Source organism: Apodemus sylvaticus, chromosome 4, assembly GCF_947179515.1.
Source record: "Apodemus sylvaticus chromosome 4, mApoSyl1.1, whole genome shotgun sequence".
NCBI lineage: Eukaryota > Metazoa > Chordata > Mammalia > Rodentia > Muridae > Apodemus > Apodemus sylvaticus.
This window is the reverse complement of record NC_067475.1, coordinates 113,239,753-113,311,513: the sequence shown is the minus strand read 5'-3', so window position 1 is coordinate 113,311,513 and position 71,761 is coordinate 113,239,753. Positions and strand designations below refer to the sequence as shown.

Sequence of the window (71,761 nt, the reverse complement as noted above, 5' to 3'; positions counted from 1 at the left end):
AGCTCAGACACACAGACATAGACTGGCAACACTCTATGGAGTTAAACTCGGGGCTTCTTTACCTGACCCTGTGGCCTAGAGGTCCTGGCTTGGCTCCCAGCAGGTTTATCTCCCTCTTGCTATGTGTTGTGGATGCATTACTCTTTGGGGCATGCTTGCTGACGTGCTAACGGTGCATGGGATAAGGCTCTAGAGGCATCTAGCCCGTTCTCACCACCACAGTGCTCAGCTTTTGAGACAATGGCGCTGCAAAATCCTAATTTGCATGGAGGAAGTGAAATGTTATTCTTCAGCTTTCTCTTCGTGATCTTCTGCAGTTTTGCGCAAACTTTCCTCATCCCTGCATATATATACAAATACCTAAGGCCAGCTGAGACCAAAATAAGGAACTCAAACAGGCAAAGTGGGGGGGCGTCAATCACGTTAAAATAAGATTCCTGTTACATACGTGATTCCAGCTCCCACGCCATTTTATATACTCTACATTTAGCTCCAGAACCGTCCTTAACTATTTAAAGCATTCTTGTTTCCCAAATAAACTCAGCCAGCATCAGAACACCCACTTTACAGTTGTGTGAGACCATGTAGCCATGTACATCAGCCAGATGCACCAGGATCCCAGGCAACGAAGCATAAAAGTCCTTTATTCTTTTTCTCACAGACAAAGATACTTTGTGAATAGACAGAAGAGTTCTCAACATCAATTCTGATTCCAGAAAAAAAATAAAACAACTCAGGAACAAGTTAAATATGTGTTTACTCAGTGTTTCTTTGTTTGCTTGCTTGCTTGCTTTTTGGCCTAGAGAAATGTCTGACTTCAGCTACGTGGTTCATGTGGGCTAAAATACAAAAGGATCTCCCTATGGGGGGAGATGTTGCAGAGAAAGTTCACAAATTTTCCATGTAGAATAGAGCCAAGCTCTGCCAGTGTCTAAGGGGCTTTAGCTGTTAAACAAGCCGGTTGAGACCTCTAAGCAATAGCCTGCAAAGCCCAGATAGCCACATCTATGTTCCGTCTGTGAGAAAGAGGAGTCATGAGATACAAAGCCCAATTTCATCAGCAAAGCTGAGGGAAGAGACATGAGCCCACAGCCCACTGGGAGTCATGTCATGGCCCTGCTTGCTGACAGACAGGCTAGGCTGGTGGAAGAGGCTTTCTCTGGCTGTCAGATCATTTTCAAAAACAGCAATTCGTGTCATGATAATAGCTCAGTCTATAATTAGGTGTATTTATCTATGTCCCTGTGATCTGTCCCTTGTTTCCCATGCTTGATTTCCTTTAAGAACAAATAATCCCTATGAATTATTCCTTTCTAGAGTGGCAAGTGGGAGGAAAGGAGAGAAGCAGAAGGGGAAGGAGGGGGAAAGGGAGGGAGGGGAGAAGGAAAGAGAGATTATAAAATGGTCTAAATTCAGTGTCCTGGACAATTAGGAGACAGTGGGTGGCCAACTGGGCTCTGAGCAGCATTATTATCTGTGTCAGGAGATGCCGAGGCAGTTCCTGCTACCAGGAAACTGAACCAATAATGTCACCCCTCATATTCGCTCATTTTCCAGGAACACTGAGGGACCAGCCAGCTATTGCCCAGTGTGCTGTTTCCCAGGAAATACTGCTGTACCCAAACCGTGTACAGCCTCCAAACTCCAGCGTCCCCTCTGAATCATTAAACCATCCCCACAAAAACTGGAGAGCACCTCCACAGACATTATATAAGCTGTTATGATCTGCTCCTGATAGGAAATAGGAGTTTCCTATTTCCATTGGAAATGGGAGTTTCCAGAAGTTTCATTGCATTGCAATGCTGCATATTCTGTGACAGCAGAGCTCATTTCATACACATAAAGACCTCACAAGCAAATACTGTCACGTTCCCACTTCTGGATAAGAGCGGGTGTTTAGCACAATTAATATAGCGGCCATCTTTATTTGCTGTGCACAGACAGAGCCTACTAGACTGTCCTAGTCCTGGTTCTTGATGTCTACCTGAGCAGGCTGCCTCTTCTAACTGAAACAGAAAGGTGCTTGCACTGAGAAACAGAACCGTTGTCATGTTTCTGCCAGTTCTTTCGCCTCTCATCATACATTTTCCTCTGCTTCCTGTGGCTCTGATAAACACCACGATCAAAAGCAACTGGTGGAGGAGGGGATTTATTGCACCTTATAGGTAACATAGTCCATCGCTGAGAGAAACCAAGACAGTGACTAAAGGAGTGAGCCTGAGGCAGGAACCGTGGAGCAATGCTGTCTCCTGGGTGTTCTCTATTCGTGTCCCACGGGCTCTGGGAATGGTGCCGCCTATGCCGGACTGGGCCATCATATAAATCAACAATCCAGAAAATGCCCACAGACATCGCCACAGGTCTCTCTGATCTGGACGAGTTTTCCTCTTCCCAGATGACTGTACCCATCTGATGTGCCAAGACCATGGGCCAAGTTGAAGGCTGATGCTCTGTCAATAATGAACCATGACACACGGTCTCATCCAGAAAAAGGGGGGAGACAAAGGAAAGAACTAAGTATTACTCCCAGTGAGCTGAGACCCTTATTGTATGAGCTCCTGGTTTGCCTCTTAAAAAAAATGTAGTCTGTTGGTTAGCCCTAAAACTGAAGGAGTCAGAACCTCTAGGGTTTCAATAAGTTCTGGGATGGTGTGTCCAAATCTTCTGATTCATTGAAAAGCTGAGTAGGCTTTACACCAAGATTCTAAATTAATTATCTCCACCAAATTAAAAATGCCAGAAATGCCCATTTATACTAATATTTAAATATAAAGAAAAATATATCAGAGATATGATTGCTATAAAGCAAGGGTTAAAAAACATAAACTTCCATTCTTGGGTTTCATGCTCTGTCCCTCAGAATCCCACCTGTCCCCCACTGGGTTTTGTGTAGATCATCAATTACTACTGTGGAAAGGTCCCAGATTGTCCCCTTGACACTGATTTGGCTTTTCCCTTCTGGCCGTCAGAAGAATCATCATCTTGTATGAAATCACAGTCTTACCTGCCGCTCACACCTGAGCATCCCTCCAGTCCTCAGCACCCACCTGTGCCGCTCACACCCGAGCATCCCTCCAGCCCTCAGCACTGACCTGTGCTGCTCACACCCGAGCATCCCTCCAGCCCTCAGCGCCCACCTGTGCCGCTCACACCCGAGCATCCCTCCAGCCCTCAGCACTGACCTGTGCCGCTCACACCCGAGCATCCTCCAGCCCTCAGCACTGACCTGTGCCGCTCACACCCGAGCATCCTCCAGCCCTCAGCACTGACGTGTGCTGCTCACACCCGAGCATCCTCCAGCCCTCAGCGCCCACCTGTGCTGCTCACACCCGAGCATCCTCCAGCCCTCAGCGCCCACCTGTGCCGCTCACACCCGAGCATCCTCCAGCCCTCAGCACCCACCTGTGCTGCTCACACCCGAGCATCCCTCCAGCCCTCAGAGCCCACCTGTGCCGCTCACACCCGAGCATCCTTCCATTCCTCAGCGCTGATCTGTGCCGCTCACACCCGAGCATCCCTCCAGCCCTCAGTGCTGACCTGTGCCGCTCACACCCGAGCATCCCTCCAGCCCTCAGCACCCACCTGTGCCGCTCACACCCGAGCATCCCTCCAGTTCTCAGTGCTGACCTGTGCCGCTCACACCCGAGCATCCCTCCAGCCCTCAGTGCTGACCTGTGCCGCTCACACCCGAGCATCCCTCCAGCCCTCAGTGCCCACCTGTGCCGCTCACACCCGAGCATCCTCCAGCCCTCAGCACTGACCTGTGCCGCTCACACCCGAGCATCCTCCAGCCCTCAGTGCTGACCTGTGCCGCTCACACCCGAGCATCCTCCAGTCCTCAACGCTGACCTGTGCTGCTCACACCCGAGCATCCCTCCAGTTCTCAGTGCTGACCTGTGCCGCTCACACCCGAGCATCCTCCAGCCCTCAGCACCCACCTGTGCTGCTTTCCAAACACTTTCAGCTGGGGAGGAGCTTTAGGAAATATAATTTTCAGTATTACCCCTTTCTATGAAGTTTGTCATAAAAATGTATTGATTATCTTTCTTTTTATTTTTGAATCTTGTCTTTTATACCCAGCATATCCTCTTACATTCATTTTACTCCATATTTTCCTATGGTATTATTATGAGCATTGATATTTTCACTTTTGCTCATTTGGTATTATATATATATATGTATATATAATATAAATATGTATATGTATATATAATATACATATATATGTGTATATATAATATAAATATATAAATATATACCCATATATGTATTATAATACACACACTCCAAGGCTAGTCCTGTCTGACTCTGAGCATCCTTCTTGCCTCAGTTTCCCAAGTGCTAGGATTGCAGGTATGCATCATATTTATAGGGTACTGCCTGGGAGAGTCTCTTCTCTTGCTTATAATTTTGAATTGGGGCTCTAATTACAGACATATATTAACTTTTTTCAAGAGTGGAAAGCAACACAGAACTAGTTTGTACTTTATTTTCTCAAGAATAGACTTATTTCTTTTTGTTCTTTCCTTTCTTTTTTTTTCTTTCTTTCTTTCTTTCTTTCTTTCTTTCTTTTTTCTTCCTTCCTTCCTTCCTTCCTTCCTTCCTTCCTTCCTTCCTTCCTTCCTTCCTTTCTTTCTTTCTTTCTTTCTTTCTTTCTTTCTTCCTTTTTGATGCAAAAGCAAGAGGTTTATTTTCCAGCATGTCAGGGTCGACCTTCAAACAGTCCCTCAAGATGAGTTACTAAGAAGGCAACCCCGAATGGCTATTACAAGCAGTTTTTATACTTTTGGGGGCACAGGTTATATCAGCAAGATTACAGTTCAAACTTATTGACTAAGCATACTGACCTTTCAATCTATTGGCTAGCAAGCATGACACGCATCTGAACTCTACCTGGGACTTTCCAAAGAGTCAGGTGACTATCAGTCAGTACACTTTGAGACTTTTTTACTCAAGAATGTTCCTGTGGGTGGAGAATTGAACTTGGCCTAGCCTTGACCCCAGATGAGAGGAGGAAGCTGTAGGGAGGGTGTGGGACTGGAAACCCCTCAGAGTCCCTCTTTCCCCCCTTTTTCCTTGTACAAGCTCCAATTCTGTAGCTACACTCAGTGGTCTTGGACAAATAACTCATATTCTTCGGGTCCTGTCCTCAGGGTCTCATATTGTAGGCGCAGGGCCATCAGCTGCACTGCTCCTATTCTCTCTTTTATGAAGGCTATAAGCTTGTTCAATATGCAGGGTCCAAAGGTCAACAATAGCAGGAGAACAGTTAGGGGTCCTAACAAGGTGGATGTGAGAGTGGTTAACCAAGGGGAGGAGTTAAACCAAGACTCGAACCCGCCATGACTCTGTTCTCTTTCACTCTCTTCCGCTTGACTAACCCTTCTTTCATTTTGGCCACTAAATCTTTTTTTGCTGTGGTTGTTGTTTTGTTTTGTTTTGTTTTGTTTTTTGTGAAGACAAAAAACAAAATCTGTGTTGCCCTGGATATCCTGGACCTCACTCTGTAGACCAGGCTGGCCTCAAACTCAGAAATCTGCCTGCCTCTGCCACTGCCTCCCAAGTGCTGGGATCAAAGGTGTTCTCCACCACTGCCCGGCGGCCATTGAATCTTCAACAAACCTTGGAATGGTCTCCAGTATGTGCTTCTCAATGTTTCACACCCCCAGGTAGCACAGAAAAAGTGGTTGGCCCCCTAACACTGATGGGCCTGCTTCTCCCATCTCTGGGGCACACATATATGGGGGTTCCTCGCAGGACATTCCTCAACTCTGGGGGTCTGCACCCTAAGCCCCACCCCTCCATAGCCTCTTCTGGGACACTGCTTAGATTCACCAGCCTCTCGTCCTCCACATTCAGGCAATCCTTCCCCCTGTGTCTCCAGGGCAAGGACACCCTGGGAGTCAAGGCCCACTGCTAAATCACAGAGATCAAAGACGAGGTCTGGCCACCAGATACAACGCAGGTGTTCCTCTCAGTGGACAAAGCCACATCTTCTTTTTCCTTTTTTTTTTTTTTATCTTTTTCTTCATTTTATTTTATCTGAACATTCCTTTTCAATTTCCTGTGTATCGTGGACTAGATTTTCTAGTCCTTTATTTAACAACGACTTGAATTTTCATTTCAAGTCAAAAGAAAAGTGTTGCCTATGTGAAGTAGAATACTGTACGATGCAAAGGTAAGCTTTGGGGTTTGAAGCCTAACTAAGCTAGTCCTTCCACTGCGTTGGCAGCTCCATCTCAACCACTGATTTTCTTATCTGATGAGCAAAGGAAAGGCGAGGAGCCCATTCTACTTTACATGGAGCTGGGCGTTCATGCATCCTGGCCTTGGGTAATATTGCTTGCAGTCACAGGCGGTGGCGGCAGCGGCGGAAGCAGCGGTGGCTGGAGCGGTGGTGGGTGGAGCAGCAGCAGCAGCAGCAGTGGTGGCGGTGGCAGCAAAAGCAACAGTAGTACTGAGGCAGTTATTTCTCGGGCTGGTGGATCATCCATTATTTATTTGCTTTCTTATGAAGCCACTTGAGCGTCCAAGCTTCTGCCCATTTTGTACATCATTTGACAGTATCGGAAGGCAACTGTTGTAGTGTGAGAGCAGCCAGGCTGTGATAAGAAGAGGTGGAAACATAGAAACCATGAGGGTCATGGTAAATGGGATTCGAAATGCTGGGCATGAGGCTGAGAAGACCAAGCAGGCAAGGGGCTGGTGCGTGCAGAACAAACAAGTCCTGTTTGTTCCTCGTCCCCCAGCCTCCTCCTCAAGGGCAAAGAGAGCTGGGCCAGTGCAGAGCCTGCCTCGTGCACCTCCAGCCAGCCTACGGATTCCACACTGTGACAATAGTATACTGCCACAAGCAGGTACCGCAGTAACTGAAGGTTTTAGTGAGCAATTACATTTGATATGATTAGCATCAGGTGAGCTGTTTGAGCACGCCTACAACAACCCACACTTACGCCGGGAGAGAGCGTTCCCTCAAAGGAAGACCTCTGAACCAAACACACGGGCTTATTAGAAACCCTCCAGCACGAGGCAAGCTTTGCTGTCGATGTGTTAGCCCACTTATAGTCCGTATGTCCTGACAGCTGAAAAACATCAATATACCTGCATGTGGGGAAAACAAAACCACCGTGGATTACCTTGATCACGGAGGACGCATCAAAACTAACTGGACTCTGCAAATACTTGATGCAATAGCAGACATTTTTGTTGTTTTTTTGGTTTGGATTTTTGGTTTTTTGGTGTGTGTGTGTGTGTGTGTGTGTGTGTGTGATTATTTCCACTCTTCCTTTCAGATTTAAGGAACCTCTCACATAAGTGCCTAAAAGGCTTTGAATTCTAAGCAGAACATAACCCATGATGTTACAATCCTCCATTCTAAAAGAGGAGACAATAATATTTAGCTTAACTACCTTTATTAACAGGTCACCTAATCATGAACTGGAATAGTTAAGCTCTCACAAAGCTAAGATGAAGATACTAATGTCGAAAAAATTTCAGCCTAGAATTATTAGACTTTATTTTTTTACAAGGCCACAACTCCTGAGAGGGCTTTATTTAGCACCTATGTTTATGTAGTTAACACAACTAGATACCACTGGAACAGTGCCTGGTACTCAGGGAAGACAGTGAATCAAGAGGTAGATGGATGGGTGGGAGGGTGGATGGATGTCTAGGTGGGTAGTGGATGGATGGATAGGGGGATGGATGGGTAGGTGGGTGATGGTGGCTGAGTGGATGCATAGGTAGGTGGGTAGTGGGTGGTTGGGTAGTATCTTAGTTAAGGTTTCATTGCTGTGAACACACACCATGACCAAGGTAACTCTTATAAGGACAACATTTAATTGGGGCTGGCTTACAGGTTCAGAGGTTCAGTCTATTATTATCAAAGTGGGAGCATGGCAGCATCCAGGAAGGTGTGGTACAGGAGGAGCTGAAAGTTCTACATCTTCATCTGAAGGCTGCTAGCAGAATACTTTCCTCCAGGAAGCTAGGATGAGAGTCTTAAAGCCCATGTCCACAGTGACACACCTACTCCAACAAGGCCACATCTCGAAATAGTGCCACTATTTCAAACCGTGTAGGTAGGTGGGTGGTGGACAGATGGATGGTGGGTAGATATATGGATGGGTAGTGGGTGGATGGGTTGATGTATGGGTAGGTGGGTAGTGGGTGGGTGGATGGGTTGGTGGGTGATGGGTGGCTGGGTGGATATAGGTAGGTGGGTACTGTGTGTGTAGGGTGGGCAGGTTGGTGAGTAGGAGGGTGGTGGATGGATGGATGGGTGGGTGGATATGTGGGAAGAAAAGATGGAAAAAGGGATGAGTGGATGAAATGCAGTTGGGTGATGGATGATAGGCCTCCTGATCCTAAAACTAAGCCCTGTTTAATCCTGATTGGATTGGACTTTCACTAATTGTGATTAGATTGGACTAGCCAACTCTTTAGCCCCATTTTACATATTTTAATGACTTTCAAAGTATTTGAGATTCTCTCCTCAAACCTTCCTAGTTCTACACTAACTGGCATCTTCTAGGAAAAGTAGTTGGCAGTTGATGCCTGTGTACTAATAGTTGCAGACACTGAATGAATTATTTTCTCTGAGTTTGCTGATCCAGTACCCACAGAAAGTCAGCAGTGGGTGCTGCCACAATACCCAAAGGCACCAGCTGAGGTTTCCCAGGTTAAGTCATCCAAATCTATACACCTGTGGGTTCCAAACTCTATTAAAATGTTTTAGGTAACTATACTGTGGCCAGACAATGGAGGAGTAAAATGTCCTTCCTGACACTCCATAGCTCTCCTCCGCGAGCTGCTCCATAAAGTCTTCTGCAGAAGCACCATCTGCAGCTCTGCAGTGCTGGGCTGCTGACTTGGGTCCGGGCTGTGTAGCTCGCCTTGTCTGGTGGTTCCCCCTTGACTGCCACATTCAAGGCAACCAACAGCCTGGAGCCCTGTAAGAGAACTACTTCTCTGCTGTGCTCCTCTCCACTCCAGGAGACAAACCTACTCATGGACCTAGGTCAACTTTCTGCCCTTTCTGGTGTGGTCGTGTGGGAGCCATTGTGTAACCAAAGGGAAATGTTGAGCTGTGGTGCAATGATGACAAGGGACAAAGCCATCCTCACAGGGGCACTGGGTGAAGAGCTGCCTACCCCGACGCCTGTGCTCTCTTGCACCCACTGGTCACTGAGGGTAGACTCTGTCAGGGACAATCTGTGATCTCAGACAAAGGGGTTTTGTTCATCTATGGACAATTTCTAGTGGGAAAAAGCTATGGACGAAGCATCCTTGTAATTTAAAGGATTTTATGGGAGACCTGGGCAGGATATCACAGTAACCAATCGCCAGTGGTTTTCAAGGCATAGTCACCAGACCAGCATCATCATCACCTGGGAACATGACACAAATGCAGACACAAATGGTCAAGCCCATTGCGACTTAGATTCTCCAGGTGTGGAAGACAGCAATATCTTCAGCAGTGAAGATATGAGGTGCATGGGATCCGTATTGTATCAGTGGAGAAATGGAACTGAGTACTGTTGTTCATCCATCCCTCTCTGCTTCCTGTCTGAGGACGTGATGTGGCCAACTGCTTCAAGCTCCAGCTACCTTGGTTTTCCCTCCATGATGAACTCTACTGTGAACTGTGAGCGAAAATAAACCCTTTCTTCCTTAACTCGCTTTTGTCAGAGTGTTTTACCATGGCCACAGGAAAGGAAACTAAAACAGTGTTTTAAAGTTTGTATAGTGATTTGCATATGCTTGGGCCAGGAAGTGGCACTATTAGAAGGTATGGCCTTGTTGGAGTAGGTGTGGCCTTGTGAAGTGGGTGTGGCTTTGTTGGAGTAGGTGTGTCACTATGAACACTGGCTTTAAGAGTCTCATCCTAGCTGCCTGGAAGGCAGTATTCTGCTAGCTGCATTCAGATGAAGATGTAGAACTCTCAGCTTCTCCAGCACCATGCCTTCTTGGAAGCTGCCATGCTCCAGCCTTGATGGTAATGGACTGAACCTCTGAACCTGTAAGCCAGCCCCAATTAAATGTTGTCCTTACAAGAGTTGCCTTGGTCATGGTTTCTGCTCACAGCAGTAAAACCCTAACTAAGACAGTTTGCTTGTTTCATAGCATGTTTAGAATTTATATTTTGGGGACTAGAGGGATATCTCTGTGGCTGTTCTTGCAGAGGACCTTGGTTCCCAGCACTGCTATGGTGACTCACAACCCACCTGTAACTGATGCACAACCTGTAACCGCAGCTACAGGGAACTATCGCCCTCTTCTGGCGTCCATGGGTACTACACACATGTGGTTGCAGCTCTACATGCAGGCAAACACACATATAAAATAAAAATGAATGTTTTTTAAAAGGGAGTATAATGTTTAATGCCTAAGAAGGAGCTGTATTAATTTTCACATAAAACATACTAACATTTTGGCGTCACCCCCAGTTGTAGTGAACCAAAACCTAGAGAGGAAAGAATCATCCTTTTGTTCCCTGATTGTCTCTGACTTACTGTGCAGGTAAGTGGCTGTAAGCAGTGCTGACAGTCTTCATCTGTTATTTAATTCTGTGCTGTTTGTCTGGGGAATATGTGTGGCGACATCCTAAATGCACAAGGGCCCAAGCTCCTCTGCTTGGCCTGGAAAGGCTTGGCCAGCCCCCACACTTAGCTTGACTCAGGACCCGTGTCACCATTACCTACAGCTTCTGCTGCATCTGGCTCATACCCAAGGTCACATCAATAACAAGCCACTGGTCACTTGCCTGTCTCACACATTAGAGAGACCCTGCCATGCATATCAGCCTCCTGCTCATCCCAGCATCCTGTGCTTGCCTCAATCTCTCACAAACTCTGTTTTATCGAAATTGATTATTAATGATCCTCTTTCTTCCATTAAATATAAGTTGCAAAAGAACTGTGTAGGAGAACCTGTAGAGACATATCCAGAGGTAAGGCAAGGCCCCTGGTTGGGGGATGGGGTCACCCACTTATCTCCAAACTTTTAACCCAGAATTGCTTCCCCCTAAAGGAAATACAAAGTATGGAGCAGAGACTGAAGGAAAAGCCATCTAGAAACTGCCCCACCTGGGGTCCATCCCATATACAGTTACCAAAACCAGACACTATTGTGAATGCCAACAAGTGCTTGCTGACAGACGTCTGATAAAGCTGTCTCCTGAGAGGCTCTGTCAGAGTCTGGCAAATACAGAGGTGGATGTTCACAGACAACCATTGGACTGAGCACAGGGTCCCCAAAGGAGGAGTTGGAGAAAGGACTGAAGGAATTGAAGGGGTTTGCAACCCTGTAGGAAGAACAACAATATCAAGCAACCAGTACCCCCGGAGATCCCAGGGACTAAACCACCAACCAAAGGAGGCTCCAGCCGCATATGTAGCAGAGGGTGGCCATATCGGGCATATGGGAAGAGAGGCCCCTGGTCCTGTGAAGGCTCGATGCCCCACGTGAATGCCAGGGTGGTGAGGTGGGAGTGGGTAGGTGGGTGGGGGAGCACCCTCATAGAAGCAGGGGGAGGGGGGATAGGATAGGGGGTTTGTGGATGGGAAACTGGGAAAGGGGATAAAAATTTGAAATGTAAATAGATAAAATTCCCAATTAAAAATGCAGAAAAAAGAAACCAAACTTAAACAATGAAAATAAAAAAAGGAACTATGTAGTCAAGGAGGTTGAATCGATCATTCTGGCAACACAAGGAGTAGTGAGGTGGGCAATAAATATTCTTTGGCCATGTCCCAAACACAACCTTGTCAGGGCAAGACTCAAAGGAAATCTCTTAACCTTTGAGGGCCCTTTCCCTGCCTTGTGTTTGGAAGGGCCAGCTATCACCTGTGATCCGGCAGCCTAATAATTGCCAGGATTCCACGGATTCTCTTGGTGTTCTTTTCTTCCTCAGATTGGCCTTATGTCCCATAATGTGCTATGGGGACACACGCCTGGGGGGAGGGGCGCTGCTGTCATGACTGCTCCCAGCACCAGCTTCTCCCATTTCAGATCAGCTTGCCTTGGTAGAGGCAGGGGGCTGCTTTCACAGGGACTTGCTTTGGGAAACACAGACCAGCAGGGTGCCCTTTGAAGTCTACCCTTCAGGGTCACCTGCAGACCTTGGAAAGAGCCAGGGAAGGGACAGAGAGGCGGCTTCACTGCGGAAGCCCCATCCATCACATCCATAACCAGTAAATGGAGACAGATGAGGGGATGCAGCCAGGGGGGTGGGGTGCTGGCCTCTCTCTGCTCACTGCCTTGTTCTTCACCAGATTGGTCCCTGAGCTGTTTACTGTAGAGAGCCAATATTGAGACTTGCTGCTACTGGCTGTTTTTCTCATTAAATGTCTAGATACACATTCCTTGCTTAATGACTTTCTTTGTTTAATAAATTTCCTTCATCTCGCATCTAGTCCAGAATTGGGAAGCGAATTTAGTACTGTAGAAATTCATTTTGCTTCTAAACCTCCTTTCCCTAGATTTTGCTATGGTCTGCACATACCCTCTGCCCTGATTCATATATTATAATCTCAATCCCCGAGAGGATGGCATTAGGCAGTAGGACATTTAGAAGATGACTAGAGACAGAGAGAGGACTTTATAAAGGAAGTCCACAAGGCTGGTCTGCCTTTCCCCACTGTAAAGACAGAAGCAGGAAGATGTCAAATCTGTGAACCAGAAAAGGGGCCCCCTCCCACCTCCAGCTGGCTTGAGGCTTTTGACCTTGGGCTTTCTTCCTTGCCCCTAGGACTGCAAACAATAAATTTCTGCCATCTGTCAATTATGTTCTGTTTAGCAGCTAAATGGACTAAGACAACATTTCAAATCTTGAAGCCTCTTTGTGTTCCAGACCTTCCTTGGCTGGCCACATTGCTTAAGGAAGTTTATGTGAGTCACCAAGGTGGTAGTTTAGAAACGATTCCTCTAGAAAGGCCCAGATTGGCTCCGGGAAACGTCTGCCCACCTATCCTCCTAAGACTTGCTCAGTCCTCATCCACATAGCTCACAGACTGGAAAGACTCTGTCATCCTACATCAAATGAGTGAGGGTCTGGGGTGGGCTCAGCTCTGGTTCCCAGGTCCACAGCACAGCTCTGCAGCAGTGGACCTAACTGTCTGACCCCCTCTTTTCTTCCTGTGCTGCCCAGTGTAGAGAGCTTTTCTTTTATTAACCATCCTATAACATCTTTTGGGGCTTTAAAAAGCTTCCCCTGTGCATCATGCTGGGCCTTTAGAAATGCCAAAGAGTTGCGCGATGAATCCTGCTGTTGCTCAGCAGAAAGGTGCCAAATATTCCTAAAGTGGCCGTGGGCTGGCTCTGCCTCCTGGCACCTGCAGCTGTGAGCTCTGGAGCCCACCTGTGTTCTTTAGTCCAGCTGACGCTGCATATCATTGGGTGGCTCTCAAAACTGGCCAAATATCAGAATCTCCTGGAGGAGGAGCTTAGAAAACATAATTCCCTTTTGGAAACTTTAGTTTGCTGGGTTCAGAGCAAAACCTGACAACTTGCGGATAAGATGGGTAATACTGAATCTGCACTTTGTTCCCCTGGGTTCCTTTCTGGAGCAGGAAAATTTTCCAGTTCTCATCTTCTCTTAGATCCGACCAATACACTCTTTCCTTCTTCATCAGGAACTGAAGTTTTCAATTTGATGTGATTTTTCCCTGTTGAGAACATGCCCCACTTTCTAAATACTAGTTCCATGGCAGTGAGGCCCCGTCCCTTTCTTATGTTTGCTGGGATCCCATTACTTACTTGTTCCCCACATGGCCTCAGCTCAGGGGTCACAACTCTGCAAGGACAGTGCTCATGCAATCCCATGGTTTCTCACAGGAAGCTTGGTAGAAAGGAGCAAGTCTGACCCTTCCCGGGTTAGAAATGTTATCATTTGCTCATTCCTTCTCTACCTCCCACCATCAGGATTGCTCTAACGAGCCTCCAACACTGTGAGTTAAATAATGCTCTGCTCTTTAGAAAGTTGGCGGCATTTGGTATTTTGTTATAATAACATAAGATTGACTAACATACTAGATACTCTTGCAGCTGTATGATCTTCTGACCTGGTTCCACCACTCAGACCTCTACTCCTGGACTTTGACATTAAATCAATTAAAACAAGCAGCAAAGGACTCTGGGCATTGTCCTGTATCTGGAGCTACTGGTGGCAGAGTGAAAGCAGGTTTGTCCAAACAATAGCCTGATAGCTTGTTTCCATAGTGTTAGCTTGACTTTCTTTAATGGCTAGGAAGCCTCCAGCCTGTTCTTTCTGTCACTCTGTAAGTATACAGTAGTTGTTTGACAAATAACTTGCCTGTTCCATAAAACTAGACTCCATCTCTATGTTTACAACTTGGAACAGGTGGTGTTGCAAGACCTTCAGTGTCTGTTATCAAAAGTTCTTCTCAGAGGAAAAGCTGCCTTCTTACAAATGAGAATTGTCTTTCACCCCCTACTCTCTAATACAGGTCCAGAGGTCATCTTGACACTTCCTAGTTACATTCTCTTACAACCATTTCTTAATTTCGGAAAACACAATTTAAGTTATTGAGCTTACCACTTATTCACATTAGAATTCAGGCTATACATCCCTCAGAGCAAGCCTCCGCTCCTGGCCCCTTTGGTTGTTATTGGCATTTATGACCAAGTGAGGATTTTGCAGACTCCTTACCGGTCAGCTTGATTGGATCTGGAATCAACTAAGACATTCTTGGGTTTGGGAAGGTATTCCTGGGAGGACTAACGGAGAGGGGAAGACCCTCCTGCAGAGGGCAGCACCTTCCGGCATGGCCCAGATGTTAGGGGCCCCAGGAGAAAGCCCTGCCTTCTCTCCACGCTGTTTGCAGCATGGCTGCCCACCTTTGTGGCCACTGAGGCCCAGCTTCATCACTCTTTGAATGTAGAATGAAGACTAGGGATCCTCAGGCCTTTGTCTCCAGAATGAAACAGATAACGCACCCAGCCTCGTTGGCTGGGTCACTTCAAGGGTTGAAGCCTCTTGAACATGCAGATAGTCCGTTATACTCCCTACACAGTGCCTACACATTAGTAAGCTAATGTATACATCTCCCCTTGTAATATATATCCATTCTACCATATTACCCCTCTGAGACACTTTATTAATGCATTCCTTTACAGGACAGAGAAGTGAGTCCTGACAGGGGTGCTGACCTCTAATTCTGGTGCTGAAGTGAGTCACCAGTTTGGCCTTGGATATTTAACATATATCCCAGTACTTCACACACGATACTGACCTCAGCTAGCAGGAAAACATTAGACTGGTCTCCAGAAGACTTGGTATGCTTTTCATTGATGTGTTTAGAAGTCTGTGCAATGGTCAAAGTTCAGAGAAAGGCGAGTGGCAGGGGGCTTTGATCTTCCAGTAGTCCATCCTCATGGAATATTGTCAAGCATCTGCAATCTCTGTGATTCTAAGTAGTTTTCTCAGACCTGCAGCCTCTGGGTAATGGCCTGGTGCACAAATGGCCTCAAACTCCAAATCTTGTCTTATTGGGTGAACTATTTTGATGTTCACTGAAGAAACTAGGCTCTGTGGGGAGTTCTAATTTTTTTTTAAAAAAATATTTTATGGGTATGAATGTATGTATATATGTACATATGTATGTATGTATGTATGTATGTATGTATGTATGTATGTATGTATAACATGTGAGCTCAGTATCCACAAAAGCCAGAAGGAGGCCTCAGGTCCTTCACAAGAGCAGCCAGAATTCAAAACCACTGAGCAGTTTCTCCCTTCTTTTTTTTTTTTTTGATGGCATGAAACTGTTCTTTTAACTTTGTATCCTGAACAGCTGTGCCAACACCTTATCCTTAGAAAACATCCAACACGTGCTGTGACTAAGTGAGTGAGCGCACAGACATATGAAGAGACAGAGCGAAGGAAAGGAAGGGAGGAACATGATCGCTACCACAAAGAAAATGCTATCGTGGACTTCAGAGACAGAGTTTCCGTGGCCCTGGTCATGTGAAGTCTCATGAACTTCCCAACATTTGATCCGCCAGAAAGGTCATTAGTCCAGAAGACAAAATAGCTAATATTCTTAGATCTGAATTTATATTGCATTCTGCACAGAGCTGTTCATCTTTTCTTCAGCACTTCTGCTGTTCTATTTATAAAACATGGGAGATAAATTACCCAATATCTTAGAATTCATCCAACATTAATGGTCTGAGATTGGATTAACGATTACTGCAGAAAATGAAAACTGACAGAAAGGACAATGTAAGAAATTAATACCGGCATTTAAGTTTTCATTCGTACATTTTTAATAATGTGGATATAAGCTTACATTTAAAAATCAGTTTGCTTTTGAAATGTAATAATTAATGGAGCCAGCATGCCCAGAATCTCAGGATTCAGAGGGCCAAGGAAAGAGGGGTGTCATGAGTCTGAGGCCAGCCTGGGCTACTCAGCGTGTGTGCACTTAACGTAGGTTTCATTCCTTGGATATTTATCCAGGAGAAATGAAATAAAGTCCCATGCACAGATGTGAGCATTCATGCTTCAGAATAATCAGAGTAGCAAGAAATTGTGAAGAAGTCAAATGTCTATCAATAAGTGAACTCATGAATAAAACAATGTGTGTCCATATGAGAGACTACTCAACAAAACAGCTCTTTCAAGCCTAGGGCCAACTTATTTGTTTGGAATATGAAGACCCCATTTTCTAGAGCGTTCTTTCCCTCATCCTCCATCTCTCTCTTTCTTTCCATTTCCTTTTCAAGATAAAGTCTTACCAAGTAGCCCAGGCTGGCCAGGAATTCACTGTGTATCCTAAGACAATATTGAACTGAGATCAGCTTTCTTGCTTTAGTTTTCCAAGTGCTGAGATTATAGACATGTGACACCACGCTTGACTTAAAGACATCCAAATAACAAGCTTTCTATCTTAAGAAATAATTCCTGCCCCTCTCCTTTTCCTTTCCTTTCCCCTGGTTAAGTTTTTCCTTGCATATTTTTTGAATGTACAAATGACTGACTCTTAATTAATTTTACTCAATTACTTTACAAGTTTTACTAATTGATTTATTAATTAACAGAGGAGGGGTATGAAATCAGAATAGCCACACTTGAAAAATCAACCCCATTGTTTATAACCTATGTGACTGGAAAAATTGTCCTTCCATTCTCTTTCTTCTGGTAAATAGAGATGCAAATAATGCCTATCTTTGGAGGGTAGTTATGAGGATTAAATTAGTGCATTTATGAAGACCCTGGTATGCAGTTCCTGGTATAGGAAGATCATAGAAGGCAGCACTGTGTGCTTTAAGTGTCTAACCAGGATGTCACACACCACTGTACTGTTTGGAAAAATTATTGCTAAAATTACCATAATTTCTACTTATTTGGTGGCTGCTATGTGCCAGACACTCCTCAAATCAAATTCTATTTGATCTCAAAATACTCTGGTCTAATGAGTATTATCCACTTCCCCAGTGGGAAAACTTAGAATCAGAGAGGTTAAACATTTGCATAAGGTCATACTCATTTGCATAATGAGTAAATGACTGAGCTGAATTGAATTTTGAATCTTTTGAACTTTAAAATGCATCCATCCATTCTTTCTATACCCTGTCTCTCCAAGCAGAATTCTAGTCCACAGTCAATAAACACTTCATATATTTAACACATGTAATCTTAGCTCATACAAACAAACACTTCCTGTTAAGCCTTTGAAAGTTTTCATAGTGTTTGTTCTCCTCTCCTATCCACACAGCCACCTTCACTATAGGCCCACAAGGCTGCTTCTGAGTTAGAGGTCAAATCCATGTCCACACATACAAATTTCCTTCTTGGCAAAATTGAAGACCCTCATCTTCTGAAGTATTACCATTCCTAGTGGTGTAGTTAGAGTCTGAAGGTTGTAGAGATAAATCCAAGTAAGGGAAGATCATACTAATGGCTGCTGTAAAAAAGAGTCCAATTCAGGGATCTACAACAGGAGCAACAACTTAGGCTTAAGGAGAGTGCTCTTAAAATGCTTACTGTCCTTTAGCAGAAAATATTTTATAGTTATTGTTAAGGCCTAGGTAACTGTTAGCTGGCTAGCCTGCCACTTTTGCTGTTATTAATAATATAAGGAAATTTTCTCATATGTTGTTTCTGCTGTTACTAGGAAACTTTCTCATGCCCAAGTGGATGACACACTCTGTTATATTCAGTCCCTTGGAAACGAGACAAGTCAGTAGAACTGCTTAGTATAGTTAACCACAATAAACTTGGACCCAAACCAACCACCCAGCACCACATCCTGTGCCGTGCATAAGCTTTCACGGCATTTGATTTTATAAGCTGCCCCTGAGATGGACTCCAACATAAGAGAAACACCTATACTGATATAAGAGACTACTGGGAATAAGACTTCCATTTTGAGTAGGGGTTGAGTAAAGTTTAAGTTCCCAAGACCTCCCTGGGAACTGGCATTGTACCTGACAGAAAGAGATATGTACATGGGTAGCAGACATCCTAGTTGGCAAATTAAGGCATGAATGTTAGGCAAGGCAAGTCCCTGCCCCAGTTGAATGCCCCAACCAATGGGAGCAGGATAGGTGTACAACAAAGACATGCTCCCCAGGAAATCCCCTATCCCTAAACCCTGATTGGTGGAATAACTTAGCACAGATGTTTGTAGATTTTACACTTCAAGTCCCTTGTAGGATCTTAACTCAGTGACACAACCATCTCTTGAGTCTAGATGTGTGGCCCTGATCAATCAGTTCTGGATTTTATGCTCAATAAACTATCCCTGTCTGACTGAGACTGGTATTCGTGTGTTTTGTGAGGTGACTCCTGAGCCTAACAGTTATTAGGAACCAAAAGTATGATTTATGAAATAATAAATATTCTAATCTGAAGTCAGATTTGATTTGAGAAGGTTAGAATGGCTTTAAAATGTTTAAATATGACCATCGGTGTGTCTGTTTCAAAGCAAGTTTCCCTAGTAGTTCATTCTGACAGGCCTGTCATAGAGGAGAGGGTGCCTGAGCTGATTCATCAAAAATAAGTAACTAATTAATGTAGAGATGAGATACAGATTTTGTTATACAATATTGTAAAGATTCTCTTTGAATATTAATGGGTTGAACTTACGGGTGTGTACAATCTAGCCTCTTCCTAATGAAGGAGACAGGAGCTTTGGCGAGGCAGAAGGAAATCCAAGTCTGTCTGGACATGAACATTATCAGTTTAACACTTTAGTTGATGGAAAAAACAAAATGAGGGTGAGAGGGTGAATGTGTGTAAACCAAGACATTCTGAAACAAGAATAATTGTAATTATTAATAGCACATCAGAAAAACATGCGCTAGAATATAGATCACCTACAAACCCTACCTTTCTTTTAAAGAAGTTCTCGGAAGACCCTGGCTAAGGAGACACCATTCCTGGCTTCTCTGAGCATCTGGGCCCATAGTGTCGCTCGTAAGCACAAGCCTAAGACTGTATTCTTTCTTGTCTGGAAGCGTTTACTGTACATTAATAAATGTATTAAATGTATTGTAAATGCTTTTCTCCCAAACAAGGAGAGAAGCTGTGTGTGGAATATCTGTATCCTCACCAAATCATCAATGTGAAGGTTAGGGTGAGGGTGATGAGTGTTTGAAGAGAGACTTTGAAGAGGTGATTGGGTTATGAGGATAGATCATCCAGGAGTGGTGTTAGCACCTTCATAATAGAACCCAGAGGTCCTCTCAACGATTCTTGCTATTGAGAAAATTCTGAGAAGCTGACCAGCCATAAACTTAGAAGACAGCTTCACCAGACATGAATCTAGTGGCAGGTTGTTTTTAAATTTTCTGACAGCTTCGAACTGTAAGCAATGTATGCAGTAAGCATTCTGTAGAAGATCAGTCTGACTAAGATGGGAATGAAATTTCACATCGTGATGTAGTGCAGGAGCAGAAGGCACCTCTAGAAGAAATTCTAACAACCTGAAGAAGCAACTCTGCTCTCCTGGATCCTGGAGGCTCTGGTGCTGAATCGGACAGCTCCTCGCTTTTCCTTGCAAACTCTACAGGGCTCCCTATGCTTCCAGTCCACTAAGAGAGTAAATAAATTCTGCTTCTTTGTCCCTCGTCTGAGATGTTTCCAGCCTCCTTTCTCACCCACTCTTGTTCTCAAAAGTCATCCAAACTGGATCCAGTGACATGTTCTGGGACACCCAAGTAGGGGAAAGAAACAGGAGAAAACACTAGTCCTGTGAGATAAGAGGTGGACTACATTTGGTTCTAGAAGCACAAAGAAGCCCTGACTCAGCCTTAGCAGCTTGGGAGGACCCTAAACCAGAAGACTGATAGGCTATCGTCAGGAGTGAAGAACTGATGAGAACCCTGGGGGAAGGTAACAATGTGCTTAGGCAGAAGCAGCCACATGTTCCTAGTGTATTCCACAAGACCATGACATGGCACCATGATTGTTCCAGAAAACAGGCACCAACAACTCACACTTCAGCTTTACGCTCAAGTTGCTTTTGTGAAGGCCAACCTATTCATTCATTTATTTAAAAGTATTTACGGAACCTGGCCATCTTGGCAGGCACTATGCTCAGTGCTGAATGACAGGGGAGTTTTTATGTGGAAGATCAGTGGAGAAAGCCGTGCCCAAATCTATAAATAAAAATGCTTTCGATGGTTTCAAACGAGTGAAGAAAATTTAAAAAGTGAAAGGAGGAAAATGAGAGGTAAGGAGAGTTATTTTTGGAAAGAAAGTGGGAGAAACTTCTAGGTGTGAAAACAGACATTAAAATGAGGCGAGATAGGGAGGCAGAGCAGAAAGGACTCGGAGGTCCCCTCCCCCATCGGCTGAGTTAAGAGTAATGTTTTTCTTCGTGTGTTCAGACTGCTCAGCAGAGGGATAGTACGTGGTTTCATGCCGTAGAAATAAAACACGAACAGGCTTCAAATATCGTAATTCAGTTACAGAGCTGAAGGCTTACACCAGCATTTTGTGGTCATACTAACACATGCTTCAAATTAAAACCTAAAACGTTTGGAAGACATAAATCTCGGGATCAACATTTCTCAGTTTGTCTGTAATGTAGCATAAAATGTCAGGCACCTAGTTAACTGCCACCTCCATGGTAAAAGCTAGCTTCCCATGCCTTATCCTTTAGACTATACTTTAGAAAAAATAGATTGAGTTTTCATTCTTCTTGACTCAGTGGACCAGATTTTTCATATCTTTCACAATATGGAAACTACTCATAGATAATCATAGAATGGAAATCTGGCCCCAAAGGATATCTTGTAATGTCCTCTGGGTGAACAGAACAAGCAGTGTGAACTCACTTGCAGAGTTTTCAAGACAAGAAGTGAGATCAAAGCTGGGCGGTGGTGGCACACTCCTGTAATCCCAGCACTTGGGAGGCAGAGGCAGGCAGATTTCTGAGTTCGAAGCCAGCCTGGTCTACAGAGTGAGTTCCAGGACAGCCAGGGCTACACAGAGAAACCTTGTCTCAAAAAAAAAAAAAAAAAAAAAAGTGAGATCAAAGATCCGGTCTTGGGTTTGCTCTATTTTCTTTCCTCGATGAATGATTGAACATACAGGGTTTTTGCTACAGCCAGGGAAAAGAAGTCCTTCCCTTCTTTCCTCCAGTCTGTGCAGATGGAACTAGCTAGCCTGCTCAGACAACCAAATGGATAAAACTCCTGGCATTTGAAGATGCATGACCAAGAGCTGGTGCCAACATCTGAACTACAGAGCAATGGCATGGAACATCTATCTTTGATGTCCTCAGACATCTGCTCCCTTATTCATCTCTAATCTCAGGGTGTTGTCAACACCTGGGTACAGAGCCCATGTTTACCACAAGGAAATGCTCAAGATGTGCCTCAGAGCTGGCTTGTGCCTGGAAACAGTGCTCCGCACCCTGAGCCATCTCACACTCACATCTTAAGCATTGGGCGGGGGGGGGGGGGGGGGGGGGGGAGGGGTTTCCGCCTTTAATCTCTGTTCTCTGTTCATCTGAACTTCGCTTTAGTTTTCTTTCAAAACATACACACAGACAGTTGAAAAGGAGCCTGGCATGGAGACATGTGCCTGCAATTCCAGCACCTAGCGGGCAGAGGAATACAAATCAGGAGTTCCAGGCTGTCTGATTGGTCTGAGTGGTATCCTGTCTCAAAAAGGAAGCTATGAAATTTCGGTTATCAGAGAAATTACTTACAGAGAGTGATACATTTCTGGGCACAGAGAAGGTGGGAAAATTCATGTCACCCATGATGCTTTGCTTCTCCATAGGCCACAAAAAAAAAAAAAAAAAAAAAAAACCACAATGAGGCCAATCATCCACAGAGCGAGACTAATGAAACTGAGCTCAAAACACCCCAACTTCTAATTAACTTATCTGAGACACCATCACCTTGACAGAAATTGCACACACTTTTCCTTTCCTAGAGGGAAGTGTCGCCTCTGTGTATCATTTTTGTTTGAATTTTTAATGGACATATATTCATAATTTCTTTTATTGTTTAAACAGTGTTTTCAAAACATAGGATTATATGCAAATGTAACATGCCCTTATAATATGGTTTTGGGTTGTTTGTTTGTTTTTTTGTTGTTGTTGCATAGGAAACATTTATACCTTAGCAGAATATGGAAAACAAATGGCCTTTCTCTTGCTTCTTTTCTTCTGTCAGCAAGAATAACAATTTTCTGTGGGACCTTTGGCAAAACAAATCACCCTCTGTGTTTGGTCCTGATTGGTAGAAATACTTAGCATGCAGAGGGAGGATGAACAGAAATGCCAGGTCACCTGTGAACAGTGTTCAGCATCTGTAGACAGCGTGAGGCGCGTTACGTGATGTTAGGAAGCAGCTGGCCTTACAGCTCTAGGATTATGTTTCCCGGGCGTTAGCATCTCCAGTCTAGACGGAGGAAGCAGCAGATGAGGGAAGGATCCTTAAGTAGTTTTCATATTTTGAGTTGAAATGAAATGGCCAGTAAAAATCAGAAGACATCGCAAAGTGCAAACATCAATCTACCTCTGCATCATAGCACAAAGAAAACCTGCTCATATATGGATCCAAATGGATGCTGATGTTCTGCCTCCTGTGTGCAAGCTTTCACAAATGGAGATGGTGGGGCATTGGGGCCGATTTCTGGCTTCTTTTATGTCAACTTGACACAAGCTAGAGTCAATTGAGAGGAGATAGTGACTCCATTAGATCAGGCTGCAGGCAGGTTCATAGGGCGTTTTCTTAATTCATCATTGATGGAAGAGGGCCCAAGCCCATGGTGGGTGATGCCACTCTTGGGCTGGTGGTCCTGGGTGCTCAAAGAAAGTAGGCTGAGAAAGTCACGAGGGAACCAAGCTAATAAAAAAGTCACGGGGGGACCAAGCTAATAAGCTGTACTTCTCCACGGCCTTGGCATCAGCTCATGCCTCCGGGTTCCCCCTCTGACTTTCCTCAGTGATTGATTATTACCTGGAAGTCTAGATGGAATAAACCCTTTCCTCCACAAGTTGCTTTTGTTCATGGAGTTTTGCCACAGCAAAAGTAACCCTAATTAAGATAAGGACAATAAAATCCAGATGCCTACATATCACATGCATGCACACACGCGCCATCTCACTCTCCTGCAAAGTCATATTCTCCTTTTCCTTCTCCTACTTGATCTTTCTACTCCCCCCTTATGCATTTCTTCTCCCCTTTCTCTGCCTTCTCCCTTCATTCCTTACACTAATTGTGATTTTGGAGTTTCTCTTCTATTGTAAGAAGTCAACTGTCTACACTGAAGCTTAGCTTTCCCTAGGCTATGACAAATTTCAAAATTAAGTAAGGAACTTACACGCACAAGTGAAGCAACAAGAGGAATTGAAGACAGCCCCAGAGAAGGAGACCTAGACCCGTGGAGGCCTCTGAGGAGTTGGAAACAATGCTGGCTCTCTACACTAGCCACCATCTGTCTGTGATCACGGTGACAAGGGAGGCTAGTCACCACCTTCTGCTCGCCTTGGCTGTCCATTCTCACTGGTAGCACCCAAAAGAACTCTGACATTTGGATGTCCAGAAGCCAGTCATGGTGGCACGTGCCTGTAAATCCAGCACGTTAGGGGCTTTGGCAGAAGGATCGTAGTATTTAAGATCAGCCTTGGCTACACAGAAGGACCCTTTAAAAACGATGGTGGCCACAGTGCATCAGGAGCACTCTGATGGACCGCACGATACTGCCCCATTTCTGACTCTTCCTTGGCCCCTTTTTCCTATCCACACAGGGTTAATTTGTGCACTGTGTTTATCATAGTATAGCCATATGAAAACCCACACATATGATGACCCTGACTCCCCCAGAGGACTTCACTGTGATGGAAGATTGGATGACGTTGATCAGGGTTCAGGGTGCAGAGCTAAGCAGTAACTGCAAGGTCATGACAGGATCATGACCTTGATCATGAGGAGCAAAGCCAGAACCAGACAGGCTCTCGGATGAACAGAGTGCTTTCATTTGAAAGTATTTCAAATGAAACAATAATATTTTTTTTCTAGAAATGATGGAAAGGCAAGGAGTACACAGCAATTTGTGTGCTTTCTGCATGGTGTGGGTGTTGTGTGGGTGTAGTGTGGGTAAGGGCATGGAACAGCGGGTGCTGGGGAACAGCGTGTGCGGCTGCTGTTACAATGAGGGATTTGTTCACTTCCTAAACATGTTTTCTGCTGAGTCCCAGATTCTGCCAAACTCAATTAGCATAAATATTATTAAAGGAATAAAGAGACTGGACGATAGTAACTTAACGCATTGTTGCAGGGTGGGGGCAACTTTAAATATCAATGGTCTAAGAAGGCCACGTGGAAGAGGCAGGGTTTTGAGTTTAGAGCTGACTGATAAAAAATGAGCCTTTTCAGAGCTGAGCAAAGAACATTTCAGACTGTGAAAATAGAAAATTCATAAGCTCTGAAATTAGGCAAGGACTTGACATGCTGAACAGAAAGGAGCCCAATGTGGCTAGATCCAAGCTGCAGAGTACCAAGGTTTTGCCAGGAAGATCTGTAGGCAATCCAGAAGCCATGAAATTTTAAAGAGCTGCCTCACAGCACTTGGGAGGGAGAGGTGTTCTGTCAGTCGTTAACAACGGGAACTATGATTTGCTCCTGTCAAGAGAGGCAGCACGATGGATGTTCTCATATTGAGTGCTGCATTAGACACTGTCTGCTGGAGCACACACTGATCACGGCTAAACTGCCCCAGGATTTTGCACAAATAAAAATCCCACCAACTGTACTGGTAGGCTAATGAAAGACTCCTCCCTCATCACTCAGGAGTCTCAGTTGTTGTTCTGCTTTGTGAAAGAGAGAGTAATTAAATACAATTCAAAGGGAGATTGTAGGAGGGTTTCTGTGGAGCTTTCTATAAATCCCATTGTGATTAAATAAATCTTTTAACAAATGTTCAATTACTTTTTACTATACCAGGCATGTGAGAATGAGAGGAATGGAAGGAGGGAGAGAGGGAGAGGGAGAGAAAAGGGGGGAAAGAGAGAGAGAAAGAGAGAGAGAGAGAGAAGGAGAGGGAGAGAGAAGGAGAGGGAGAGAGAAAGACAGAGAGGGAGAGAGCATTTTGAGAAATTTACAAACTTCTTGTAGAAGAACGACACATCAACAAATTTAGGATAATGTAATGAAAGAGAAATCTCTGTTGCTTAGGTTACCATAAGAATGCAAGTTAGGAATGTGTCCATGCATCAGGGCTGATGTGAATCATATGATGAGCATGCTATTTGATGTACAGGACCCAGAAGATAATCAACATGTCAAACAAACAGTTGCGGTAGATACATGTTGTGATTTAAAAGTGCCTTGAGGCAAGAAGGCCAGTGTGACCTTCTGTGAGGGTGGCAATACCCAGAAGGTCAGTGTACCGTGGGACACCACCACGGTGACAGACGCCCTGGAACAGATCGCTTCCTGAATGTTTTCACCTCCACTAAAGAAGCCGTTTTCCTTGTCTGCAGAAAGCAAGCAGGAACAACAGTTTTCTTTTTTTATCCCCCAAAAATATAAGTCTGCTCTTTGTTTTCCAGAGAAAAAGAGATCATAGGCCAAGTCATAAAAACAAGTACTTTGTAAGTAGCTGCATTAGGCTTTGTTGAACAGGTATGGCAAGAGGAGAAGATGGAGTTGGGGCACTCAGGCTGCTGAGGTGCCCAGTGACTCCTGCCCAGGCCCACAAGGGCCACACACACCCCTGCTGGAGACATCTACTCTCCCTGTTGTTCTTCCCAGGGTGTCTGCATGGCCCCCTCCCTGGCCACCTTCAGTCTGCTTTGTGCATGTTACCGCATGTTACCTGCCACGCTATCTTTCTAGAACGCCCTCTAAGGGACTGCAGCCTCCCAGTGCTCCCTGCTTTCCCGTCCACCACACCAATTGTCATGGCTTACATGACTATCTATGAATTTCATCCACTTGCTAGTTAAGTGTCACATTCCTCTGATAGAATAGGTATCTATAGAGTGTGGAGGTTTTTACTGCTTTGCTCATTTTTTGTCAACTCTAGTTGGCAAAACATAAACATAATAATAAACACAATAACCACTAATAAAAAAGATTTTGGGTGAGTCCCTTAGTCTCAGGCATGTGTCTGCCCTTTGTCCTTTGTTGTCAGGATGCAGGAAGGCTGTTCTGCAGCTCACAGAGTTTGCCTGCCTCTGCTCCCCAAGTGAGGGAGCGAAGGCAGAACCACCACATCCAGTTTGGCTCATGAGAATCTCTAATGTCAGATGAGGCCCTGAGACATCACAGGTCTGAAGGCAGCCTCTGGCTGCTATCTCTGGGATGAGTTAAGCGTGAAACTCTGCTAGGATCACGGACGACAGACTGATTTTTTTAAAACAAGTCCACGTGTTTGACTTGCTGTGGGTCGCTTGGTTCAGTCTCACGGGGCTTGGAATCTTTATGAATGAAAAAGCACTCAGAGTTGCATCAGATGGTGTCGGTTCAACTCCACATGTGCCACTTAACAGACGAAAATCATAGCGCTGCTGCAGTGTATGCTGGAGGACTGGCAGTGGCTGACGGCATCCTGCCCAGAGTTATAAAGAAAGAGCAGCACTCAGTACTGAGATAAGGCTGGGTGAGCGATTCCACAGCCAGTCTGGACTGCCCATTGGCTGACGGGGCACTGAAAAAAAACATGAAGAAAATTTTATTGGTCTCAATGTTGGTTTCAGTATTGGCAAATCATAGGCCATGCAACGAGCCTTGCTTTGGTTCAGAAAAAGAAATCTTTTTAAAATATTTTTTTTATTTTTTCCTACATACATGCAATATATCACGTTTATCTCTTGCTACCTCTGTTTTACCCCTCTTCTTTTGAACCCCTTCTCCTTCCAGACTAGCCCTTGAGTGGCTACACTATTAGAGAAAATGACACCCATCCATGGCTCCTCAGAAAGGCTGGGCTGGGTGGGAAACTCTTCTATCCGTGATAGAATGCTGAAGATTCCAACCTCGTGCCGGTGTTCATAGCTTCTGTGTGTTCATCAATGCAATGGCCCTGCCTTGTCATGCCTGGATGCCTGCATTTTATGACACTCCTCTGTTCTTACATGTGTTGTACCCCACACTTCGGAGATGTTACTTGGGCCTTTGAGCACGGTATGGTATATATGTCCCATTTGGGGCTAAGTGTCCAAGGGTTACCTTTGTCAACATTTTCACCATATGTGAGACTCTGACTAATTGTTGCCTTCTGTATAGAGGAGTTTCTCTGCTCTGGGCTGAAGAAGCTGGGGTCTATAGCTATTAATAAATACATAGATGGCAGTTTGGCATCTCGGAAAATAACTGTGGTATGTTCCCTCCTCGGGCCTGTGGCCTCCATGTTCCTTTCTCCCCAGGTTTATAGGTTTACAAAACATAGAGAACAGACAGAACAGGTTTATAGTACCAGATGAGTCTTCCCTCCTTTCAAAAAGGCTTCCAAGAGTGGTTGATTATTTCCCAAACAGTTATGCCCCCCTGACAGGTTGATATTATAGCACCCATGGTCTACAGTTCATTTTTCTCTCTCTGCAGCCTGCATAATACCTTGAGGCACTGTGCATGCTAGACATCAGGGGGAAAGTTTTCAGCTCCATTCCAGATGGAGTTCTCCATGTTCTGTAACCATGAGTTCTGTGGACAACTAAGCGCAATGACACCTTAGGTAATTTTCTATTGCTGTGACAAAACACCACAACCAAGGCAACTTACAAAATGAAATATCTAATTGGTTCCAGAGGGTTAGAGTCCTTTACTCTCACAGTAAGCCTATGTCAGGCAGACGGGCAGACATGGTACTGAAGCAGTAGCTGAGATCTTACATCTAATTCACAAATACTAGGCAGAGAGAGAGAGAGAAAGAGAAAGAGAAAGGGAGGGAGGGATTGAGAAAGGGAGGGAGGGAGGGAGGGAGGGAGGGAGGGAGGGAGGGAGGGAGAGAGAGAGAGAGAGAGAGAGAGAGAGAGAGAGAGGACTAACTTGGGACTGGTGTAGGATTTTGAAACCTCCAAGCCCACCTCCTAGTAACACTTCCTCCAACAAAGTCACACCCTTAATACTTCCCAAACAGTTCCATCAACTAGAGATCCAGCTCCAGATTTATGAGCTCATGGGGAACGTTCTCATTCAAACTTCTACCAATGGCAGCAGCCTGCACAGAATAAGAATTTTTTAAAAGCAAGGGTCAAGAGGTCAAAACTGCTTTTAAGTAACTCCAATGCATTCCAGAACAACATGCATAAATAGTCTTTGTATCCAGTATCAAAAACATAAATCCAATAAAAATTATCATATGTGAAAAAAGAAGCAGTAAGACTTGCAATAAACAGAAAAATCAACTGAAATTGACCCAGAATTAACAGATGTTAGACTTAACAGTTATAAAAAGTTGAAATATTCATTGTAGGTACAGAGCATGGATTCAAAGAATAAAACAGAAATGTTGAGGAAAATTCCCAAAAGGCCTGAGCTGAACACTAGAAGATTCTGCTATGAGAGATGGAAAATATACTAGATGAGAGTAAAGAAAAACTAAACACTCCAGAAGAAAATAAAGTGACTCTCAAGACACAACAGGAATATTTGAAAACAAAACTAAAGGAACCAAGAGGAAATGATTAAATTTAATACAGCCTCAAGAACAGATCGTGGGATTGCTTAGTCAGCCTAGCATATACATCATTAGAGGCATTGGTAAGCAGGAAGAAATAAGGAAACAAAAGAATAAATAGCTGAGTGGCTTCTAAATTTGATAGGAAGTATAAATCCACAACACACACAAGGTTTCAGTGAGTCACAGGCAAAAATTCACAAGAAGAAAACTGAATAAGACACCACAATTTTCCCAAAACCAATGATAAAGAGAAAAATGTTAAAACTGCAGTCTAAACACATGGTGTCTTTAGAGGAAAAAAGATTAGAGTGGAAGATTTCTCATGGGAGGTCAGTGGGGAGAAGACCTGTGAGCAGTAGAAAAAAGTCTGTCTTACAGTTCTGTATGCACAAGGTATTTCCTAAATCAACGCAAAATCAAGTGTTTTTCAAATTTACAAAAGTGAAATAAATTCATAACATGCCCACATGATTAGAGATGTCAAGGGAGGTTGTGCTGGGTTTGTGAAACAGCGGAAAAATGACACCAGATAATGGTTGAAAGTTTTTTGATGCTGTAATAAAACTGAGAGGCACGAGTTCCAGGAGGTGCCTGGTTTCTTCTGTCATGTCTTCAAAGCTACGAGTAACCAGTCAGGACAGAGACTCTTGGCGTCTCAGTAACCGAAAGTACAGCTTTGGTAACTAAGAAAGAATTACTAGACACAAATCATTCAGAGATGGTAAAAATTGAGACTGGAGAAATATGGGACCCTAAGTGTTTAGGAAAGAATTGTGATGCATTTGGGACTGCAGAGATGACTCAGCAGTTAAGAGCACATCCTGCTCTTACAGAAGACCCGGGTTCAGTTCCCAGCACCCACATGTCCTCTCAGAACCACTTGTAACTCCAGTCCCGGGGGATCCAATGACTCTGACCTCAGCGGGTATCCATACTCTTTCTTTTTAAAAAGAAGGAAGAGGTTAACATTGATTACTAGATCGATGCCATTACTAGAGGCACATACCCTGGCAGAAAAAATAGACATGAGATTTTCACCCTGGAGATCCTCATGCCAGGTGGCACTTGGCATCAGGCTGACACACTGAGCGTCAAGGAATCTCTCAGCTTTTCAACCAATCGGTTTGGGGACTGTAGATTCCTTTTAAGGCATCATTTGCCCGCTCTCGCAGTTCCTGCGCATGCTCACTCTGTCAGTATTTTCCCATTACACTCACCCCTGGGAAGTTTCACCAAAACAGCACCTGTCATTCAAGAAGTACATATTTTATCATTGGTGCTGAGCCCTGTAAGCTTCTTGCTTTGTTCATCATCTCTTCTCAGAGGACACATTTTGTCTGAACACTGCATCTTTATAACACAAAACAAATCACTGCTGTTTTTCATCCTACGATGGCTTCATACTCTCAGTCAGATCACTGGCCTCAGAACTACGTTTCAAATCCCTGGAGACTAAATGAAGATGTACTGAACCTCTAGCTCGAGGTCTCACTAAAAAAATTGTCTCACATTGGTGCTGGAGAGACCAGAAGCTCACACAGGGGACCTAGATTCAATTCCCTGAACCCACATAGCAGCTTGCAGCCATCTGTAACTCCAGTTTCAGAGGATCTGACGCCCTCTTCTGTCCTTGGTGGGTACTGCACACACATGCTGCACAAGCATCTCCCCCAGGCACACGTGTACACATAAAATAATTTTTTTTAAAGATTATCATGTTTATTGCTAGGAGGAAACATGTTTAGCAGAAAGAAATGTCAGGTGTAAGATCAATCAAAGGGATAAGTAATAACTTAAATTGTTGAGGTTTTGATTTAAAATAAATAATACATTTTAGACCCAAGTTTTCAGATTGTCCTAAAGATCTGGGTCACTAGGAAAATAACTGGATTAAGGGATTCCTCCTCACTGTAGGGGAGAGGCCCCGAAGGATTTCTGCCTTTTAGTTTCCTGGGAGTGTGGATGTGAGAAAATGTGGGTGTGTCCCACACATCAGAGTTTAGAGAAAAACCTGCTTTTACATTGTCGGCTGAGGCAAAAACACGTTCCTCCATTCTACAGTGACACATCATTTAGAAAACCCGTATTTCATACAGAATTATGGAAAATGTTAGTACTTTTGCTTATGACCCATGAAAAGCAGATTCAAAGTTTTTCTATGACTTTTCTACTATCTCCAATAACAGGGACTCTGTAGTCATTTCTGATGTCTCTAAGGTAAGCATATTTTAAATATAACTGCTAATAAATATTTATTAGGTGACAGGTGTCAGCTTAAGCACTTTATAAATATTAATTCATGCTAATCATCAGGCAACTCCTATTATTAGTGGTATTTGATTATGACCATCCTTATTTCAGAATGACTTGTGTGAAACATGGTGACATTGGGCAGTGGGGTAGGACACAGGTCAGTAAGGATTAATGAGAAAATTTAACACATTCGCTGTGGCTACAAATGAAAGTTTTGGGCTGCAATTAATCTTCAGGTATTAATTGTTCTAATCCACTGGGAACACTAATTGCTTTCCCTGAATTTGTAACTTTAGCAAGCCAAACTTTTCTCAAAATGCTTGAGTTATGCAGTACAATAAAGCCTTCTCCTCAAGTGCTTTAACTAAAAATTCAAGTTTGAAGATGATAAATGTGGTGTTTGATAAGAATGGTCCCCATAAGCTCACAGATTTCATCACTTGCTCACCAGGGGGTGGCACTGTTAGGATGTGTGAACTCATTGAAGGAAGTGTGTCATTGTGGGTAGGCTTTGAGGTTTCAGAAGCTCCAGCCAGGCCCAGCGCCCCTCTCTTTCCCTCCTACTGATCTAGATGTAGAAATCTCAGCTGCCTCTCCAGCACCATGTCTGCCCGCCAGCCACCATGTCTGCCCTCCAGCACCATGTCTGCCTCTCCAGCACCATGTCTGCCCTCCAGCACCATGTCTGCCCGCCAGCCACCATGTCTGCCTCTCCAGCACCATGTCTGCCTCTCCAGCACCATGTCTGCCCGCCAGCCACCATGTCTGCCTCTCCAGCACCGTGTCTGCCTCTCCAGCACCATGTCTGCCCTCCAGCACCATGTCTGCCTCTCCAGCACCATGTCTGCCCGCCAGCCACCATGTCTGCCCTCCAGGACCATGTCTGCCTCTCCAGCACCATGTCTGCCTGCCAGCCACCATGTCTGCCCGCCAGTCACCATGTTTTCCACCATGATGACAATGGACTAAACCTCTGACACAGTAAGCCCGCCCCAATTAAATGTCTTCCTTTGAAAGAGTTGCTGTGATCATGGTGTCTCTTCACAGCAAAAGAACATCACCCAAGACAATAAAACTTTTGCATAAGAATACACACACACACACACACACACACACACACACACACACATGTATATTGTCAAGAGTGCCCTAAACTGTTTACTAAGAAAAACACATTTTGGAAAGTTTAACATTTAAATTCTTAAAAGACATTTGAAATACTTTGGAAATTTAATTTATTCAACCTAATGATTTTCTTTAACCAGGTTGATACCAAGGAAGGCATAAATCAGAAGATTGACTTAGAACCAATTGGTCTCTGTCTGTGCCTGGAGCCTTCTTTTTCTTCAGTACCACAGTGTTCTTGTAGTGGTCATGAAAGAGATGGTATGGAGTCTGTTGCAAAGGGAGGAAAGTTGTCGATCAGCATTGCAGATGTAATGAGATCTGCAGGTTGGATGAGATCCAACAGTCAAATGTGATTGGTTAATCTTCAAGCAAGCACCATCATGTAACTACCAGGCCTGAAACAGTCACCACTAATATCTGCCTCCTACATTCAGTCCACACCTCAGAACACTGCACCAGGCAGTCAGAAACCCCCCTCACTGCCTGGAGCTCAGGCACACTCGCACTCAGCACGCGCACTCAGCACGCACACTCAGCACTCCTCAGCACTCACACTCAGCACTCAGCACTCGCTCTCACCGTTGAGGCAACTCAAGCTTCTACTTGCTGAGCCTGGGGAGTGAACAGAAGACTCTTCTCCAGCTGGGATTATTGTTCAGCACATGGTAATGAGGGCAGCTTGGGTTGGGGTGGTTTTCTAAAGCTTTTGTTTGCAGCACACCCTGCATCATCAGAGGCCCCTGCTGCCACTTTCTCTGTGGGTAGCCTTACCTTGTAATGGGGCATTATTTCCCAAGCTGGTGTACCATTGCAATATAATAACTAAGGAAAGGCTGTTGTGTATCCTCTCCCCAAACTGTTATTGCAGAGATGGAAGGTCCCTAGACACCTAGTGTGATTGCCATTGGATTCTCATGCGTCTCAGTGCTAACACTTCTGGTGATGCCGTCCCTAGACAGTCCGCTGTGTCTCTCTGTTGGACCCCACTATTAAGGTTGCAGTCTATCACATCTGGGCAGCTTTCCTGAGCTCAGCACAAAAGAGGCTAAAAACATCCAATGGAAAAAAGATAGCCTTTTCAACAAATGGTGCTGGTTCAACTGGAGGTCAGCATGCAGAAGAATGCGAATTGATTCATCCTTGTCTCCTTGTACTAAGCTCAAATCCAAATGGATCAAGGACCTCCACATAAAGCCAGACACTCTGAAGCTAATAGAAAAGAAAGTGGGGAAGACCCTTGAGGACATCGGTACAGGGAGAAAGTTTCTGAACAGAACACCAATAGCGTATGCTCTAAGAGCAAGAATTGACAAATGGGACCTCATAAGGTTACAGAGCTTCTTCTTCTTCTTATCCTGCTCTCCGGATCCCGACCTGAGGAATGTCTCGTTGCCCTTGCCAAAATCTCAGGTTTAACTTCCTCTCTTTAGATAAGAACCCTCTCAGTAAGCTCCTGGGGTTCCTGGAATGCAGCTCTATGCAAATGAGGCCAGCATGCTAAGCGTTAAGCTCCAGCCAATGATGTATGTTCACCCTGACCCCTAACCCCTTCCCACTCTCCAAGGCTTGCATAACCCTTGTTCGCCCCAAATAAAGAGCATATGCTGTTTCACTGAATGTAGTCATCTAAGACAGCTGTAACACTAAAGTCTCAGGGGGAAGTCCCACCCCCACCCCGGCCGGACCCAAGATCCTGCTGACCCACCCGTTCCAGGCTCCACTTCATCCTCCCCAGCCTGGACGCCCCCAGGGAGGAAGCAGAAACGAGGGACCACATCTGTCTCCACTGCAAGCACATCTACCTGCTCTTGCCGTTGGTGAGCCTCTCTTTTGTGACCAAGAAGAAAAGTCTGCCTTACAGGAGCCAGTCCAGCCCTGTGTAAAAGATCAGTGTCTTCCCCTATGCCACATTTCTGTGGCCTTCCTTAGCCACTGTACCCACTTACTATGACCTCTGAGATACTCAGTTTGAGACTGAGTCAGAGACCCAACAGCACCCCCATGATGGAAAAGCCTCCCCAATCCAACTCACTATGGACATCTTCCTGATATGAGCACTCAGCGAATTAATCTGAGGAACAAAATTTGCATCTTCCAAATGTGTGTCATGCATTGGCTGTGATAATTTGTGCCATATTCATAGGTTACATACACTGTTAATAACACAATATTTTATTTTTATTAAAATAGACTCACTTTTAAATGAATAATTGCTTCATTGTAATAATAATAGTCTTGTTTGAAACAAACATTTTTATGTTGTTCTTTATTTAAATGTTTAGTAGAAGAAATGCAGGGGTAAAAACAATTGTGCATCCTCAACAGCCGTATGAATTCATGCTTATTATCCCAGTAATTTAGGAGGTAGAGGCCGGAGGGCAGACGCAAGTTTGAGGCCAAGTCTGTCTTTTAAAGAAATAGCAATAAGCCGGTCATGATGTGCCACTCACACTATCTCTTTTCTCGAACATGAGGTCTGCTGCCTTTCCGCATGCAATGCCTGCATTAGAATCTCAGGTTGGTTCTTCTCCGCGACCTGAGCCTCACAGAGAAGCCGTTCTTCCTGCCAGTCATGAGATACGAGCCAGTTCTGTTCAGTTCGCACTGTCCAGAGTCTTCTGGAAGCTTCCGTAGGTAGTGGCAGCCTTAACCTACCTCCACTAACTCTGCCCATAGCCCTGAATAGAAACATTTTCACACTTTCTGCTGACATTATCGGTGGATACAGAACTTTTTGTTTGCTTTGAATCTGGAGACAACTTAAGGAGCGATAGAGTGAGGAGAATTCCGTATGCCCATGAGCTGCACAAAAAATTTTCCAAAGAGAGCTAATGTTTTCCAGCAGAAACAGGGTACAAGCCAGGAAGAGGGTTGGAAATGGTTGCAAATCCCTCAAGCCTCCTGCAGTGTGAGAGCTCAGAACTCTCATGGCCTAAAAGGTTGAAAAAGCAGGAAGAGAGGGCTCCTTTCAGACAGAATTCTCAATTGCAGGCTCCTTTAGCCTTTCCACAGCCTGCAGATTTTCACATCTTGCTAAACAGCACATCTCCACCCAACTGCTCCAGTGCCGGAGTCCATGCTGATGCTTCCCTTTTCAGATAACAAGCATGAGTGTGTGGTCTCTTCTGAGCAAGGTGTGTCAGGAATCAGCTGTGTAACTGACATCAGCACATGGACTGTACGTCGGAAGAGAGTGCTCGGAGAACAGATTCACAGGCCTTGCCGGAACCGGAAGGCTTCCCAGAGGCCGGAGGTGATGATGGACTCTCTGAAAGCTTCCAACTTCTGCAGATGGATGTGCAGTCCAAGCATGAAGAGGAGACCAGCCCTGCACACAATAAAGAATCACACAGTGCCTCATGGAGCTCGAAAAATGTGCAAAGAAAACAGAGACACTGGGAAAGGATAGTCTCCTCAAAGAAGAACAAGAGGAAGCAGGAAAGAGAAAGAAGGAAAGCCAAGCGTGCAGAAGACCCCAGCAACGGCACCTGCCTACAGCACAGCAAACGTTTTTTGAAAGCCTTAACCAAAGAGAAACTTTTGGAAGCCAAACACTCAGGACCAAGACTGTGTGTTGACTTGAGCATGTCAAAGAAGGAATTGAGTAAGCTGGCCGGACAGATTCGAAGGTTGTATGGTTCAAACAAAAAAGCCAGCAGGCCCTTTTGGATTGTTCTTACTGGATTCTCAGCTGACAGCACCCTCTATGAGGAATGTCTGAGGATGAATGATGGATTTTCCGCTTACTTGCTAGACATGACAGAAGACGACTGCTTTAGCCTTTTTCCTCTGGAAACCCTCGTGTACCTGACTCCTGACTCCGAACACCCCCTTGAAGACATTGATCAGAGCACAGTTTATATTCTGGGTGGACTTGTGGATGAGAGCATTCAGAAGAAGGTGACATTTCAAAAAGCCCGAGAATACTCTGTCAAGACAGCCCGCTTGCCAATCCAGGAATACATGATCAGGCGCCAGAATGAGAAAAACTACCATTCAGAAATACTGGCCATCAACCAAGTGTTCGATATCCTGTCTACTTACTTTGAAACTCATGACTGGCCTGAAGCATTGAAGAAAGGCGTTTCTCCAGGAAAAGGCTACATCCTTCGGAATTCAGTGGAATGATGAGCAGCCTAAGATTCTAACTGAAGGGGTGAAGTGCCAGAGGTTCTTGACCAAAGGACAGGACAAGGCAAAGGGTGGAAATGGCACATACATGCCTCTGCATGCTATCTCGGATCCTTGAAAGCCATGAGTGGCAAGGACCACATTTTATGCTATGTTACCCACAATGCCTGGCTCACTGGAAATGCCCTGATAAACATTATGGTTAAAAAAAAGTTTGTGGGGGCTGTAGAGATGGCTCAGTGGTTAAGAGCACCGACTGCTCTTCTGAAGGTCCTGAGTTCAAATCCCAGCAACCACATGGTGGCTCACAACCATCCATAATGAGACCTGATGCCCTCTTCTGGTGTGTCTGAAGACAGCTACAGTGTGCTTACATATAATAAATAAATATTAAAAAAAAAAGTTTATGTTAAAGAATTGCCAAAATATGTCATTCCAGGTATTCATGCTTTGTACATTCATCTGTTTGTGAAAGATCTACTTTTACAGACGTTTAAGTGATTGTCCGAGCTTTTCATTTAACTTACATAAAGATATTTTTCTGTCAAAAAAAAAAAAAAAACAAGCATGCTCTGTGGATACTCCCCCTGAGCCCATCTCCTGTGGGTGCTGCCCCTGAGCCCGCCTCCTGTGGGTGCTCCTCCTGAGCCCACTTCTTGTGGGTGCTCCTCCTGGGCCCGCCTCCTGTGGGTGCTCCTCCTGGGCCCGCCTCCTGTGGGTGCTCCTCCTGGGCCTGCCTCCTGTGGATGCTCCTCCTGGGCCCGCCTCCTGTGGGTGCTCCTCCTGAGCCCGCCTCCTGTGGGTGCTCCTCCTGGGCCTGCCTCCTGTAGGTGCTCCTCCTGGGCCCTCCTCCTGTGGGTGCTCCTCCTGGGCCTGCCTCCTGTGGGTGCTCCTCCTGGGCCCACCTCCTGTGGGTGCTCCTCCTGAGCCCGCCTCCAATCCTCCTATCGCCACGGCTTATCTGGGCTTCCATGAAAGTCTCCAAAGTGCCTTGTCTTCCTTAACCTGTGTTTCCTGACATTTGAAATTTAGTATAGAAGATTCCAACACGGAGTAAATTTGTCAAACAGCAAAAAGTGTGTTCTGTACACTATAGAGAAAACAACTCACTTTTCACAGAGTGGACGTCTGTGTGGTAGCAGTGCCAAGCTTCTACACAATCTTCCTTCACTATTGTGTTCCATTTTAACTTTGGCCTTTAGCCAAGATTTCACTTCCCATGGGCTCAGTTGCAAATACCCATCCTTTTTCTAAACTCTTGCTTTCATTAAAAAAAAAGATTAACTTTATTAATTAGGTGTGTCTGTGTGTAGGCTTGTACAAGTGCATGCAAGTGCTGTGGGGGACAGAGGTGTCACATCTGCTGGAGCTGGAATCACAAGAGGTGTGAACCACCTGATGAGGCGCTAGGAATTGAGCTCAGGTCCTCTCGAAGGGTTGTATGTATTCTTAACCACTGAGCTGTTTCTACCATCCTCTTAAAAAAAATTAATTCAGGGTCTTGCTATGTAATCTTGGCTGGCCTGAATTCACTATCCTCTTGCCATCAAGATACAAACTATAGCCTCTTGACTTGCTATTTGTAAAATATGCCATAAATTATTGTGATCTGGTTATCTTACTGAAGAACATTATAACTCATGTCTCTGCCTGGTTTTTTTGTATGCGTAAATGTGAGTATATGGTGTACATGTATATATCCTATGCCTGTTCGTGTGTGTGTGTGTGTGTGTGTGTGTGTGTGTGTGTGTCTGTGTGTTTGTGTGTGTGTGTGCACGCACGCTCCTGTGTTCTTGTATGTCTGTGCATAAAACCCAAAAGTTAATGACAGGTGCCTTCCTCAATTGCTTTGTGCTGTTTTACCTGAGGCCAGTTCTCTTGCTCAACCAGAATCTGACTGACATCTAGTCTAGTTAGCCAACTTTCCTTGGGCATTTCCAATCTTCACCTCCCAAGCAAGGCTGGCTGCCTCGCCCACCCATCTTCTATGATTTCCATTTGAGTCTCACTCTTGTATGGCAAACACTTTATAAGTGATAAGGTCCCTGGTCTCCAATTTGTAACTGGTTTTTTGGAGGAGGGGTTAGCCATTGCTAACTTCCCTTTGTTCTTTTTCCATCCTGCCCTTTGTGGGCTCTGCTAACCACTCCTCTGAGGTCAGTGTTCTCAGCTTCTCCACGTGAGTTGTAACGTGCAACACTTGTCCTGTTGTGGAGTCGGTCATGTCCACCCACTAGCCCCTTGTTTATTCAGTGAAAGTTGTGAAGGAACAGGACAAAATCCTTTGTCTGAATCATAGTGCTCCATTTATTTTTTCCTTTTCAAGTGCAGCTCCTTTTATCTTAAAGGGAGCGCTTCAGAAGGGAGGCCTCTCTTTGGAATGGAAGGAGGCAAACTCTGGTCTCTCATTTCCTGTTTCAGTACAATTGTGCTATTTTTAGCAAACTCCAGAAAGGCTTCCTTTTTCCTCTGAATGTTTTTCCAATATTTGCTGTGTTCGACTTAGGAGAAAAGGTTCCTCCATTGGTCTTAATATCTGGCAGCATGATGGGATCAGAATTTAATTAATTCTGCATATTAAACAGCTATTCTCAGCCCAGACTCTCTCACCTGAATGCTTCCAGGATTTGTATGTTTTCAGAATCCCTGGATAATATGAATGACTGGGTGTCTCATTTTGTCGACTCATGTCAGGATAATAAGAGACAGAGTTTGTGGAATTAGATCAAATTTATTCTTCTACAAAGAAACAGGGAAATTTGAAGTGTCCCCCTGAAACAGTTGCCATTTGAAACTTGGGAATAACAGCTCACTATACCTATCTACCTTTTGTATTTCTGTTTCCTCAAGATCTTAAACAGAGCTTCTCCTAAAAGCATTTTATTTTTGTCAAAATCCCTCTACCCTGAGGACAAGGCGATGGCTTTATCTGCTGCCTTGTCACAGAACACAAGCCTCTTACAAGTCATACAATAGATTTTAAGTGAAATCACTATAATTTTCTGATGTTTTGTCCCCCATAGTTCCTGGTGCTGGTTTCTGTGATAGAAAATGGCTTCCCTTTCATTCCTGGGCACCATTTGAACAAACAGAATTGTCAGCAGCCAGTTACCCATGCGCCTAGGTAGAAACAACCCCTCAAAGATGATGAGAACCATGTTTCATTTCCCATATCGTGAGCCCGAGGCAGAAGGCTGCGATGGAGAGAGGTGTGCTTTCTGTTTTTCCTTTATGATTCTCTGTGGCTACAAAACCTCCATCAGTGAACAGGGTTTTGAGCCCATACCACTCTCCTACTGCGGCTGACAGGAGGTTTCTAAGCAAATATGCTCATGTCAACCTCAAGCTTTAAATTATTCAAAAACTCATCTTGGAATAAGGTCTAAATTTTTCAACACCACTTTAAAATTGTTCCCTACTATTTCCACTTAAGTTACCAGCTTCAAACTTTGCTGTGATGAGAATTCTGGAATATTGGTTTCTTTTAAAATGCAGAAATATTATAAGAGTGTACTTTCATTTTAATGCCAGGTGTAGGGATGCTTTGGCCTGTCCACAGCAGCTGACCATGGTTTGCCTAATGCTCTGGCAAGAGCGTGGTTTTGCCAGCTGCAGACAATTTCTGTGATTGTGTGGTGTTTGGAATAATGGGACTGTTTCAGAGGGTACATAAGTGTGAGGGCCCTAAGAGGTGGGGTTGTGCCTGTTGGTCGTTTAGGGAGGTTGGTTACACTTTGTTTAGTAGTTGTACTCAAATAAATAAACAAAAGGAAACAAATTAGATTCAGGGCTTTCTCTGTCTCTGTGTTTGTCTCTGTCTTTCTTCCCTTTCCTCCCCTCCCCTCCCCTCCCCTCCCCTCCCCTCCCTTCCCTTCCCTCCCATCCCTTCCCTTTCCTCCCCTTCCCTTGCTCCCCTCCACTCCCCTCCCCTCCCTCCCCTCCCTTCCCTTCCCTCCCATCCCTTCCCTTTCCTCCCCTTCCCTTGCCTCCCCTCCCATCCCCTCCCTTCCCTTCCCTTCCCCTTCCCTTCCCTTCCCTTTTCTTCTTCTTCTTCTTCTTCTTCTTCTTCTTCTTCTTCTTCTTCTTCTTCTTCTTCTTCTTCTTCTTCTTCTTCTTCTCTCTCTCTCTCTCTCTCTCTCTGTCTCTGTCTCTCTCTCTCTGTCTGTCTCTGTCTCTCTCTCTCTCTGCCTATGATGTAAGGATCAAATGTGAGGTCCCAGCTACTGCTTCAATGCTATTCCTATCCCATGCAGCCATGTTCCCCACCATGAAGATCATGGACCAGCTTTCTGAATCTGTAAGCAAGCCCCCCCCCAGTTGAATGCTCCTTTTTATAAGTTGCCTTGGTCATAGTGTTTCTTCACAGCAATAGAATAATTACTGATACATTCCGTCTCAGCTAAGTGTAGTGTTCTTTTAAGAGACTTTCCCTGACTTTCCAAGGCTGAGTTTTAGACTCTCCTCTCTGCTCCTCTAAACTCCAACCCTTATCTCTGTTACAGTGTTGATCGCCATTATTCAGATTCTCACTGTCAACCTTCCCATATCCTTGTCCTCTCTGTAGCCTTGGTCAACATAACACAATCATGCTGCCATGACGGTCATCCACAATCAACAGTAGACTGTACATACAATGCGGTCCCATTAGTAGTATGCTGATGGGTAACATTGTGCAGCCAGGTTGTTCTGAATAAGTATACTCTGCAGCGGTCAAACAGTGATGACCTTATCTAACAGTATCACAGTGTCTGCCTCATTCCTGAGTGATTCATGGCTTTATGAGCATGAAGTCGGTGCCTAATCTCTGCTTACTAAACAAGAAGTACAATAGCAAGCAGAGAGTGTCCACCTGTGGGACTTGGTAACAGACACTGTCCTGTTCACTTCCCATCGAAGGGCCAGACCTCTCCATTGCATCACTGATGCTGGGTAAACATTTTGGAGCTCAACTCGTCAAAGTCTTCCAAGATGGCAGAGCCTTTGCTTTGCTCCTGGATGGAGTCTGAAACTCATATTTGTTTCCCACTGTCTATCCAAGTGGTCCCAGACTCCCAGGGTCTGGTAAAGCACCTCTCCATTTCACCATTGCTATCATTACATTATTCTGGGGTCAATTTTTTTTCTGCACTGAGAAGTTAAGGCTGAAGCTTCCTTTCCCAGGCCTGTGAAGGTGTGGTTGGTGAGGCCACACTGCTTTCTCTTTCTTTCCTTTCAAGCATCTCATAGCTCGCCTTTTTATGATATCCTATGGTTGTTATATATTTAGCCTATGCTGGAAAGTGAACTTTCCCTAAGCACAAAGACAAATTGTTTATGACACATTTAATAAGAAGCAAAACAACAGAATAAGGTTCATCAAAGCGTCAATATACGCCTGTGTTTGCATATAAAGAAGAAAGAGATGAACAATCTTTAAGTTTTCCGAAGGATCAGATATAACACTAAATCTAAGACAGGAAATTTTAAGTGGGGTTTTCTGAATTGTCCAAGTTTTTTGAGATGCTCTCTCCCCATAGGAATGACAGCCTTGTTTTTGAATGTTATGTTAGTGGTTTTTAATGAATTTGAAATGTCACACCCACTTTGCCTTAATTTGAAAAATTGTAAGCAGATTAGACTTTACATGGTTTCTATGAAAGCTTAGCTACTGAAAGACAGGTGCACTGTGTAGGTCAAGGACGGGACCCAAGCTAACCACGAGCTCCTCAGAGACATTCTAAAATCAGTCTGTGACCCAGTCCACAGCAGTCTTGAGTGATCATTTTCTCAGACACCTAATGTTTCAAAAATGTTACACTATTAATTTTAATTATGTCTGCAGTTTAAATTGACTCTCCAATTTGAAAAATGATTGCATAAAAGCATTGATGTGATCTGAGAAGCACATTTGGGTGAAATGAGTGGGTTTTAAATGAGGACACATTTCTCTCACTTCAGAAGCTGCAATAACTGGATAGCATGGTCTGTTACAAATCGTCCTAAGCCCAAGCTTTGATGTACTCTCTGCATATCCATGCATCCATCTGATTTCTCATGTGGTCAGTGTGCTGGAAGGAAAACCTAATGGTGAGTCTCATTTGCTTGCTTTGTTTTTTTTACTAAATTACTTTATTTTTTAACATTCCAAAAAAATTGCCTCCATTCCCAGTCCCCACTCACCAAGTTCTTCACCTTATCCTCCCTCCCCTCCCTCACCTTTCCTCCTCCACCACCACCTCTCTTCCCTAGGGCATCAAGTTTCTACTGGATTAGGCACATCCTCTCCCACTGAGACTATGCAAGGCAGTCCTCTACTAAGCATGTACCCAGAGCCGCGAACCAGTCCATGTATGCTCCTTGGGTTTTTATTTACTCTCTGAGAGTTCTGAGGGGTCCAGGTTAGTTGACACTGTTGTTCTTCCTATGGGATTGCAATCCCCTTCAGCCCCTTCAGTCCTTCCTGTCTTTTCTATATTAGTCCCTGACCTCAATCCAATGGTTAGCGAAAGTATCTGCATCTGTCTCAGTCAGCTGCTGATAGAGCCTCTCAGAAGACAGCCATGCCAGGCTTCTGTCTGCACACACAGTATGGTCTCAGTAATGGTGTCAGGTTTGGTGTGTGTAAGACAACTCTAATAAGTACAAGGGGAAGTGATGTTGAAAACTTCCATGTGTAAGCTCTGCACCTCAGACATTGGTGTGCCCTCCTTCTCTGTATCTCTTGAGGGACTACAGCAGGAGCAAGGCATGCCTGTGGTCTTTGTGGTGGCCTTTCACTAGAATCTGCTCAGAGGCTGGACTCAATTTTCATGAGCACTTTAGGGGTCTTGGAGTGTGTGCCTTTGCAGGAGGAGAGAGATAAAAGAAAGGTGCTCGCCCCTGGGCAGGCTGGGGAGTTGTCCCAGCCTTTGTACCTTCTAGAAAACCATCACAAAGACTGAGGGGTCCTAGAAGGCAATATGGCAGGCCAATTTGGAGACATTGAAACGAAAGAAAGAATAATTTTGCAAATGAGAAGATTTAAATCAAAACTGATGAAGTCAGGGGGCACAGTTCATGGATTCTATTCAAAGCAAGGACAAGTTGTTTTAAGGCCTGGTTCAGAGAGAAAGACTGGATGAGGTGTTTTGATCCCATCTTCATTCTGCATGCATCCTGTCTACAATCTCCCGAGTTGTAAGCAGCATCTGATGGGAAAGTCTGGCATGAACTCAGAATATCAGTAGGAGCATAGACAGTGAAAACTGGTCAGGCAGTTTCTGGTGGACTTTTCTAACAAAGCCCTGCACGTGAGAATATGCAGATGCCATTGGGAACTGGAACAGAGGGCATTCATGACACAGCTGGGCAAAGAATTGATATAAGATTTGTCTGTACCCTAAGTCTTTGTCAGAGGCTGAGGTCAAAGGTGGCAGACTAAGTAACCTGGCTGTGGTCATGTCACACACGGCATTTGCAATACGGAATGATTATTGCTGGCTGCTTTGGGTCAAGATTACAGTGAATATTGAGAGCCACAAACCAGATAAGAGATGAAAACTATATTGCTTTAAAAACCTTTCTCTGAGAAAAGAATACCTCTGGAGTACCCTGCTTACTGAAGGCATCGAGAAGTTGTTTTCTTTTCTTCTTTTTTTTCTTTTCTTTTCTTTTCTTTTCTTTTTTTTTCTTTTCTTTTCTTTTCTTTTCTTTTCTCTTCTCTTCTCTTCTCTTCTCTTCCCTTCCCTTCCCTTCCCTTCCCTTCCCTTCCCTTCTCTTTCTTTTCTTTTCTTTTGTTTTCTTTTCTTTTGTTTTCTTTTCTTTTCTTTTTCTTTAATCTTTTTTTACAGTCCAGATTTTATCCCCCTCCCGGTCCACCCTCCAACTGTTCCACATACCAATCCTCTTCCCACCCCTACCCCACCCCATCTCCAAGAGGATGTTCCCACCCCACTCACCACCCCCAGACCATCTCATTCCCTGGAGCCCTAAGTCCTTCAAACGTTATCTTCTCTGACTGAGTGAGGACCTGGCAGTTCTTTGCTGTATATGTGTTGGGGGCCTCATATCATCTGGTGTATGCTGCCTGGGTGGTGGGTGTCTGAGATATTCCCAGGGTCCAGGTTAGTTCTTTTCTAGATTTGTGTCACCATGCTCAGCTTCTCAAATAGTCGGGGGCTGACACAGTCACAATCTAAGGGCATCCAGGCACTGCTCAACCTGACAGCAGACCATGACATTGTTCACACAGTGCTGTTTCCCCAGACACACTGAACACAAGAGTCATAGATGATTCTACATGGATCATTTTAAGGCCTGAAAAGCCAGGCAATGCATGACATGCTTGTAGCTCCAGCAAGCAATCTCTTACATGGCGGAGATGTGAGACGGAGGCTAGAGATTCCCTGGAGGTGCCAGAAAGTTGGAAATGCCAGGAATGTGGAACTCTGCTCAGGAAAACCAGGCAGTGAGTGAAGCCAGCCGAGAGAGAGGCCGTGTGCTCTGCAAATGCAAGGCTTTGTGGGCAGGCATGAAGCTACAGAAATGAAGATTTTGCCTGGATGGGCTGGGGTCTCACTTTGATCCCAGTCCCCCACTCCTGCCATCCTTCCATTTGGAATGAGAATTATATTTATTCTGTATCATTGTCTGTTGAAGGTATGGAACTTTTATTTTATTATGGTTCACAACTAAGGATTTTTCTCACGCCTCAGAAGAAATGTTGGAATTAGAATATAAATGTTGGAACTGTTGGTATTCTGAAGAACCTTGAAGGCAGAGCACATTTGTTGAGAGATGGCCATGAACCTCTGGGGATCCAGAGGGGAATGTTGTCCTTTGAACATGAAATGGCCAGTCTCGTGTGCTGGTGCTGCTCTCTCTCTCTCTCTCTCTGTCTCTCTCTTTCTCTCTCTCTCTCTCTCTGTGTGTGTGTGTGTGTCTCATCCACAGGATGAACAACAAAAGGGGTGGGTATCAGTAGAGTCTCTTCGGCAGGGTATCTGAGGGCTTCTTACTGTGGCCTCCACAACTCAGTTCCTCAGCCTGTCCAAGGCCATGAAAGTTGGCAATGGAAAACCCACTTAAAATGTCATAACCTTGACTCATTTGCCCTCAAAATACCTTCCATGTGTCTCTACCCTTTCTCTCAATAGCTCAAGAAGAAGGCCCCTCCTCAGAACACAGCTTAGAAACCATTCCTCCAACGTAGGTCATCCGTTCCTCTCATACTTTCTAGCTTACCCTTCCATTAGCAGTATTCAAAACTCAGAGCTTGAAAGAATCATCTTTCTCCTCCAACTACAGTCCAGTATTAGAAACCTGGCTGTTTCTAATTCCTAACTCTCAGACTGATTTAACTGAGAATCCAGATGTTGGGGATGCTGTTGCAGCCTGTGATGTTTCTTTTCATTGGACTAGAAGTTAGGTTACTTTTCCTAGGATCTAGGTAAATAAAAGTATGGGCTTAAGTGGAGGAGTTCTCTTCCAGAATGGTGGCCCTGTCATTAACACGTCTAAAAATGCGTTGAACACATCGTGTACTATGTAGATGATGTCACAGTCTGCGACCAGGTTGAGCAATGTGGGTTCAAGTTGGCAGAGTTGAAGAGCCAAAATCTGCCATTGAAAACACATAAATCACTGCTATAACAGATGTTCACTGACAAGGTAGTCCATTGCTTTAAGCCACTAGGCATTGGGTCTCGTCTATTATGTCCATAGTCAGATGGGAATGGCCAGCCATACGGTGCAGGACTTCTAGACAAAATTTGCAAAGTTTTAAAGCCCAGAGGTTTATGTTGTTCTGGTGGGAAAGCTTGTTTTACTCTCTCCTGGAAACTTTCATACTGTACCCTGCAGGAGTCCTCACAACAACTGAAGAGTCCATGCCCCACACTGCCTGGATGACTAGGAACCAAAGGCTGGATAGGCCAGAGACCTAGGGTAACACCAAACATCACTAGCCTAAATACATACATACATACATACATACATACAGTTTTCCTAATGATGTTCTGCACTCAATAGACAGCTGCCTAGTTCTGTCCTCATCAGAGAGGCTTCCTCCAGCAACGGGTGGGAGCAGATGCTGAAACCCACAGCCAAACATTAGTGGGAAAGAGAGACTACGTGGAAGGTTTCTATCTGGACCCTCCCCCCTTGGAGCTCAGGAACCCATATAAAGAGGAGGAGGAGGAGAAGGAATTGAGGGAGCCAGGGGTTGGAGTGCACAGGAGAGCATGGCCTGCAGAATCAGCCACGGGGCTCATGGGGTCTCACAGAGACTGCAGCAGCAAATGCAGAGCCTGGGTGGGTCTGTGCTAGGTCTCCTGCATCCATGTTGTGGCTGCTAGCATGGTATTGGGGGGACTTCTGACAGTGGAAATGGGGGGTCTCTGTGGCTTTTTTTGCCTGCTTTTGGGATCCCCTTTCCTTCTAGTGGGTTGCTTTGACAAACGTTGATGTGAATGTTTGTGTTTGATCTTACTGTATCTTGCTGTGACATGTTTGGTTGATGTTCCTGGGAGGTCTGCTTTTCTTCTGGGGGAAGGGAGACAGAGTGGGGATGGGAAATGTGGATCTGGGGGGAGAGGGGAGGTATTGGGGGATTCAGGGAACAGGGGAAGCTACGGTCCAGATGTGTTTTATGAGAGAAGAATGAAAACTTTAAAAAGTGCTGTTCCCTACTGCGGTCTCTGCACACGCCCGGGGTCTCATTTCTCTTGAGCTCAGTCTGGCTGCATTGGACTTTGTTGTTTTACAGCTCCATGAGCACAGACAGCAATCATTATCATCATCATCATCATCATTATTATTATTATTATTATTATTATGTCATTCTAGTTCTCAGATCCCGATGAAGATATCCCTTCTGCCCTTCTGCTGATATCTGGTCCTTTATGTCATTGCAAAGTGATTGTTTTCAGACTTTGGAGAAAAAAGTAATTCCATTAAAGGGGCTTTGGCTTCTCCATTTCTAAAGCAGGTATATCTGAACATGCTGTTGCCTATTGAATGACAAGGCAGGACTGCTTCTTCCTGAAGGAAAATCTTCCTCTAAAATAGATTTGACATATGTAAAGGCAAAAAAGACTTAAAAAGCCTTGATGCTGCTTCTCTGTTCTCACCTTTAAAAGCGTTTATTTCAGGCCTGCAGTAAAAGCTCCCCTTGTCCTCTGGCTTCTTACGTACGAGTGGAAGAACTGTGAAGCGAACTCTGTACAGTGTGCTGCTCATATCTAGCCTTGCCTTCCATCGAGGATTTCTCCTTTTAACCCTGTTTTATCTAATTGTATTTGGCCAACCGTCATACTCTCCAGGTATATCAATTCATAACTGGCTCCATTAAAGGCTAGCAATTGTCTGTAAAAAAAAAAAAGTACAGTCCCTTCATTTTTTAAACAAAACATGATTGAATCTCCAGCATGCATCCAGATGCTGAGGGCATGGGATGAGATGTGTTCTGTCGGGATTCAGGCGGGGAGGCAGGTGAGTTGGCCTTCAGCTGCCCTCAGAGACAGGTATTAGAGGCTTATGAGAGAGCAGGAACCAAGTTAGTTTTAAGGCACCACCCACCTTGGAGGTGGCCAAGTGTCACCAGGAAGTGGGAAGCAGCTAATGGACACTCAGAAGACTGTAGAGAAATAGAGAACGTGGACCATTTAAGCATGGGGTTTTTGAGGTCAGTGATGAGTTTATGTGCCCCATATTTTATCCACACAGTGCTAAGATGGAGAAATTAGATGAAGGGAAGTGACATCAGCAGCTTCATTTCAGAAAAGCTGGAATGGGGAAGAGGAAACTGAACAGAGAGATTGCTGCAGCGTTCATACAGATATGGCTGACAGAATGCTGGGGTTGTGACAGCGTGGTGTGAGGACAGAGGTGGGACCAGTCAGCAGACAGAGCTCCACTGTGTAGTTTGATGAGTCACCTTAACTTTAAGCACCCTCCCCCAGGACTGTGCTTGCCCTAAATGTCACGACTGTCACATCAGATCGTCCATCTCTATAAGACATGCCAGTCTTCCCTCTTCCCCAGCTCCTGCTTTCAGTGTCTGATGGGGGACATGGAGCAACCAAAATAAGGCTGAAGGGCAGTGCTGTCTTATTATTCCCAAGGCTTAAATCTGTGAGCTCTTTCTGTTGCCCTAAATCCTCTTAAGATAGTGTCACTGTCAAGGAAAGCTGCAGCTTGTGACTGACCTTCTAGCTTCTGTCTCAGATGTCCTTGAGTATCATACATATGATGGAGTGAATTCTTGTTACCACATATTTTTTGTGTTTATGTGCGCACATGCATGTGTGTGTGCACGCACACGTGCAAACCACAGCACACGTGTCAGGGTCAGAGGACAATATTAGGTGTCAGTCCTTGCCTTTTACCATGTTTGAGACAGGGTCTCATGTTTGCTGTGCACCAGGCTAGCTAGCCTGCAAGCTCCCCGGAGGCTCCCGCCTCTGCCTACCTATCTAGGTAGGATTACAGCCGCATGAGCCCTTATTTATGTGGGTTCTGGAGATGGAGGCTCAGGTCTTCGCACTTGCCCAGCAACTCTTTACCAATAGAGCCACCCCTCCCCCAGATTCCTGTCCACTTGCTTTACATTTTAGAAAGTTTTCCACAGAGTTGGGTGAATCCCAGATCACAGACTTCCATGGAGTGAGCCACATATCTGGTAGGGGTCAACATTTTCATCATGTTACATCTTATAGTTTTCTTTTATAATATATACAAAGAAATAAGTAATTAACACGCCCGCTTCATTCACATAGCAATGTTCTGTTCAGAAGAGATTAATGTCTAAAAGTAGATCATTTGAAAAATGTTATCAGGAGATGTCAGAAACAGCAAAGATGGATCTAGTAATTGAAAACAGGCAAGTGCTGATCAAATTCCTCCTTCATGATAAGACACTGAAGTGTTTAATATCAAAGATATAATCTCTATAAACGCAGAGCATAGAGCTGACTTCCACACACTAGCTCCTGCAGTGAGAAGGTGCTGTCTTAGTTAGACTTTTACTGCTGTGGGCAGACACCATGACCAAGGGAACTCTTATAAGGACATCGTTTAATTGGGGCTGGCTTACAGGTTCAGAGGTTCAGTCTATTATCATCAAGAAGGGAGTATGGCAGCATCCGGGCAGGCGTGGTGCAGTAGGAGCTGAGAGTTCTACATCTTCATCTGAAGGCTGCTAGTGGAAGCCTGACTTCCAGGAGGCAGCTAGGACAAGGGAATTAAGGCCTATGCCCACAGCAACACACCTACTTCAGTAAGGCCAGATCTCCAAATAGTCCTGCTCTCTGAGCCAAGCCTATATAAACCACCACAGGTGCACGCTCACATTCTTCCTCTGTCCTCACCTGCTCCAGAGGAACCACATGAAGATTCCTAAAGAAAGACGGTCACTTAGAGACAAGAGCTCCCTTCCTAACACAAGGTGGAGATGGATGGCACCAAATATCAATAATTCAGTGAGTTATAGAGATCTGGGGATGGCGAACCTAGCATCTTACCCAAATGCAGCCAGTGCCCCACTACCAATGGCCATGCTGGAGTGATGCTCCTGGTCTCACATCAGGGATCATTAGGAAAAATAGATTGCTGGGATCTTCTTCACATCTTTCCAGGTAATCTGCCCAAATAACAGCTACCGAGTCCCTAACGCTGTAGAGGAGTGGGAGGCGGAGTCTGACACGCGCACTCAGTTCTGCAAGGTGCTGTATGAATGCTATTCTCTTCCCATGGCAGACTGAGCCGCGGACATAAAAATCCTTTCCAGTAGGGCTGAGCTTAGATGAGCTGAGGTCACGCCTGCTTCTTCCTCTCAGCACCTAGCCCAGATGTTCACTCCAGCGGTGATCTGCAGTTTAGGTTGATCCTGGGCAGCCACGGGACACTCAAGGGCACTTTTTTTTCTTTCTTTCTTTCTTTTTTTTAAACTACTGAGTCTGAGTTGCTTGCAGAAGGACAGGCATGCCTGAAGGCAGTCTTGTTGGGAGTTGGAGATCACAGCCTTCTGCTCTGGGCTTGCATGTGACTGTACAACTTATTGTTTTTAGTACTTGGGCCTGGGCTTTGGTAGTCAGACCCAGACTTACTGTCTTTCAAGGCTTAGCTTCTTACAAATAACCAATTACAAGACATTCAATGTGACACAGTGTCAGGGGCAATGTATTACATGTGTGCCCAACAGAATCAGGGGCGGGGATAGCTCTGGAGATGAGTGCAGTGTGAGCCTACACTAACACCCAGCCTGGACAGTGCCTGGGCACATGGGGCCAGCTGGTCAAGCCTTGAAAAGCTTTAATTTATGAAGGACAGTCTATTCACAGACTCTGCGTTGCCTCAGTTTCCAAAGCCTCGTAGCCATTTACCCTGGACTCTGCCTATGTTTTTCCCTTCTAGTCTCCCCCTCTCATTAATCTGGCTGGTTCTCAAAAATCACTTGTCAAGCCTCATAGTCATTTGTGAAAAACATTGTAGAAACTTCTACCTCACTGCCCAAACTCATTTACACCCTTTAAGGCAGGGTGAGGGAAAAAAAAATCCATTGTCAGGGTGAAAGCAGATCCTAGAGACCTGTTGTGGGGATTTGAATAAGAGCAGCCCTCACCACAGGCTCATATAGTTGAGTGTTTAGTCACCAGAGAGTGGAACTCTTTCATAGGATAAGAAGGATTAGAAGATGTGGCCCTGTTGCAGGAAGTTTTCACCAGGGGATGGATTTTGAGGTTTCAGACACCCATGCTAGCCACAGTATCTGCCTGTGGATGTAGAACTCTCAGCTCCTGCTCCAGCATCACTTCAGCCTGCACACGGCCACGCTCCCTGCCATGATGACAATGGACTGAATCTCTGAAGCGTAAGCCAGCCTCCAGTCAAACGCTTTCTTTTGTAAGAGCTGTCATGGTGTCTCTTCACAGCAATGGAATGGCAACTAAGGCAGATACTATGTCACACACTGTGGTTCTCCCTGGAACCAGGATGTTTCATGGGCTTAGGATTCGTATCCCTGGGACCCTTCCTTACAGTCAGAATGCGCGCAACAGGCCACAGGCTGGGTCCCTCTTCAGCCATGGAGTGCCCACTGTATTCTGTAGTTTTTACAGAAAGCACACAAGGAGGGCAGAAGCATGCTAGCAAACAAACCACATGGGTAAGCCATCTCATCTTGGACTTCACGCCTGATATGCACCCAACAAATGTGGTTCCCGTCATTCTCTCATTCATTAGTACCATGAGGCTCTCATGCCAATGGGCACTCAGCTTATAGTCACGCTCAACTTCCTTGAACAAGTGTGTATGTGTGTGTGTGTGTGTGTGTATGGATGTGTGTGTATGTGTGTGCATGTGTGTATATGTGTGTATGTGTGTGTGTATGGATGTGTGTGTATGTGTGTGCATGTGTGTATATGTGTGTGTGTGTGTGTGTGTGTGTGTGTGTGTGTGTGTGTGTGTGTGAAGTGATAGGCTGGGTAGAAGAGGCTGCATTGCCACACCCTTAGCCCCGCCCAAAGCATCTCCTAGGCTGCAAACAGTGGACAGTGTTGGATGAGTAGAAACATGGCGAGAGATCACAGGAGCAGGCAAATCAGTCAGTCATAGAGCCCCGTTCTGTGCTCATATCATTATACAAAATCTTAAATAAGATTTTATTATCAGACTCCAATTATCTGAAGTAAAGAAAGAAAAATCTCACCAAAGCTACTAACGACATGAATGACCAGCAGTATGTTTGACTTTAAAGTATCATCTTTTCCTTTGTAAGGAATCCGTGCAAGAACCTGACCAGTGCAGGATTCAACAAATAAAGATGTAACGGCAGAGGCCTGCTGATAACTGCCGCTCACTCACAAGCTGGGTGGGAGCACACAGGTGACAGCTCTCGTGCTATTTTTAAAATAAAGTATTTCAGGGACACAGCAAAGAAATGGGGAAGTGAGGGCTGAGGCCCAGTTCTTCTCCGTCAGTGGGTGTGTGTGCAGGAATGGAGACGTCCTGGTGCGCACTGCTGACAGCAATGGACCAGGTTATAACTTCAGACCTGTGCCCTGCAGCGTGGCTTTGTGGCCTACAGTCAAAGCCACATTTTGTATCCACATTTAGAAACAAACAAACAAAAAAAAGTCCTTTGCAGAATGATTCCAAGTGGATGCCCTAGTTCTGCAAGGACTTGTCTATACTTGAAGAAGCATCCTAAAAAAGACTGTGCCAGTAAAGACAGTCCACTGGGTTCGATCCACACTGGGACCAGATGTTACTATCCAGTTCAGGATGCACACCTCACAGAGTAAGCGGTCAGCGGGCAAACGGGCAGAGTAGAAAGGAGCCGTCCCTGGCAGAGTGGCTCAGATTTTAAATCTCGAAAGGGGCGGACGCAGCAAAAGTCAGAATCAGCTGCCATTGCTGTCTCCAGGGCCGCACAGGGAAAGGCATTTTGCTGGTGCTCTTGGCAAGTGCGAGCGGTTGGCTGGGAAACTCAGCATCTACTCAGGGAGAGGGGAAACAGCCCTGGGAAGGCTAGGAAATGAGATTGTAGGCCCCTGGCACAGAGAATGTAATTCTGGTGCAGGTCTTGCCTGTAAGACTATAGCTGGAATATCAAAATGCTTTAGGACGCGTTGATTTCCCCATCAAAGCTTTGAAAGGGTGACCTTGCATGATTGACCCTTGCAGTGGCTTGTGAGCTTCTTCAAAGCCTTCATAAAATACCTGATATAGCATTCATTATTCTTTGTCAGTTTTATATGAGCCTAATGTGTTTGGTTCCTTTTGTAGCTGTATTTTTTTTTTATTTAAAATTTCAATAGAGCTTAAAACCTATAAAATGTCTCTCCCCCCCCCAAAAAAAACCTACCTAATATTTTCTATATAAAAAGCATATCATTCCTGTATTTCCCTCTACAGAACCTTCTGAGGTGAGCCCCCAGAGTTGATCCAGAGACAGACCTCTCCTCAGGGAAGGGGCACACGGCCCAGAAGGCTCATACATACCCCAAAACCCACCGGTTTGCAGCATAATTTTTAAAAGTCCATCTCCAGCAAGCTCCACACAATCCTGAGAAACTCCTTTTCTTCTCCCTTCCTGTCCCGGGGAGAGAGGTGGCTGCCTTGTGTCGCTTTTGCTTCCTAGACTCTCACCTGCACGGTATCCAAGGGCAGCCTGTGGGGACTGTGCAGTCTCGGTAAGTAGGTGCAATGGTTATTCTTGCTGGTCAACTTGATTAGGCTGAGGTCAGCAAAGCATCCTTCTGGGTGTGTCTGAATATGGGCAGCAGCCAGTAAGAGGCTGTAGCCCCGATGGGAGGAGCAAGGAAGGTACTGAAGCCAGCTGGTGAAATTCACTCAGTTTCATTCTCACACCCAACCCCACCCCCACCCCACCCCCAGGCAAAGTTCAGGATGTATTTCTCCCAGGGGAAATATAGAGGTGTTGGGTTCATTATCTGAAAGTGTCATTTGGTAGATTAGCTTACTTTTTTTTTTTTTTTTTTTTTTTGCCATTTCCCAAAGTATCTTCTATGATTAAAACTCATGACTGATGCTTACCCGAATCCAACTGGACAGACAGGATGGCAGCCCTTTAGAAAAGGCCATGATGCCTCTGGGCGAGAGAGGATCGTGGGTTGTGCTGCCCCAAAAGATACTCGAACCTAGAGATTCTTGGATGTTTGCTGCTCTGCTGACCAAGGCTGTAGCGGGAATCTGGGCAGCAGCTCTGGTCCCATGATAGTCCTCTGAGCTGGCCCTTCTCTCCTATTCAGTCTACAGAGAGCTTCACAAGCTAGGAAAGGCTCGGCTGTCTCAAAGCACTTAATCATCAAGGCGTGTGATGCTTATACAACCAACTTGGGAGTGTGTTGATGCAGCCATGATATGTATATAACTTGCCACAACTAAGAGACCTGGTGTGAGTGTCAGCCATGCCGACTAGTAAAGAGGCCCAACACACGGCCATACAGCAAGTTGTTTATTCTTCTAAAATACTTGTCTACATCTATATAAATTAGAAACTACTGAAGTCTAAGGGAACCTAACATTCACACGTTGAAGGTGTCATGTACAGCTGACATTAGTTGGCCCGACTTGAGGAAACCTGTGACAGCCCAGAGCAAGCCTGCTGACGTGGCCGATGAGCTGTGCCCTTCACTGCAGGGGAAGAACTACAGGCGGCTCCATGAGGGACACGTGCAGGTATCTGAAAGGAGAGCACAGCCAGGTCAGCCCAGGGCCAAGGCTGCCGGGCAGGCTGCCAAAAGCCTCTAGCGGTCTGAGGGAAGCCATAATCGCAAATGTTGGCAGACTGTGAGTCTAGCTAGAGCTTTCTAAAATTTTTTTCTTGATTATCGAGCAACCTTGTTTTCTAACCTAATGGAGGATAGAATTTATTCCTTTTTTTTTTTTTTGTTCTGATTCCACAACAACCCAGAAAGCAAGGAGGGGAGAGTGCCCACTTACTTCGAAGCCTTGTACTTCTCCCTGATTGCTTGCTGCGGTCGATGGGGTATACTGAGGCATGCTTTATGCAGCTCGCTCAGGCAAGGCACAATCTCATTTAATGAATAGCCCGTAAATGCAGCAAGTGTTTCTGGCTAATTGAAACGAAAAGGAAATTTTGCTTCACGTAACTTTATAAGAGGTTAGAAATCCGAGCATAACTGCTTATGAAGTGAAGGGAATTTAGTTCTTGGTGAGCAAGTATATCCATCTAAAAAGATCTATAACCTCTTCCTTTAGAAACCTTACCCTAGTAATAGAGACAACCTGAGTTCTAAACTGGCAGGTGCATAGCTGTAACCATCGTGGGCAGAACCTGAGCATTCGTCTTCTGCCTTTGTGGGCAGGGCTTTCACTGATTCTTAATTAATTTGTGTAGACTATGAGAGATTCCTAGTCAAAAGACAACCCTTGGTAGGAGGAGAAAACCAACTCCTAAAAAGTTCTCCTCTGGCCTGCATAACTCTCTCTCTCTCTCTCTCTCTCTCTCTCTCTCTCTCTCTCTCTCTCTCTCTCTCTCTCCCTCCCTCCCTCTCTCTCCTTCCGTACCTTCCTCTCTTCCCCTCCCTCTCACATGTGTGCATACACACACAAATACATTTTTAAAAAGATTTATCTAGTATCATAAGAAACAAAAGTAGATACCTCACTTCTTTTAGCTCTCCAGAGAGAATTTAGAATAAAATGTAGGGATATGTTTCTGATCTTGCTGCCTTCTGGGGCAAGAAACACTAACAGCTATGTTCTCTGAGAGCCTCTAGCAGTCCTTACTGAATTTGGGGGTTTTGTTGTTGTTGTTGTCACAGAGGGTGAATGCTACTAATGTTTGTTTTATTGAGATGATCTCCCTGAGAGGCCCAGACTGGACTTGGACTCACAATCCTCCTGCCTCCACCTCAAAGGCACTTATAATATAGGTGTGCCCCACCCCAGCTATCTAGGATCAACTTTTGCTTGGGATAGCCAATGGCTAAGCCTCAAGGTCCTCTGTGCAGATTGTTGGGCACTGAGTTCGCCAGGCCTTTCCTGGCATCTCCTTGACTCTGTGCTATCTCTGCTTCCCACAGAGCAAAGCCATGGCATCAAAGCCATGGTGACTGGTCTATAAGACTCAGAAACAAGCTGTGGTCTGTTGTCATGACAACCAGTTATCATGAAAAAAAAACTTTCCCTCATAAGACTTGTGCCCATTCTGAACCTTGAATTCACTCAACAGATTTGGTATGAACCTTGAATGTGTTTTACCTAGGAAGAAGACAGAACCCTTACCCAGAAGTGTCTGTTCACAATATAGTTTGCCAGGCAGTAAGCTGCTGCAGCAACCAAGGAAGGAAGATACTTCAAGAATGGGTCAGCTTCCAGAAGGCTCAGTTCTGCAACATACTAAGCACAAGAGAGAAAATCTCAGCAGAGTTAGAAAGTTGAGCAAGGTCCAATTTGACTAAAATTGTCAGTAAACCTGGAATTGCCAAAGTCACCAATTGGCGACTTATTTTAATTCCATCAGAAACTAATGACCAGCCAACATCTTGAGCCAGGCATAGTCCTAATTTCATAGTTGCTCTGACTGTCCTTCAACTGACTAATGTTTGTGTTGTGATGATGTTCCAATACGCTAGCTCACTCACATAGCATATATGATAGGTTACTTTTCTTTGCTAGTAGATCTATGCTAGTAGATCGGGCTTTATGGTGGTCAGATAAGGGAGTATTGAGCTCACATCTCAAATAGGAAGAGCCATTAGTCAGAAGGCAAAGACACAACCATACTAAAGCTAGTAATGGCTAGGCAAGCTCAAGCAATGTCCTTGGAGACATGTCAGAAGAATGCAGGAAGATTTTTGTGGTCATCTTTATTACTCTTTGAATAGCATGTGTATCACAGATATCCCATGGCAAGCTCATTGACCAAGCCAGAATGTTAATAATTTCAGATAAATATCTCTAAGTCAAAATGGCTGCGAATTTCGTAATACCTCATTTTCTTAATGAATTAGAATAAGATCCAAACAAAACTCAGCACATTCATTTTGCTCCCAAGTTAAAAGGCACTGCTTGCCTATGGTCTGAATTTCTCAATGGAGCAGTCACCAAGCTTACGTATCTTCGATAGTTGGGTCACATGACTGTGACCTACCAGAGTACCATCAACAGCAACGTCTTGTGAACAGGCGTCACGTTTTTAGAGACAATCGCCTTTCATCTCTACAGAGATGGAAACCTGAGAGGGGCAGAGGTGGAGGATGGTTGGGAAGGTGGCTGATCCTGGAAGTCCTGGCATACCTTGGCCAAATTCTCAGTTCTGATGCACACTCCTTGCCGCCTCAAGTACTGAAGGAGGAACTGATTGGTGGTTGGAACGGTCAGATCGAATGCCAGAACTTTAAGTAGCAGATGCTCCATCCTTAGTAGCTGTCGTTTTGTGTACGTGTCATCGGTGATGTAGACAAACTCATCCACATCAGGTGGATAGATCTCTTCGTATTTCCTGGGGGAAATGAAGAATTATCAGGGGTGAAAGTTTGGAACACACGTCTCCAGCTCCTGCTCTCTTGGAAGGCCCTGAAGGCTTATTCCCTTTAAACTCCCATTTCCACAGAACTGTCAGAGAACTGTGTAGGGCTGTAAACATAGTGTGAGCTTTTTCTCAGTCCAAGAGAGTATTACAGGGACATGTTATACTAACTGCTGCGAATCGTAGCAGGCTGGGGACTTGGAGACACTGAATGAGTCTAAAGGGCACAAGCTTCTGCTGGACCCCCGTTGACTGAATAGATATTGGGTCACTTTGTGAGAAGAATGTTAGGATTAAACCAATATCAAAAAAACTATAGCTTTAATGGTTTTAGTTTTGTTTTTTGTTTTGGGTTTGATTTTCTTCTGAAGATCATATTCAACTATTCAACTTCATTAATTAGCAAAGGATACTGAATAGCCAAGAGAAAAATAACAATATAATTTCATTATTGTCCTTCTTTCCCTCTGCTTTCTTTATAATCACCTCCCCCTTTTTTCTTACACATTAATAACTAAGATATCTAGGCTAGAAGAATAGAAACTACCACCTAGCAACAGACCACTTAAGCCAGTTTAACTTAGCCACAACCCATATCTCCTTTCCCACTCGATTAGGTGTTGTTAGAGGAGTCATTGACAGGAACTGGAACCAGCTTAACCATTCATCCACCAAACAAAATGAGCAAGCTCTGTTACTCTGTGCTATTTGACAGATCAGTACCACAGTATTATGAAACCAAAACTCTCTGAATAGTTTTGCTTGTCTTAAAATTCAGCCAAGAGACTACAGGGCAGAACAGAGTTTCATCTTGAATCTCAGCTGATGACTGCTTCAGTCGTGATAGTGAACTCTTTTCTACAAATTTCAAACATCTGACCTGAAGAGTGAGCGTGTGGGCAAGATTCATTTCCTTGGTTAATCTGTGAAAATTATGGTCTTTTATTAAAAGAGCTCGGATCATTTTAATTGTAGGTATTAAATTTCTTCAATAAATGGAGGGGGCTAAATCAAGTGTTTTGACAGGTGGCATTTCACAAGCTGAAAGAACGCTTACGAAGCCAGGAGAATAGCTGCTGTCCCGACAAGCTGCAATTTCCCTCTCAGAACAGACATGCAGGAAAGAAACCTGTCCAGGAAGTTGACAGCCAAGTATAGGGTCTCCGTGCGAAGTTTATATTCTTCCCCAACCTCCACCAGCCAGTCCACCAGGATGGCGCGCATGCCCTCCGTGATGTCCGGCTGCTTCCTCATGTAGTGAGCCTTGGGTCTGTGTCTTACCTGGTGGAGGAAAGAGTGTAGTTCTTCAAATGGTTGCACTAGCAAAGACCCACTCCCTAGTATTGTTCCTATTTTGTGGAGAAATTTCAGGAACCAGGACTAGGAGGATTTTTGATTCCCAGCCAAATAAATCTTTATCACACAATAAGGAGGAGAAAACATGAGATTCTGGTTTTGTCATGGAATGAGCTGGTATAAAGCAAGAGGAAAACATTGATATGTGTTATTCCCCAGTACTTAACTCCGATACTTGAACCATAGAGAAAGCATGTATGTATTTGATATTTGGTATTATGACATCAGTTGAGCATCTCTTAGCCTAAGTACTTGGGCTCAGAGTCATTGATTCTTCCTTCCTTCCTTCCTTCCTTCCTTCCTCCTCTCTTTCCTTCCTTCCTTCTCTCTTTCCTTCTCTCTTTCCTTCCTTCCTTCCTTCTCTCTTTCCTTCTCTCTTTCCTTCCTTCCTTCCTTTCTTTCTTTCTTTCTTTCTTTCTTTCTTTCTTTCTTTCTTTCTTTCTTTCTTTCTTTCTTTCTTTCTTTCTTATTTTACAGGTTTCTTATGTTTTAAAGATCTCACATTGATGCCACTTGCTAATGGCCATGGCTAAGAGCTTGTAATATGAAGACAGATCTAGAGAATGAACCCAAGGTTGGGAAACTCACTTCAGCTTCTCGAAGGTAGCGGTGAATCTCCTCTGCATATTCCGTTACGTTAATCACATCTGAACCAACATCCGTTGCTTCCTCTGACTGGGCATGGGTGGTGGAGTCAACCAGCATTGGGGAAACTGCAGAGGTGCAATGTGGTCAGATAAGTGATTCACTAAAGGCTCATCACATGCACTCACCCTCATAGGAAGTTGTGAACAGTCATCACTTCGTGTCTCCAATGCCAGCTACTCTACTGGAACGTGGCAGAGGGCTGTGAGCACAGGGCACCAACAGCCCTAGGGGAGCCAGATTACCTGTGTTGAAATCCAGCAGGAAGTGGAGATCTGACTTGAGCATGCTGGTGTCTACTTCATACACATCCTCAAATACAATGCCCTCTCTCCCTGGGCAGCTGTCTCTGTCCCCCTGTTCCGGGTCATCCATGTAGATATCAAACCCATGCTTGGCTGGCTCATTGACCCCCTGGTCAGGGAGCCCTTTCTTTCCAGCTGCAGGGAAGACATTTTCTGATCCAGAAAAACATCTGATTGTTGTGATCTCCTTAAAAACAAAACAAAAAAAGTGTCACACCTTCTGTAGGGCGCCACCCACTGGGAGTAATATGAAGCCACGTGGCTTGGAAAGGGGAGAGTAAATTCTAAATAGGAATATCTAAGCTGGCCATCTAATTCCAAATATGGAACATCTGAGAATATAACTTCCCCTTTTGTTTTATTCACATCTAGCCTATGGGAAGAGTTCTGCTTAAAATTCATCATCTTCCTTACATGGGTATTAAGAGAATTCACGACTGTGAAAGCAAGAAGAGCCGTGATGCCCTTAGAAAGCTGATTAGTTACAATGTGCAAGAGGAAAATTGCAATTTGCCCTTTACATCTAGAGCATTGCAGTGTTTTATAAGAACTTGGGGTGGGGGTAAGGGACGGAGCTGGCGAGATGGCTCAGTGGATAACAGCACTGATTGCTCTTCTGAAGGTCCTGAGTTCAAATCCCAGCAACCACTTGGTGGCTCACAACCATCCATAATGAGATCTGATGCCCTCTTTTGGTGTGTCTAAAGATAGCTACAGTGTATTTACTTATTTATAATAATAAATAAATCCTAAAAAAAAAAAAAAGGACTTGGCAGCACCCTTGATGCCTAGCGATTGAATCCCTCCAGCCCTCCATTTAAATACTTAATTCTTTGTTGCAGCTGCTCAAAAAGTTTCCATTTCCTTCCCAAGAAAAGTTCACAGCTTCAGAACTCTATGCTACAGAAATGCTCTTACATGGTGTGAAAATCTGTCTGCATAATAACACCCTTACTCTTGGGGAAATTTTCCCAAGTCATTGCTCTTCTTTATTCTTACAGCAAGAATGGAAACAATGGTGGCCCTGTCCCTGTCTTAGTGAACACTCACAACTGGCAGCCTTAGGAGAGTTGTGCATGGAAGCCAGGTGAGCCAGCGCAGCCTTAGGCTGGGCCTTGGCTCCTTCAGACACCATTGTCATCCACTGTGAGCATTTTGCTTGTACGTATCTTGGTATTTACTGGGTGCCACTTTCCAGTTCCTATGTCTCTCCATGAATTTACTTTCCATGGAGCAAGTTAAACTTACATTCACTAAGAAAAACAATTTGTAATAAAAAAAAATGCTAGGAAAAAAATCCCAAGAGACAAGTTACAACCAGCCATGACTCACATGACTCATGTTACTACTGGGTTTGAGTTTTGCTCCCTCTGTCTCTGTCTCTGTCTCTGTCTCTGTCTCTGTCTCTGTCTCTGTCTCTGTCTCTGTCTCTCTGTGTCTGTGTGTCTGTGTGCCATGGACAATGTATCGGGGAGAGGCAATGTGGAGTATAACACATCTAGAGAAATAATTGTTCCCCCACACTGAGCAAGAAGAAATAATTTCAAAGAAGGAAGAATGGCCAATTATGTGAAAGGTGTCAATGTATCAAGAAAGGAAAAAAAAAAAAATAAGCAAGAGAAGGCCCAGAAACAGAGAGCATCCAGCTGACAAACCCACTGTGCTCTCTTGGCACATCACTCTTATAGACAATAGGAATGCCACGGAGGTGTCATCCCACATTGTCACCTTGGTGGAATGCGCATCCCATTGAGATCTCTGATTCTCAAGGGATCTTGGTGTAACTGGGGCAGTAGCTGCACAGAGTTCCACACATCTCTACATGTTTGGGTTTGATCCCAAAGAGAAGAGAAATTGGAGAAAGGGAAGCTGTCTGAGAGGCACCGTGAGAGCCAAGAGGCCCTGAGGTGCCTCACACAGGTGCAAGAGCAGGGACACAACAGTCACAGAACAGGACAGGGGCGGCACAGGGAAGCATGAAGGGTTCTAGCTGCTAACCAGACATGAACAAACCAGTGAAGCCAGCACTCGGAAAGCTGGGGAGGGAGGCTCCTGGACTTGAGGCCATGTGGAGCTACCTATCAGGTTAAAGCCAGCTTGTACTAAGTGCCCCCTACTCCCTGGAGTGGGGAGAAAGATAGAAGTTTGGGCTACAGCATACTTCTCAGAAATCAGGTGGTCATCTTAGTCCTCATTCTGAAGGAGCAGGAATTGTGGAAGACTAAGGGGGTAAGGCAACAAGACGACTTCAGGGGTAAAGATACTTGCTGCCAAGCACAGGGACCTGAGTTCAAGTCCTGGAAGGAGAGAAGGAGCTTCCAACCTTGTCCTTTGACCTGCGCATGAATGCTGTGGCAACGCATTCTCGCAGACATACAACATGCATGCACGGTTGTACATACACAGTAATTGGGAAATCAAATTATTTAAATAAATAAATTATTTAGTTATTTAATTAAATTTATTAATTATTTAATTTATTTATGATTTAATATTTCTTTAATTAATTAAATAAATAAATCAACCCCCCCAAAATGCAAACAGGTTAAAAAAAAAAGTAAAAGAATGGGAATCAGGCAGTAGAGGGTGTGGTGGAGCGCAGAGGGGGCCAGGTAAGCACTGGCTGGCTCCAGGCAGCACAGGTGTGAATGTGAAACAAGGTTGCTTAGTACAGACACCGGTTCCAATTCATAAATTCAGGTCTCAGGTTGTAAGTTTAAAGAAGTAAGCATTGCTAGTCAAGTTCTATTTAAACTACTTTCATTTAACTTGACCCTAAACATCGTTCTGGGCATCTCTAACATCAGTAGATCACATCCTAACAAAATGCAGTGGACTCGAGGCAGCAGCTGAGGGGCCTCTGACGAGCCTCTACCAGAACATTTGGTACTTCTGGACTGGACTCTTGTAAGCACTGGGTTCCATAGACTTGTACTTCAGAACTGAAGCATCATTACAAGGGTTTGTCTAGTAGCCGGCTCGGGGGGAGATTTTATTTTCTATCTCAAAAAAAAAAATCACTGTTGCAGATTGAGATTTCTTCTCTTAAATGTCTGAATTTCTGTCTTCAATGGAAAATTCTTTAGTCAACCTGGAGCAGACAATGAAGTAAGTATCTCAGTGTCCATTCCTAGTCTGTAGTGGTAGAGACGTGTTCTAGAAGCAACCTTTATTTTTTAAAGTCAGCTGGTGTATCCTGGTACACACAGTGTGCCCACTGAACACAACACAAGCTCTCCCTGATTAATCTGTGGTGGCCTAGCTCCTACTGAACACCTTTCTGGCCCAGAGCATCTCCAGGGCTATCGTACAGCATAACTGCATTCTTTCTGACTAGCCTTTGAGTCATTTAACCCAAACAATCCCCACACATGCATATGCACACATGTGCACACACATGTACACAAGTACACACACATGTACACATGTACACTATCACAGCAAGCCTTCTTTGTCCATAGCATCTTTCCGAATGTATCTGACATTCAGGCAGTGGTTCATGAGTGCATAGACACACACACACACACACACACACACACACACGCACGCACGCACGCACACGTGCAAACACACACGCACACGTACTCATGCACACTGCCACACCAAGCCTTCCTTCTCCACAGCATCTTTCCAGGTGTTTGACACACACACACATATAGGTGCATGTGTGAGTGAACACATATACATACACACAGATGCACACTGCCACAGCAAGACTTCTTCCCAGCGTCTCTCTCTCTCTCTCTCTCTCTCTCTCTCTCTCTCTCTCTCACACACACACACACACACACACACACACACACACACACACACAAACTGCCACAGCAAGCCTTCTCTGTGGCACATTTCCTGGTGCTCCTGGGTCATTACCTGGCCACAGGCCCTCCTGTACTGCTCATTTTCAGTCAACACCCCTAGCACGGTTCTCTGTGGGGGATCCTGGCCAAGCTGAGCTCGGGTGAGCATTTGACAAGCATCAGGACCTTGGCCCACTGGAGGCAGAGCGACTCCACTCTTGGAGCTATGGCGACGCATTGCCTAGCAAGCCACAGCCTGCCTGCCGCTATCCAGGAAAGAAAAGGAGACACAGTTAGTTTACCTCTCAACCTGGGGTCCCGGAAATGCAGAGAACTCTGGGGGGAAAAAGTGCCAAGCCCCCAGAGTCACTACCAATGTCCCAACTTCCCAACAAACATTAAGGTCCCAAGTGACAGCTCAGGCATCAGAGCAACCAACTCAGAACCAAACAGTGGCTGAATGGGCTTTAATGTGACCCCGGGCCGAAGGTTGCAGAGAGAGGCTGCCCAAACTCCACATTGGGATTGTCTGCCCACACTGATTTAGGGTAGGGGGAAGCAGAACCTAAGATTCCTCATCCTCCCTCCATAGCTCCCATTCCTGATCTGGTTCTAAATCCAGGATCCCTGGCTGGGGACAAGTGAGTCCTCTGCCCAAGTGACAAGCAGGTGCTCCTCTCCAGAGGTAAGGTCCCCAAACCTGCTTGGGAACCCACAGCCGGCCCTGATTCTTAGGTTCTTCTCTGTCTGGGCGATTAGCAAGCGCACCCCGGCCGGGGCGGGGCGGGCGGGGCCGGGCAGGGAGGGAGGGGACCCGGAGTGGAGAGATTCCAGGGGCTCGGCTCCAGCGGCCTCGGCTAGTGCGCTTGCCACTGAGGACTTTGGACCCTGCCGCGTCTGTTGAATCAGCCAATCAGCGGCCACCCCGAGCCCAGCAGTGCGGCTTCCATGCCAACCGCGGCTGGCGTGCGCCCGGGTCCTCATCGCCCTGGCGACCGCTCACCTGCAGCGCTGCCCGCCGATGCTCGGCCCCCGAAGCGCTGCGTGGCGCGGCCAACCGCGCAGCCCGGGGCTCCTGAACCGCAAAGCCAGGCGTGCTAGGCGCACCTCACCGCACCGCACCGCACGTCGCCACTTGCGCCCCTCTGGTTGGCGTCACCAGGGAGGACGGACGGCGGCCTGCCCAGGGTGGCCGCCAAGAAAGGGACTGTTCCCCAGGAGCCGGTTCCCCTAACAGCTACGAACCCCTCCCGCCAACGTCTCCTGCGCGGCCCGCTCCCGAGAACCCTGGCTCGGGAGAGCGACGCGGGGCCCTCGGGCTGCGGCCGTGGCGCCCTCCTGGCCGGCCCGAGAGCGCGGCTCGCTCCCCTTCCTCATCTCCTTCTCCAGGACGCCTGCCCCCGGGGCTCCGGACCCTAGGCGGTGGAGGGCTGGGCCACATCTTAGCCTTCCAGAGTGGTCGGGGGCCGGACGAGTGGCAAAGAGAGCTGGGAGAGATTTGGGGCCTTGCATAACTCGAGGTGTCTCAGCCACCCCTGAGAGGTCTTCCCCCTGGGCACCCTCTGGTGCAGAGAAGAGGAAAGAATGTGGGGAGCCTCTGGGTCTTGGATGTTGAGGGAGCACAAGGAGAGATTCTGAGCTGAGGTCTTCGCTCTGGTGATGTGGCCACGTGTGAAGGGAGAGCCCCAGGACTAGGAGTGGGGGTTCAACCAGAAAAAGGGGTCTAAAAAGGCAAGGCAATTCTTGAATCCTGCAAAGCCTGGCACTTGCAGAGGGGACAGGCAATCAGCAAACTGAGTTTACATAATTGGTTGACTTTTTTTGAAAAATAATGAAAGTGTATATGTACTCGCATATATGTGAGCACAAGATGTATGTGTAATGCTATACGAGTATGTATATGCATACATGCATAGATCGATCGATCGATAGATAGATATCCTGTTACTGCTTTTGCTTAAAAATAAAAATCCACCCCTAAATTCTCAAAGCAGTCCCAAAGGCCATCCAAACTTTAAGCAAAGTATATTAATTGATGTGTTCTCACCAGAGAGAAGGTTAGCACCGGATGCGAAATGTCTCAGCCGGCCATAAGCAGAAGATTCCAGGAAACGTGTGGCCTCAAAGCCATCTGATTGAGTGGCTTGTGAAGAGGGCTTTGCGAAGCATTCCACCAACCCGGGCTGGACGCAGACATGCAAAAATTCCTTGTTCAGTATGACATAACTCCTACAAGTTGCATCCTCTGATTCTCGTGCCTTCAAATATGAAGTCGACCCATGGGGTCCAGGAACATTTTGGTGGCTGCAATAGATTGTTCATAAGTCAGCCAGAACCAAAGGAGCGGTTTTGCAAGGTGCTCTGACTCGAGAAGGCACACAGCTTGTGAGACTTCCTGGAAATCGCCCAAGAAAGCAAAACCGTTGTTGTGATTGCTAGAGTGGCTGAAGGTCTCCACTAACTCTGTCTGGAGCCGGGCAACAAGTTTAGACAAGAGGCTGAGAGGCTTGGGAGGCAGCAAGTTTGCTGTGTTCCTTTTGATCTGGGTGGTTGTTTGCTCTGGAAGCTGGAGCTTGCTGTGTTCCTTTTGACCTGGGTGGTTGTTTGCTCTGGAAGCTGGAGCTTGCTGTGTTCCTTTTGACCTGGGTGGTGGTTTCTTCTTTTCTAGCTCCTCAATTCTAGGACTGGGGCTTAAGAATCCAGCCGGGACCTAAGGAAGATGGTTACAAAGACATCTACAGAAATGTCGATGGTCATTAGGCTGTCTCCTTCACACAGATAAGAGAGGCTGTTAGATCATGAGCGTGAGTGCAGGTTATTGGGGAGAGGGTTGAAGAAGACCCCACATACATGGAAATCCTGAAAGAATGAGTGGGAAAGAAAAGAACTGAAGTAATCAAATGGGACCCTCGAGTACGATACACCTTTTATGTTAAAGCTTCGAGCAGCTGTCACCTGATCAAATGTCATCTTAATTCAAATGAAATGCCCCTTTCTTCTCTGTATACTTGGCCCTGCTTGTATTTTCTGGATCTTTCTGTACTGCTTCAGTTTCCCACATTATTTCACAGTCTTCTGGTCAGAATTTAAACTAACCATGTGAACCGATTGTGTGTGTCAAACAAAAAAAATCAAATGCTTTCTCTCTTTCACAGTACTTAGTTTTATTGTGCAAACTTTTTTCCAGTGAGCTTACCCAAGTCAGGGCACCAGTGGCAGACCGGTGGTGTAGTTTGGCGAAATGGTGAGTTTCCTCAGTCTATTTACAGGAAAGTAAGTGATTTCCCCAAACAGCCACATGACCGAGTTGTCACTCCACAGGGGAAGATGACTTGTCCGCAGCTCCTCAGATGGAGTCCCCACAGCTCCACAGCAGGAGTCCCATCCTATGGAATGAACCTTAAATCCAATTAGAAAGTAGTTAGCTGCACTCATGACAGGACACTTCCAGGAAGTACTAACTGAGGGAAGTAGACCCTCCCCCAGCAGGTGTTAGCCATTTTACTAACATTTTATAACATACATCCGTCCTATTGGTCCTGTTCCTCTAGAGAATGCTAATAGACTGTGTGATTTTAAGCAAAATTAGGACTAGAACTCAATAGTCCTCAAAATCCCCCATGTTTTATGTTTTGTGTATTGGGTTCTATATTAAGAGCAACACATGCATGTAGTTGTAAATACAACTGTGTTTGATCTCTGTGATATTTAAGCACTACTTTAATACAAAGTGTAACCTCCTGACTTAACTTGCACAGTACCAGGTTTCATTCTGGCAGTTTCATAGTAGCTTCTCTTTGTTGGTCTTTCTCTCTGGGCGTCCTCCATAACCTCCCACTCAGCCTTTGCTCCTTTCTCCGTTTGTGTAACATGCATTCTATCTCTGCTCCCTCCTCAAAAACCTTTCCACTCTTTTTGTCTCCTTTCTATCTTAAAAAAAAATGTGTGTGTTGTGTACGCCTGTGTGTTGTGAGCACCTGTGTGTTTGTGTGTGCCTGTGTGTGTTTGTGTGTGCCTGTGTGTGTTTGTGTGTGCCTGTGTGTTGTGTGTGCCTATGTGTTGTGTGTGCCTGTATGTTGTGTGCACCTGTGTGTTGTGTGCGCCTGTGTGTTGTGTGTGTCTGTGTGTTGTGTGTGCCTGTGTGTTGTGTGCACCTGTGTGTTTGTGTGCACCTGTGTGTTTGTATGTGCCTGTGTGTGTTGTGTGCGCCTGTGTGTTGTGTGTGCCTGTGTGTTTGTGTGTGCATGCTTTGTCTGCATGAACGTAGGCCCCACCAAGGCCAAACGAAGGGCATCAAATTGACTAGAACAAGGGCTGCAGACAGTCAAGGGCCAGTGTATGGGTGCTGGGAATCAAACCTGGATCCTGTGGAAAAACATCCATTGCTCTCAATCACTGAGCCACTTCTCCATCCCTCCACTACACACACACACACACACACACACACACACACACACACACTAGGATTCACATACAAGGGAGAATCACAGTATTTTTCTGAGTCTGTTATCTCACTTACTATAATAATTCCCTGTCCCGTCCATTTTCCTAATTCCTCTTTTCAAATAGATAAATAATAAAATCTGAATGTAGTGCCACATTCCCATCATCCATTCCTTGATTGATGGGGATGTAGGCTGACTCTGTTCCTTCCCTTAAACAGAGGAGCAGTCAACATGCATGTGCAAGCAAGCATGGTAGGATCTAGAGCCCTTTGAGTATATGACAGCATCTCTGTGGTAGGATCTAGAGCCCTTTGAGTATATGACAGCATCTCTGTGGTAGGATCTAGAGCCCTTTGAGTATATGACAGCATCTCTGTGGTAGGATCTAGAGCCCTTTGAGTATATGACAGCATCTCTGTGGTAGGATCTAGAGCCCTTTGAGTATATGACAGCATCTCTGTGGTAGGATCTAGAGCCCTTTGAGTATATGACAGCATCTCTGTGGTAGGATCTAGAGCCCTTTGAGTATATGACAGCATCTCTGTGGTAGGATCTAGAGCCCTTTGAGTATATGACAGCATCTCTGTGGTAGGATCTAGAGCCCTTTGAGTATATGACAGCATCTCTGTGGTAGGATCTAGAGCCCTTTGAGTATATGACAGCATCTCTATGGTAGGATCTAGAGCCCTTTGAGTATATGACAGCATCTCTGTGGTAGGATCTAGAGCCCTTTGAGTATATGACAGCATCTCTATGGTAGGATCTAGAGCCCTTTGAGTATATGACAGCATCTCTGTGGTAGGATCTAGAGCCCTTTGAGTATATGACAGCATCTCTGTGGTAGGATCTAGAGCCCTTTGAGTATATGACAGCATCTCTGTGGTAGGATCTAGAGCCCTTTGAGTATATGACAGCATCTCTATGGTAAGATCTAGAGCCCTTTGAGTATATGACAGCATCTCTGTGGTAGGATCTAGATCCCTTTGAGTATATGACAGCATCTCTATGGTAAGATCTAGAGCCCTTTGAGTATATGACAGCATCTCTGTGGTAGGATCTAGAGCCCTTTGAGTATATGACAGCATCTCTTGGTAGGATCTAGAGCCCTTTGAGTATATGACAGCATCTCTATGGTAGGATCTAGAGCCCTTTGAGTATATCACCAGCATCTCTGAGGTAAGATCTAGAGCCCTTTGAGTATATGACCAGCATTTCTGTGGTAGGGTATAGAGCCCTTTGGTATATGACCAGTATCCCTATAGCTAAGTCACATGGTAATCTTATTTTCAGTTTTTCCTAATAAACATCCATTCTGTTTCCCATGGTGGCTGCACCCGTTACACTCCACCTTTCCACATGCCCACACTGCATCTGGTGCCACATGTTTTCCAGCTGATAGCCATTCTGAGATGAGATCTAGTGTCTCAAGGTAGTTTCCATTTGCATTTACCCAGTAGCTAAGGATGTTGTTCTGGTTCTGTTGTGGCAACTGCACACAAACTAGAAAATCCTGGGAAGAAGAAACCTCAGCTAAGGAGTTTCCTTTCTTGGATTGGCCTGTCATGGGAAGGGGGCTCAGCCCACTGTGGGCAGTGATACCCCTGGACAGGTATCACGCAGATAACTGAGTGTGATCTTGGGAGCGAGCCAGCAAGCAGGGTTTCTACATATCCTCTGCTTCCGTTCCTAACTCTAGGTTCCTGCCCCGACTTCGCTAAGCGCTGAACAGTGACCTGGAAGTAGAAGATTAGATAAAGCTCTTCCTTCCCAAGCTGGCTTCAGTCAGTGTTTGATCACAGCCACAGCTACAGAAAGCCTACCAGGACACAGATTGGTACCAGAGAGTGGAATCTTCAACAACAGCCCTGGCGGTATTGTTTTGAGGGAGGGCTGTGGGAAGCTTTTGAAGGTTTTGTTTTGAAACCATCAGGTATTCAGAGCTTCTTCAAGACAGTGGGAGTCTGGGAAACAATGCAGAGGGAACTGCAGATGATGGAGTCCTGGCTTAGAAGTGTCAGAATTCCTCAGAGACACTCCCAAGCAATTCGTATGATATATGTGATTTTTTGCCTGTCTTTTTAATTAATCATTTTATTCATTTACATTTAAAATGATATCTCCCTTCCTGGTTACCCCTCCACAATCCCACACAATCCCATCCACCCTCTTCCCCACTCCCCTTTGCCTCTGTGATGGTGCTCCCCCACCCACCCACACTCTCCCTACGCTGGGGCATCAAGTCTTGACAGGACGCAGGTCCTCCCCTCCCACTGATGTTGGATAAGTCCACCCTTTGCTACATATGTATTTGGAGCCACGGATCCCTCCATGTTTGATGGTTTAGTCCCTAGGAGCTCTGGGTGGTCTGGTTAGTTGACACTGTTGTTCTTCCTATGAGGTTGCCATCCCCTTCAGCTCCTTCAGTCCTTCCCCTGGCTCTTCCATTGGGGTCCCTGGGCTCAGTCTAACGGTTGGCTGTATCTGTATCTGCATTGGTCAGGGGCTGACAGAACCTCTCAGGGAACAGCCATACCAGGCTCCTGTCAACAAGTACTTCTTGGCATCGGCAATGGTGTCTGGGTTTGGTGTCTGTAGGTGGATTCCCTAGGTGGGGCTGTCACTGGGTGATTCCTTCTGTCTCTGTTCCATTTTTTTTTTTTGTCCCTGGCTTTATATATTTGAATTAAGAATCAAGAAGTGAAGACTTTGCTTTACCAGGATAATAGATGCTAGTCCGCTGCAGCTGAAAATTCAGCTGTGATTAACAAGAGACCAGCATCATTTAATTGAAACCTTCCTCAGGGTCAGCTTACAGAAGCTGTGATCCAGTCGAGTGTAGGGCAAGGCTGTGCATCACGCTGGCAGCAGAGTTTGGCAAATGATTTGCCCCATGTGGTGCAGACATTACCATCACGAGGGCCACAAGACTGAACGGGGCATAGAGAGAAGCTGACACTCGCCATCCTGTGGCAGGGTTGGAACCCCTGAAGAGGCCAAAAAAAGGCCATTGGCGAAGGGGTGGCCTCAGCCGCAGGGGAGGCCCCAGCATGTCAGACCCCGGAACCACGGGATGACCATCCAGCACAGGAGCAGGTGCAGAGTGGAGGAGGCCTAAGCCTACAAGACAAGCTGTGTGCTGAGCATGGCAGAGGTGGAGACAGAGGTGGAGAAGTGGAAATGTCCAAGCCCTTTGGAGCCGGGAGATCATAAGCCAGACCCTGATCACTGGGTTATTTACACTGTTGGATTTTGCTTTTGCTTTGGTTTCTGGTTGTGACTGTGCATTGGTTCTTGACTTTAGTAGTAAGAAAGTGCTTAGCTATGGACACCCACAGCTAAGAGACTTGAATTTTAAAAGAGTCACTGAACTTTTAAATCATTGGAAATTTAAACATGTGTACAGAGTTTTCTGTTATGACAAATGTGAGATCCTGGGTACAAACAGGAAAGGAAAGGCTATGGTTTTCTAGTGATGTGTCTGTGTGTCAAGTTGATTAGTTGGACACTGTTTTGAATGTTTAGTGACCATTCCTGTTTCTTCTTCTGAGACACGTCTGTTCCATTCATTTCCCCATTTTTTTCGGCTGGCCCATGTTTTTGGTGTGTAT

General features: G+C 45.2%; 2 protein-coding genes across 2 annotated transcripts; one reads left to right on the top strand and one right to left on the bottom strand.

Moving 5' to 3' along the window:
• Positions 1 to 35,614: 35,614 nt before the first annotated feature.
• On the top strand, positions 35,615 to 37,014 carry LOC127682355 (tRNA methyltransferase 10 homolog B-like). Its single transcript, XM_052178725.1, has one exon. It carries the CDS (start codon positions 35,669 to 35,671, stop codon positions 36,623 to 36,625), a length of 957 nt encoding a protein of 318 aa, XP_052034685.1. The 5' UTR covers positions 35,615 to 35,668; the 3' UTR covers positions 36,626 to 37,014.
• Positions 37,015 to 54,739: 17,725 nt separating this feature from the next.
• On the bottom strand, positions 54,740 to 63,946 carry Ccna1 (cyclin A1). The gene is made up of 8 exons (XM_052178724.1): positions 63,782 to 63,946; positions 59,852 to 60,098; positions 59,550 to 59,674; positions 58,663 to 58,886; positions 57,374 to 57,578; positions 56,360 to 56,473; positions 55,052 to 55,185; positions 54,740 to 54,791 (listed from the first exon to the last, which is right to left on the bottom strand). The coding sequence occupies exons 1-8, from the start codon at positions 63,944 to 63,946 to the stop codon at positions 54,740 to 54,742; spliced, it is 1,266 nt and encodes a 421-aa protein (XP_052034684.1).
• Positions 63,947 to 71,761: the final 7,815 nt, after the last annotated feature.

Bases quoted from the DNA above. Each gene is read 5' to 3' on its own strand.
- LOC127682355 (XM_052178725.1), top strand. From the start codon at position 35,669: ATGGACTGTACGTCGGAAGAGAGTGCTCGGAGAACAGATTCACAGGCC.
- Ccna1 (XM_052178724.1), bottom strand. From the start codon at position 63,946: ATGCGTCGCCATAGCTCCAAGAGTGGAGTCGCTCTGCCTCCAGTGGGC. The intron at 59,675-59,851 runs GTAATCTGGCTC...GCACCTCTGCAG, and splicing joins CCTGCTGGATTTCAACACAG to TTTCCCCAATGCTGGTTGAC. The intron at 56,474-57,373 runs GTATGCCAGGAC...TCTTGTGCTTAG, and splicing joins GAACTGAGAATTTGGCCAAG to TATGTTGCAGAACTGAGCCT.